The sequence below is a fragment of the Bubalus bubalis genome, chromosome 6 (assembly GCF_019923935.1).
Source record: "Bubalus bubalis isolate 160015118507 breed Murrah chromosome 6, NDDB_SH_1, whole genome shotgun sequence".
NCBI classification, from domain to species: domain Eukaryota; kingdom Metazoa; phylum Chordata; class Mammalia; order Artiodactyla; family Bovidae; genus Bubalus; species Bubalus bubalis.
The window spans coordinates 99,352,784-99,404,208 of record NC_059162.1 but is presented as its reverse complement, the minus strand read 5'-3'; the positions used below and the strand labels follow the sequence as shown (position 1 = coordinate 99,404,208).

The following is a 51,425-nucleotide window of genomic DNA, read 5'->3' as shown; positions in this document are numbered from 1 at the left end:
CCAACTGTCTTTCATTTGGCATTTCAGTTGTTGTTGTTGTTCAGTTGGTCAATTGTGTCTGACTCTGTGACCCCATGGACTGCAGCAGGTCAGACCATCCTTCACTATCTCCTGGAGTTTGCTCAAACTCATGTTCATTGAGTTGATGATGCCATCCAACCATCTCCTCTTCTGTTGCTCCCTTTTCCTGCCCTCAATCCTTATCCACGTCAGGGTCTTTTCCAGTGAGTTGGCTCTTTCCATCAGGTGGCCAAAGGACTGGAGCTTCAGCTTTAGCATCAGTCCTTTCAATGAATATTCAGGGTTGATTTCCTTTAAGATTGACTGGTTTGACCTCCTTGCTCTCCAAGGGGCCCTCAAGAGTCTTCTGCAACACCACACTTCTAAAGCATCAGTTCTTCAATGCTCAACCTTCTTTATAGTCCAACTCTCACATCCATATATGACTACAGGAAAAACCATAGCTTTGACTATATGGACCTTTGTTGGCAAAGTGATGTTTCTGCTTTTTAATATGCTGTCTAGGTTTGTCATAGCTTTTCTTTCAAGGAGCAAATGTCTTTTAATATCATGGCTGAAGTCACTGTCCAGTCATTTTGGAGCCCAAGAAAATTGTTTCCATTTTTTTCATTGTTTCCATTTTTTCCCTATCTATTTACCATGAAGTGGTGGGACCAGATGCCATGATCTTAGTTTTTTTTGAATGTTGAGTTTCAAGCCAGATTTTTCACTCTCCTCTTTCACTTTCATCAAGAGGCTCTTCAGTTCCTCTTCACTTTCTGCCATAAGGGTGGTGTTATCTGCCTATCTGAGGTTGTTGATATTTCTCTCAACAATCTTGATTCCAGCTTGGGATTCATCCAGCCCAGCATTTTGTATGATGTACTCTGCATGTAAGTTAAATAAGCAAGGTGACAATATAAAGCCTTGACATACTCCTTTCCCAATTTTGAACCAGTCCGTTGTTTCATGTCTGGTTCTAACTGTTGCTTATTGACCTGAATACAGCTTTCTCAGAATGCAGGTAAGGTGGTCTGGTATTCCCATCTCTTTCAGAATTTTCCACAGTTTGTTGTGATCTACATAGTCAAAGGCCTTAGTGTAGTCAATGAAGCAGAAGTAGATGTTTTTCTGGAATTCTCTTGCTTTTTCTACGATCCAGTAGATGTTGGCAATTTGATCTCTGGTTCCTCTGCCTTTTCTGAATTCAGCTTGTACATCTGGAAGTCCTTGGTTCACATACTGTTGAAGTCTAGCTTTAAATATTTTGAACATTACCTTGCTAGCATGTGAAATGAGTGCAATTGTGTGGTAGTTTGAACATTCTTTGGATTTGCCCTTCTTTGGGGTTGGAATGAAAACTGACCTTTTCCAGTCCTGTGGCCAGGACTCGTATGGCAGTTAAGTGACCTCTCTAAAAGTAAATCTCATCACACCTAAGGGCTTGTACTCAGTCCAGACTCCTGGCTTTGACCCACAAGGCCATGCTTCACCTGATTGTGCAACTGACCAATCTGGATTCCTCCCCTTCCTTGGAGCCTGAGGGAATTCTTGGGACACTGTATAGCTCCCATTTGCATGCCCTTTGCTCATTGTACTTGCTCTGCCTGGAATTCTTCATGTTTCTACCTAAGGAGCCCCCTGTCCCACCAATCCAAGGTAAGGGTGGCCATCCTCTTACAACAGTCAGGCTGTGTTGAAAGGGCTTCTTGGTGCTTCTGTTCATGCCTGAAAGCATGAAAGCAGGGTCTGCATCTTAATAATAGAATCCAACATCAATTAGGCTGTGGAGTTGATAATCCATTATCTCATTGGAAAAAATGGACACTATTGCTTCCATTTTGTAGATGAGAAAACTGAAGTTCAGAAAGGGTTACTAACAGGGACTTCACTGACAAGCCAATGGTTAAGACCCAGTGCTTCCAATGCAGGCTGTGTGAGTTCAATCCCCGGTCAGAGCTAAGATCCCACACAATGGGTAGATTGGCCAGTTTGCTACATATCCAACTCTGAACTTAGTGTACTTTCTTTGTTTGCACAATCAGCCCAAGAACAGGCAGTATACCCTCTCTGAGTGCCAAGTTCTGTGCTAAGGGACCACAACCCTGGAGACAGAAGCCGTGTCCAAGCACTGTGCTCCTCTGCTGGTATCTAGTTACAGAAGGTGTTTACAGAAAGGTTTCAGTATTGTACCCGCCACTTGTCCCTAAGAGGCACCATCTTGTAGGGTTATCCCAGAACCCCAGCTCGCTGAGAGCCTTTGGGATCCTGGCTCTGTTGCTCACTCTTTCTGTTCAGCCTCCCAGCTTTGTCTATCCACAAATCTGAACACTGAACCTCTCCAACCTCATTCAAGTTACCAATCAGATCAGAACCAAAGAAAGAGCCTTTATATCCTGGATAACCTAGGCATAAGAGACAGCCACATAGTCAGGTCTCATCATGTCCTGAACATCCTATCCAGCCTTGGAGGATCCTGCCAGTTTCCCCACATGTAGACTGGGAGTGGTGGTACTATCTATATGTGGCATCTGATGGCACAGGTGGCATCTGTCCCTGAGTACTGAGGCAAACGAGATGACCTGGAGTCAGGATTGTGTGGGGTTTGCCTTTGTAGGTCCAGCACCCAGCAAGGTGCCTGGTACTCAGTGGGTACCCAACAAAGGCTTGTTGAATGGAGGAGTGGTTGACTTGTTATTAGTGAACCCATCTGGCACTTCCTGTTCCTTCTCTCATCCTAAACAGAAGTGTCCTGGTCAGCCCTGGCCCTCGGCCCTTTTCGCATTTATCCTACTACAGCTGTGACCTTGACTTGTGCCCATAAAGACAAGTAGCTCCCGGTCTATATTCAACCTGTGACTTTCTCCTAGTCTGCAAGTCCTCATCCATCCACTTCCCCATCTCTAGGATATCCCCTTCATCACCATCCATCCAATAAATATATTGAACTCCTCCCCCAGGTATCACCTCTGGGTAACCAATCAGAAATTGTCCCTGCCTGAAGGAAGCTTTCCCCACTCTTCTAGCAAACAGACCCCAAATGCACAATCACATAAAGACACTTGTTAGAAGTGCCATAAAGCTGAAGCACTATTATGTTTTATGAAAGTAAACTAAATGGTACCTGGTTCATCCTGGTGTGTGTGTGTGTGTGTGTGTGTGTGTGTGTGTGAACATTTCCTGAAGGAAGTGACATTTAAGCCAAGAGCAGCACTGTCACAAAAGCCAGGAAATGAATGTATTTTAAGAAGGGTGGAGGGACTTCCCTGGAGGTCCAGTGGTTGAGACTCCACCTGCCAAGGCATGAGGGCACAGTTTCAATCCCTTGTCAAGGAACTAGCATCTCACATGCTGCATGGTGTAGCTAATAAACAAATACAATTGAAAAAAAGAAAAAAAAAGAAGGATGGAGTGATAACCCTGGTGTTCCAGTGGTTAAGAATCTGCTTGCCAATGCAGGGGACACTAGTTCGATCCTTGGTCTAGAAGGATCCCACATGCTGCAGAGCTACTAAGCCTGTGTGCCACAACTACTGAGCCCATGCTCTGCAACAAGAGAAGCCACCCAAATAAGAAGCCCCTGCATCACAAGGAAAAGTAGCCCTACTCACCACAACTAGAGAAAGCCCACATGTAGCAATGAAGACCCAGCGCAATCACAAATAAACTAATAAAGGAAGAAGGTGGAGGAAAAACTTCAAATACTGCTGAGTTAACTTTGGGAAGATTGTCGGAATAACTTGGCATAAATCAGACTGGATTGGGTGGAGGAGTGAATGAAAGATGAGCAAATAAAGGCAGCAAGTGCAGATAACTGGAGAAGCTTAACTGAAGAAGATAACTGGAGAAGATAACTGGGAGTAGAAGAAACATGTCAATGTGGTAGCTATGTAGGATGCAGATCTGAGAAGGTCTTCAAGAATTTGTTTTTATTATTATTTTTTTAAGATGGGAGAGACATAAGGTGTTAAATGCTGCTAGAAAGGAGCCATAAAGGTAATAAAGGCAGAAATAAAGGGCTCGACCCATTTGTTATTCCTCCATTTAAGAAGTATCATTGAGCAACTGCCATGTGCCAGGAACTTTGCAAAAGATTGATGAGGTACTTGCTTTTAAGAAACTTATTTTTCAGGGAGGGAGGCAAGAAATAAGTAACAATGATTTCAGTGAATGGTAAGTGTGATGCGGAGATAAAATGAGGTGATGAAATGGAGGGGTGCGTTTCTGGAAAGGGTGATGTAACAAGCCCCCAGGCAGAGCAGGGGCGTTTCTGCTAATTGATGTCTGGGGGACCTGAGCCATCAGGGTAAGTCAGGGTTCAGTGACAGTGCATGGGGGTGGGGAAAGGAACAGTGGGAGAACAGGAGGAAGTCACAGGAAGTTTGCAAATGTCAAGGAAGGCTAATTCCAGAGGCCTCTTGGAGATGGTGAAGAGTAGTAGAGGGAGATGACCTTGGGGTTACCCTTTAGGACATGATCAGTAGGTCAACTGCTGACTCCAATCCGCTCTGGGTGCTCAGACTCAACATTACGAACCACAAACTCATCTCTTTCCCGGCAAATCTGCTGCTGACTTCCCAGTATTGAGGATGGAGCCACCACTTTCCAGGTTGCCAGTGACTGGCAGCCTCAGATGTTTCCGACTGCTCCCTTCTCCCTCTCTGATACAGAGGATCAGGCCCAAACAGACAGGCGTAGAAGGACTCCCAGATCAAGTTCCTCCTGCTGCTGCACACCCTCTTGGTCTTTCCTGCAGGAAGTCATGTCCACCTCCTCACCCCACCCCATCCCAGCCCACCCTGAAGATGCCTGCTCTCCTTGGTGGTAGGGAGTCCCTAGTCCAGTGAGAAAATGGGAGATGGGTCTGGAAGGGTGAAGCAGTCGACTAGGGTGAAGCAGTCCCAGGGGCAGCAGTGGCCTTGCCTGGGGAATCAGGAACAGAAGTTCATCTGGGCTGGCAGGGGAAGGGGCGAGGACTACGCGTGCCTGCCTTGGTCCTCACTTCTGACATCATGTCTCCTGGGACGGATGCCTTCTGAACTTTGCCTGCATCCCCAGGTGTCCTTTCCTTTCTTCTCTGCCTGGGCCTCAGACACCCCCAGAGTGAGCTGCTAATTCTGGGCAGGTGGGCTGTTCAGTCCACCTCCCTGTGGCCTGAGAGTCGTGTTAAGGGGGTTGGTGATTATCCTGCAAACCACAGGAAACCATAGGAGCAACCCACTGAGAACTGGAGAGGGTCAGGTTGGGGTGCTGGTGGGGTGTCTGAGGGGAGGGTGGGGTGAGGGAGGAGAATGTGAAGAAAGTGGGATCAGAGCCTAGTCACCTGCCCACCTGGTGTCCTGGCCTCCTCTTCAGGCTAGTTTCTGCCACAGCCCATTCATCTGCCTGGCCCGAGGAACGGAGGACTTTATTTGCATAAGGATAGGTCCAGATGGCTGTAAGAGCTAGTTGGGATGAGGTTAGGTTCTGCCAACACCTGGGGCTCCTGCCCCTTTGGGAAACAGGCGTGGGAGGGTGAAGCTGATAAATAAAAAGGCAGCCTTCCTGAGGAAGCAGCTGGTGCATCTGCACGGGTCCCACAATGCCTGGGGTGATCTGGCTATCTCACTCACTGGTGGTGTTACTCCCGGTGGCCCTGCTAGGGGCTGTCTTGCTGGGGGCCACCATGCTCTTCTGGTGGCAGGCTCCAGCACGGAGCAAGATCCCCAGGGCGCAGAAGCGTAGGGAGGAGGCTCTGAGGCGGATGGCAGCCCTGGCAGAACGTCTCCGGCAGCAGGTGAGTGGACATTGACCCTCAATCCCAATAGTGGGTCCCACCTCAGGACAGAGCTCCTCCCATGACCTCATCTCCTTCAGAAGACAGGGAGCAGCAACCCCCCACCCTCCGCCAGCTCCCTAAGCTGGCTTCTTTGCCCCCATCAGTTCCTCCTTCATCTGTGTCCTTTGAGCCCCTTGAGGTCAGGGGCAGTGTGTTTTCTCTTTCTTCCAGTGCCTGTCACAGGGCTCGGCTGCATGGTGGGTATTTACCTGGGCTATTTGTTGAACTAAAACTGATGGAGGCAACTGGAGGTAGGAGGCCAGGCTTCTTTCAGCCCCTGAGCACCCTTAGACCCCATTGGGACAGGACCCTGGTCTTCAAATTCTGCCTCTCATCCCCTTTATCCCCCACATAGGGGTTCTGCAAATTTTTGCTGAGCACACGACAGACGCAAAACACTGGGGATCACTGAAGGTGGGGTCTTCACAGGAAGCTTTGTTCCTTTCCTTTAATTGTTAAGAGCACAGGCTCTGAAGTGAATCTGAGTTTACTTATTTTTTTGTCCTTTAAACTTCTGATTTTATATTGGGGTATAGCTATGGTAGTTTCAGGTGGACTTCAGAGTGACTCAGCCATGTATATGCATGTCTCCGTGTGTCCATTCTCCGCTAAACTCCCCTTCCATACAGGCCACCGTATAACATTGAGCTGAGTTTCCCGTGCTATACAGTAGATCCTAGTTGGTTATCCATTTAAAATATAGCAGTGTGTGCGTGTCGATCCCAAATTCCCTAACTATCCTTTCCCTGCATCCTTCCCCCTGGCAACCTTAAGTTTGTTTTCTAAATCTGTGAATCTGCCAGGAAGCTATGTTTCTCACCCAGGGGCTTGGACAGTTTGACTGCCAATGGTGCAAGACAATGAGGCGCTCACTGTGGCTGGCAGTTGAGATGTGGGTATGTCTGTCGAGAGCGGAGCCTGTCGAGAGCGGCAGAGATCGGGGAGGGAGAGGCATGGAGACAACTCTACACCGTGACTGTGGTTTGTTGGGTAGCCTGCACGATGTGACCATCCTTTTCCTGGGCCTTGGATTCCCCATCTGCCCAAGGAGAGGTGGGCTCGTGGTATCCTGGGTGACTGTGGTGGACTCCCTCTGGGAGTGGGGGTTGGGGTAGTGCCTGAGGTGCTATCCCCATGCTCCAGAGTTCCTGAGTGTCCTTTGCCATCTCCCCGGATGGTGATTGATGGCCCCGGTGGACAGTTCCTCTGCCCTAGCTGCTGCAGTTTCTGAGACTGTGTATTAATATTAATTGGGGCTAATTAGTTGGATAAATCAATCTGCCTCCAGAGATCAGCTGCCCCTCCCTCGTTGATTAGGAGGAAATCTGGGCTAATGGGGTTGCTGCAGCGATGCCGCGTGATGGAGAGGATTCCTGTGTGTGTGGGGAGGCCCCATCTGTGCAAAGTGGCAGGTTTAGGTTCCTTCACTGCAAACACCAGGGTCTGCTTGTGTGTCCTTCCTGTGTGCTGGCTGGGTGTGCATCTGGCTGTGAGCTGTTTGTGTTTGGTTATTTGCCTTGATGTGGGCCTGGTTGAGTGTACATGTGTTATTCATTGGGGTATATTCATCTGGATATGTGTGGCTGGTTTGGGTCTGTATGTCTGGTTGAGTATGTATCCATGTGATTGTGTCTGGTGTTTGAGGTTGTCTGGTTTTGGGTGTGTCTTGGACTTCCCTGGTGGCTCAGACAGTAAAGAGTCTGCCTACAATGCGGGAGACCCAGGTTCGATTCCTGGGTCAGGAAGATCCTCTGGAGAAGGAAATGGCAACCCACTCCAGTATTCTTGCCTGGAAAATCCCATGGATGGAGGAGCTTGGTAGGCTACAGTCCATGGAGTCGCAAAGAGTCGGACATGACTGAGTGAATTCACTGTCACTGGGCATCTGGTTGGTGTACGTGTGGATATTTGGGATAGGTAGTTATTAGGCTGGGTACCTGGAAAGGGGTGTCTGGGTGGCTGGAAGACTGTAAAGGGTTTGGAGTGAGATCACCCATGGTGCCTCCAACCAAAGTCTCTTGGCTCTCAGCACCTTATTCTCTTCCCAACAAAGTTATACAGGTCTGTCCTGGACACCTTTCCAATCAGATCACTCCTCTGCCAGGGTTACCCTCAAGGTCAGGTGACCAGCTTTCTGATCCAGGCAGATGGGAGGCTGAAACATAGGTCAAACCCTCAAGGGTTCAAACAAATCCAATTCAGTTCCATTTAGGAACATTTTACAAAGGATTCTCCTGGGTCTTTCCTCTGCTGGACCCTGAGGACAGATTCATTATTCAGATAATCTGACATTTGACATCTGACCCAAGCTTGCCTTAAAGAGGCTCCTAGTCTGGGTGGGGTGTGATGGAAGCAGGGCTGCGAGAACCATGAAGGGAGGCAGGCAGTTCAGCTGAGAGTGGCAAAGGTCACTTCATTTCACTTCAGTCGCTCAGTCGTGTCCGACTCTTTGCGACCCCATGAATCACAGCACGCTAGGCCTCCCTGTCCATCACCAACTCCTGGAGTTCACTCAGACTCACGTCCATCGAGTCAGTGATGCCATCCAGTCATCTCATCCTCTGTTGTCCCCTTCTCCTCCTACCCCCAATCCCTCCCAGCATCAGAGTCTTTTCCAATAAGTCAACTCTTCGCATGAGGTGGCCAAAGTACTGGAGTTTCAGCTTTAGCATCATTCCTTCCAAAGAACACCCAGGGCTGATCTCCTTTAGAATGGACTGGTTGGATCTCCTTGCAATCCAAGGGACTCTCAAGAGTCTTCTTGAACACCACAGTTCAAAAGCATCAATTCTTCAGCGCTCAGCCTTCTTCACAGTCCAACTCTCACATCCATACATGACCACAGGAAAAACCATAGCCTTGACTAGACGGACCTTTGTTGGCAAAGTAATTGCTTTTGAACATGCTATCTAGGTTGGTCATAACTTCCCTTCCAAGGAGTAAGCATCTTTTAATTTCATGGCTGCAGTCACCATCTGCAGTGATTTTGGAGCCCAGAAAAATAAAGTCTGATACTGTTTCCACCGTTTCCCCATCTATTTCCCATGAAGTGATGGGACCGGATGCCATGATCTTCGTTTTCTGAATGTTGAGCTTTAAGCCAACTTTTTCACTCTCCACTTTCACTTTCATCAAGAGGCTTTTTAGTTCCTCTTCACTTTCTGCCATAAGGGTGGTGTCATCTGCATATCTGAGGTTATTGATATTTCTCCCGGCAATCTTGATTCCAGCTTGTGCTTCTTCCAGTCTAGCGTTTCTCATGATGTATTCTGCATAGAAGTTAAATAAGCAGGGTGACAATATACAGCCTTGATGTACTCCTTTTCCTATTTGGAACCAGTCTGTTGTTCCATGTCCAGTTCTAACTGTTGCTTCCTGACGTGCATACTGATTTCTCAAGAGGCAGGTCAGGTGGTCTGGTATTCCCATCTCTTTCAGAATTTTCCACAGTTTATTGTGATCCACACAGTCAAAGGCTTTGGCATAGTCAACAAAGCAGAAAGAGATGTTTTTCTGGAACTCTCTTGCTTTTTCAATGATCCAGCAGATGGTGGCAAAGGTCAGATGCCCTCAAAGCTGTGGGACTCGGCAGGAGAGGTGATCTGCTACTTGGAGATGGTTGTGTGGGGAAGGTTTCACAGGGAAGTGGTTTTGGAACTAAGCCTTGAAGGATATGTAGGAGCTTTTTCAAAAGGAGGAGGGAACAAGAAAGGCAGTACCAGAGAGAGAAAAGCCTGAGGTAAGGCACTGTTTCTATCAAGTGGTGGGGAGGCGGGGAGTGTCCCCAACCCCTGGAACCTCATTGCAGGAGGTGAGTGGCAGCTGAGTGAGCGAAGCCTCATCTGTATTTACAGCTTCTGCCCATTGCTTGCAACACCCAAACCCATGGGAAAATTGTCTTCCATGAAACGAGTCCCTGGTGCCAAAAAGTCTGGGGACTGCTGCTATAGAACACTTAGAAAATAATATTTGTAGGATCTACTGATTGACGGCTGTTGGCTAGGAGGCTCTGGTCACTTCAGGTGGAAACTACCACCCTGAAGGTTGAGGGATTTTTTGATATTAAACATATGTAATGACCACTTTGGAAAGATTAATAACCAATTTACTAAAAACTTTGAAGTATATTTTCTTTGATTTTCAAACCGCACATGGGGGCAGCACTAGCGGAGTGTGCAGAAGGCCAGCTGTCCTGGGAGCTGTGGGGCTTGGCTGGAGGGGTGATTTGTTCTAAACTGTATACTAAAATGGCCTAAAACTGATATAAGTTGAAGTTCAATTCTTTCGTCAAATTATTGTAATAATTTCCAAATAATTTGTTGATCTTTTGAAAATTTGTGGGGCTTTTCTGATGTGATGATCATCTTTTGAAGATGTCCCTATCTTTCAAGCTTTATTAAAAGCTTTATTAAGCTCTCTCAATAAGCTGGGTCATTAGGTGACCTGCAGTCTCATTAAGTAGAAACTTTCAACACTAATGTATCATTTCTTAGGCTGAGTTTTGTTCAGCTTCTGCTGAACCAGTAGCAGTGACACTCAGAATTCCTGGCTCTTCTGATACCTTCTGAGATTTTATATAGTCTTCAGGGATCTCTGTTTTCAACAATAAACATTGTTATTAGAATCTCATATAAATTTCATTGACCCTAATCTTACAAGCCTTGGGAGAAGTTGTGTAACACGTGGGTTAAGAGTGTGGTAGTTAAGACAGTGCTGGACTGACTGTGTTCGAATCCTGACTCTAACACTTACATTTTAAATAATTCCTCTGTGCCTTAACCTACTCACCTCTATGATGGAATGATCATTATAATTATAGTCCACAAGTTAATAATTTTGACAGTGGTGCCTGGGTACACAGCAAGCATTTTCTAAATGATATTCTCATTTCAGCAATAATGTTGTCCTTGCTGAGTGGGTTACTAGTGAGTTTCAGTGAATTTGTTCTAGTAGATTTGTTCCATTCATCAGGGTTGGTAAAAAGCTTTCTTGGACCCTTGAAAGCCTCGCACCCCATGTCACTGGAGTGCTGGCATAGGGGCAGTCCCAGCAGAGGCCTGCAGGACCACCATTTTCACCACCCTGGCCTTCTCCCCCCACCGCTCCCCAGTTCCTGGCACGCTGTCATTTTCACCAGTGGCCACATAAGGACAACTGCCAGGGAGCAATGGCTTCAGGGGTCTATATGGATGATGGGCACTTGTTCACATGGTGCCACCAGGGGAGCCCTCAGAATAAAGTTGCAACAACATTCTCTTTCTACAAGGGTCACCATAAACATCTAATGTGTTCACATATAGATACACCAATATTCTCAGTTACCCAGTACTTACTGCACTAGGAACATGTTGTGGGTTTTATGTAAGTAGTTATGGCTCAGGCGGTAAAGAACTAGCCTGCAATGCAGGAAACACAGTTTCGATTCCTGGGTCAGGAAGATCTCCTGGACAAAGAAACGACTACCCACACAGTATTCTTGAGCTTTCCCAATAGCTCAGCAGATAAACAAACTGCCTGCCAGAGGGGGAGACGCAAGAGATTCAAGTTCCACCCCTGGGTGGGGAAAACCCCTGAAGGAGGAAATGGCAACTCACTCCAGTGTTCTTGCCTGGAAAATTCCATGAATGGAGGAGCCTGGTGGGCCGCAATCAAAGGGTCACAGAGTCAGACGTGACCGAGGACTGAGTACAGCTGCAAGTATCACCCTGGCCGTGTGAAGAGGCTGGGTTGGTAGGGAAGCCTAGAGGCAGGGAGGCCAGTGAGCAGGCTGTCAGAAGACTGAGAGAGAGAGAAGGTCCTAGGCAGGAAGGAGTCTGAGAAGTCAGAAGTGGGAGATTTGAAGGAGGCAGAGCCACCTGTCAGCACTGAGTGTGGATAAGAGAATGGGGGCTGGGACTGCACTGCCCAGTGAACCCAGATCCGTGGGTAAACAGCTCTCTGTGCCTCAGCATCTTCTTCTGCTGTAAAATGAGAAACTCACACGGCTTACCTCCTAGAGGTGTTGCAAGGAGTAATGTAAATTATTATATGTAAAATTCTTGGAAGGTGGCCCGGCATATATTTAAGTGTTGTAACACATTTTATGTGTGATTGTGTTGGTATTTATCTAGCCATGATCAGAACTTGGGTGAGGGGATCTGAGATTCACTGTGTTGATGGCACCAGTGTCATCGGTTGGGAATCTCATGAAGAGGAACAGGTTTGACAGAAAAATGATAAGTCCTGGATGTCTGTGGGTCCATGGCTGGGTAAATGGGCTTGAGGCCTGATGGGAAGTAGGTCTGGACTGGAGAAATGGGGGAGAACTGGCCATTGAGTTCACCAGAGAAGGTAGACAGGTAGGGAGAGAGGTGGCCAACATTTACTGGAGGAAGAGGGTCAGAGGAGATGGAGCAGGAGTTGCTGGAAGGGAGAGGGAAGTCAGGGGAGTAGAGGGCATGGAGCACTTCCAGAAGGAAAGTTTCTTAACAGTCAGATGCTACAGAGGAGAATAAGATGAGGACTGGAAGAATCCAAGAAGCCTTGAAGCCCCAACCTCCCAGGAAAATCCCTCTGTCTCCCTATGTCCCCTCCAGGACTGAGAAAGGCCCTCCCAGCCCACATTCCAACTTGAAGGCGTCGAGGGCTCAGCTGGGACCATGGAGGACAAAGAGAGGCAACTTCATCTTCTTGAATGCCCACTGTGTGCTGGGTCCTTGATTAGGAGGCCTCAGGGTGATTCAGGCTTCTGGGCTCAGGGCAGCTGGGGGCTTATCTATGCTCCGCTGCATGGCTGACTCATGACTATATTCTGATACTTTCCTCTCTGAGGAGACCTAGGCCACGGGAGGGGGAGGGGTTCACCTGCGTTACCCCACTGACCAGGGCTGTGGTCAAGGCTGGCTCCCAGCTCTCCTGCCACCCTGACCTTTCCGCAAAGTCAGATCAGCAGATGTGGGAGGACTGGAGAAGGAAAGGTGGGATGCTGGGGGCGGGGGGGTGACTCCTGAAGGGAAACCTCACAGAACTGAGCCTCACTTTTCATAAGCCCTGCATCCGGAAATGTGCATGTAGAGTCCCTCACACTCCACGGGGGGCCCTGTTGGATAGCTGCACGAGGAGGGGGCCAGCCTTCTCTGCGCTGGGCCCTGGGGTTGGACTCTGGGGAGGCCAACACAGAGGAGGACACTTGTGCCCCTGGAGGGCTCTTATGCCAACCTGGAGACTGATTGGGAGATGTCTTTAAAGCTAAGGATGGGCCCAGGAACATGTGATGGGTACTCTGTGCCCACTTGGGCATGATGTTGATGGTGGGGGGAACCCTGAGTGGAGCAGTGTGATATCTGCCTGCCCCCCATCTCTGCAGGAGCCAGAGCTAGACCCCAAGCCCATTCTGGAGCTGCCGCTGGAGAAGCTGGTTCAGAAGCTGCTTGCTGACGAGCTGAGTTTGGAGAGTGTCCTCTGCAGTTACCTAGAGGAGGTGCGGTCCTGGTCAAAGCCCAATCTTGGGGCTCTGGGTGGAATAGTTGGGGGACAGATGTGACCCTGTGGCACTGCAGCCAGCTTGGGAGGGAGCTTGTGCCACAGGCATCTGTCACTTCTGCTCTGAGTCAGGATGGGCAGAGGGGCTGGGGTGATTCAGTGTCCTGTGCCTGGTCACGCCCTGAGCCCCTCTCTGGGTTCCCTCAATGATGCTCAGGCAATGAAGGTACACCAGGAGGTGAATTGCCTGACGGATTTCCTAGATGAATGTGAGGAACAATTGCAGGCATTGAAGAAACTCAAGAAGAGTGAGCGAGGACTCCTCTATGGGGTCCCCATCAGCCTCAAGGACGTCTATGACTGCATGGTGAGCCCTGGGGATACACGTGCATGTGTACATGTGAGCACCTGAGTGTGTGACATTGGGCAAGTTACTTGCCCAATCTAGGCCCCATGGTTCGAAAGTGGCCAGCTGGAAACCAAACCAGCAGTCAGGCTCCCAAACTCAATCTCTTCACCATTGATCTCTCCTGTCACTCATGAATCCTAAGGGTGTAGCACCTGCAACTCAGCAGGAGAGAGAATGCTTGGGAGCGGAGTGGAGCGCCGGAGAGAATCTGTGCGATGGCTGGTTCCACTCTGACCCCCAGGGGCTGGAGCTTTTGTGTCACTTCCCTGCAGGGCCATGACTCCACGTGTGGCCTGGCCCAGTTCCTGGAGAAGCCGGCAGCCAAGGACGGAGTCATCGTGAAAGTGTTAAAGGCTCAGGGAGCTATTCCCTTTGTTAAGACCAACATCTCCCAGACGCTGCTGAGGTCTCTGCAACAGGCAGGCCAACCTGGGCTGGGGCAGGGGCCGGGGCCGGGACTGGGGCTGGGTCCAAGGCTGGGCCCAGGATGAAGCTGCCGCTGAAGGGCTGAGGGTGAGGTGGGGGCTGGTCATGTAGACCTTGGGACGGAGGCTCTTGGGCAAGTCTCTTCTGCCCTCTGAGCCTCAGTGTCCTTATCTGACAACATGTGTGTGGACTCCATGGTCTTTAAGGGCGCTCAGGCCCAGATGTACTGAAAAGTTACACCTCTGTTTCTACTCCAGCTCTTTAATTGTTCTCATTCCCTATTCTCCTCCCACCCCACTCAGTCGGTAATGTATCCATTTCTATCTGTTCTTGTAACCTGTTTCCCACTATCCAGCAGAACTGCTGGCTCCTTGATCCTCCTTTTAGGAGTCCTGGTTGGTCTCCCCTGCAGCAGCAGCCTCTCACCTCAACTGAAGGGACACTAGGAGGTTCCTGGCCTGCGGCAGGAGCTCACTGGTCCTGGGGCTGACTCCGAGGGAGGTTGGCCTCTCTATGGGCAGAGCAGTCTTCTCCAGTTATACCTTCTCCTCCCAGCCCCATTTCTTCTGCTTCCCTCAGCTTTGATTGCAGCAACCCCATCTATGGACAGACTCTGAACCCTGAGAACTTAAAGAAGACATCTGGGGGCTCCTCAGGGGGTGAAGGAGCTCTCCTGGCAAAAGGGGGTTCCATCCTGGGCATGGGTACTGACACCGGAGGCAGTATCCGTATTCCAGCCAGCTTTTGTGGTGCCTGTGGATTCCGGGTCACAGGATACCGCCTCAGGTACTTGGTGGTGGGGGGCCTGGGTAGGCTCAGCCCAGCCTGGAGAAACTAGGGGTCTTGTCCATATAATGATTCTCATTAGCTCAGTAGTAGGGGAAATGGATGAGGTAGGAGGGCTTCCAGTAACTCCTGCCTCAGCCCCGCAGCTAAACACACCGTGTTTGGTACAGGAGGGAGTGGGATAGACTGTCCACTCATTCATTATTTCACTAATTCATTCATCCATCCATCTGTTCATCTACCCCCCCTTTTCCTTCCTCATACATCAATCCATCCATTTATTCATCTATATCGATTTCTCATCCATTCATGCATCCATGCAGTTGCCATCCCAGTTTCTATCCATCAAACAATTTCACCATTCATCTGCCATTTAATTTATTTGACAAATATTTATTGAGTGTTTACTCTGTGCCAGACACTGAACTAGGTACTTGGGATGCATCAGTGAACAAAATGGACAATATCCAAGCCTTTGAAGAACTTACCTCCTGCCTTCCATTCATTTATTCGTTCAGTCAGACATTTATCTCTCCATCCACCTACTCAACTCGCTATCCACCAATCCACGTTTGCCTCCATTCATCCATCCACCCACCAATCCATCCATATTTCCATTAATTTTTCCATCTGTTTTGCACTCATTCATACATCTATCCACCCATCCACCCATATTTCAACCCCACTCTGACTACCTACACTGTGTGGCCCTATACAGGGACACAGAACACTCTCAGATCCAGCCCCAAGCCCTGTTGTACTCTTTAACATCCAACTGGCTTATACCTGGTGCAAAGAGCTGACTCATTTGAAACGACCCTGATGCTGGGCAAGATTGAAGGCAGGAAGAGAAGGGGATGACAGAGGATGAGATGGTTGGATGGCATCACCGACTCAATGGACATGAGTTTGGGTAAACTCCAGGAGTTGGTGATGGACAGGGAGGCCTGGCGTGCTGCGGTCCATGGGGTCGCAGAGTCGGACACGACTGAGCGACTGAACTGAACTGAATCCAGGCTTAAGAGAGGGTCAAAGAGAGGGATGAAGTTGAGATTTTCTCAATAGAATTTATTAAAGGCCAAGATTTTACACTTTTAGAAGCAGGTCAAGGCAGGGAAGGCTTCCTGGAGGAGGCAGCATTTGAGCTTGGTTTTGAAGGATGGACATGCAGAGTTGGAGAAGCATCTTCAGTTCAGTTCAGTTCAGTTCAGTCGCTCAGCTGTGTCCGACTCTTTGCGACCCCACGGACTGCAGCATGCCAGGCTTCCCTGTCCATCACCAACTCCTGGAGCTTGCTCAAACTCATGTCCATCAAGTAGCATCTTGAAGGCTGTAATTCTATAAGCAGCCTATTTTGCCTGGAGCAATGTGTGAGTATGTGTGGAAGGGCTAGAAAGGGAAGTTATGGAAAGAGTTGATAATTTAGAGCCTTGAAGGGCAGTAAAAGGGCTCATATTTATTCTGTAGACAGTAAAGAGCCCTGGGAGGGTTGAGGCAGCTCTTATTCTTGTGTGCTGGGCCCTGGGGGAATGCACTGGCTGGGTGTTCAAGCCTCTTTGGCACCTAAGTCCTTCCCTTCAGGTGCTGAGCTGGGCTCTGGGTGGGTGGGGTTTTGCAGCAACTCCGGAGTTGCCTCTGCTGTCAAGGGCAGGAAAGCAGGTAAGCTCTTGTCTGTGTTGGCCATATCCATTCAAAGGCAACCTGCTTGCCTTTCTCCCAAGGACATTTCACTGTATCTCAGACAGACCAGCCCCACCAGTGACCAAGGAGTATGGGGGAAGGTTCTGCTTGGCTTTCTAGTCTAGTGACTCTTGCCCCTTGGAGAGGTGCTTCCTGTTCTTTAGCTTTCACCTCACTTGCTGCTCTCCTAGTGTTCTGCCCCAGAAGAGAATCTCCCTTCAGGCTGGAAGTTTGTTTGAGCTAGTCTGCCAACTCCACTCATTCTCAACCCCTGACCCAAGACGGCCCCAGGGCCTCTTCACTTTGCCCTGATCATGGCCCTGGGTCCCACCCTCTGAGGCCAGGCAGTGTGGGTCCCCAAAGCAGAAAGGATGCAGCATGTCTGCCTCTTTTCACCCCCTCTGTACAGTGGTCACAGTGGCTGGCCCCTTGGCCTGGGACGTGGAGAGCCTGGCACTGTGCCTGCGAGCGCTGCTGAGTGAACACATGCACCGACTGGACCCCACCGTGCCCTTCCTGCCCTTCAGGGAGGAGGTGAGCTGGGTAGGGAGCAGGCCTGGAGGGCTCCCTCTCCTCTCCCTTCAGTCCTCAACAACCAGCCACTAGAACCATTCCCTGTGAAGCCCTCCTTTTCCAGCCCAAGTGCAGTGAGCGGGAGGCCCACATGCTCAGTCAGTTCATTCCCCAACCCGACCAGATGCCAGCTGCTTTGGCTTCTGTGCCACCTGGAGCCGTAGATGATATTACCCCAGAGAGGGACTCCATCATCATTTGCCCAACACACAGGGGCAGTAAACTCAGCAAGTGTGGTGTAGAGAGCCTGGTATCAAGGGAAGCTGGGCTGTTAGGCCTCTAGGTAACCCTGACCAAGTCACATCTCTTCTCTAGGCCTCAGCCTCCACATTGGTACAATGATGTTGAACCAGAATTTTGCTGCAGACCCTTCTAGCTCCGACTCTTCATTTTTGCATTAACTCACTCAGGAACATTTATTGGTACCTACTATGAGGTGGCTGTTTGTAGTTCATCCTAACACTCACTCTATAGAATGAGTGTCACTCCTCCCATGTACAAGTGAGGAAGCTGAAGGGAAATGAAATGACTTTCTGATGATCACATAGTGGCTTGGAACCCAGCCCTATCTGACTCCAGGATCTGCTGCGTAGGGAGAGTCTCTGTCTACTAATCAGCCAGTGTCTAGTCATCTGATTCCCTACACATATTGTAGTACAATCAGCCTGTGGTCACTGTCTGTTATCTATTATTCGCCTCTATTGGTCTCTTCATCCTCTTCCTCTCCTGACCCTTCTTTGGCTTTAAGATATTTGTGTCTATTCACGTACTTACTTGCCTGCCTGCCCACTCACCTCCATCCATTCATTTATCCGCCCACCCATTTATCTGTTTAACCCTTGCCCACTTACCCATTCACTATCTCATACACCCACCCATTCATTCGTGAATCTGTTTAACTATCCACTCCAGCTACCCAATCAGTCATGTCCCCATCCATTTCTTCCTCTTCTGGAGAGTTCTTCAGAGGACCTAAACCCTGGAGAGTATATAGCGAGGCTTCAAGGGGCCCTTGGAATGAGGCCACCTTGTCTTCTGGCCAATCTCCCCTAACCCAGCCCCTTTTTCCCCAAGGTGTACTCCAGTAACCGTCCCCTTCGAATTGGCTACTACGAATCAGATGGCTTCACCCAGCCATCACCTAGCATGGCCAGGGCTGTGAAGCTCACATCCAGGCTGCTGCGGGATGCAGGACACCAGGTAGGCTTACTTGGCCCTTGGGAGTGAGACCAGATCAGTGAGAATGCTGGGTTGGTCCATTCTCAGGGAGGAAGGTTGCATCTGAGTTTGTGCTAGTGAGATCACTGTGCTTCCCCTAGGCTTCCTGGAGACTGATGGAGTGGAGGTGGGGGCAGGGTGGGTCCCATCCTGTGAGGAAGGCATCCCCCTTCAGTAGCGGGAACTCTGAGACTCACTCCTATAATTCCTAGAGCTTGGGTTTCTGTTGTCTCCATCAAATGGCTGTAAGGAGCCTCTTGTCCTCAGAGTGCCCCTCTTCTTCCCCTACTTCCCATGCCCCAGTGGCTTGTCCCTGCCCCACCACCTCTTTGAGAATTGCTGAGCCAGTCTCTTCATCTCTATGAGCCTCAGGTTGCTACCGCACTGGGTGGCCGTGATGATTGAATGAGCTCCCAATAAAGCACTTGGCAAGGGGCTGGATCACAGTTAAGCAAGCAGCTCAAATTCTGCCTCATCTCTGTGTGGGGGTGAGGGAGTGGGCAGAGCACAAAGGCTTCCCAATGTGGTATTCTCTCTTTAAATCCTGAGGGATGCAGAGAGAACATGGGGCAGAGCAGGAGGAGCTCCAGGCCCTGACTCGGCCTCTCTGTCCCCAGGTCATCCCCTTCTCTGTCCCCCGAACAGAGTATGCCTTCTTTCACCTGTACCAAGGGAGTCTGTTTGCTGATGGAGGGGCCAGCATTCTGGAGAAACTGTATGTCTGCTGGGACTCAGATGTGGGGTGTGATGGAAATGGGGTTGAGGAAGGGGCTGGTGGCAGCCGAGCTGTAGGTGGGGAGCTGCAGGCCTGGGCTGCTTTGGTGCCTCTGGCTCGTTGTGTGACCGTAAGCAGCAAGTCACCCAACCAAGCCCTGCCTTCAGGACCCACATGTTCTGGGGTGGTGCTGCTGGGAACAGAGTATTTCTTTGGGTCAAACCTCTCTCTGTAGCTTATCTACAGAGGGGAAGCTGATGGCTGGGTGATGGCCAGCTGAAGGCCATAACTGACCAGCTGTGTGTCTGTGGTTCCTCAGTAAGGGGGACATTGTGGACCCCTCCATGAAGAGCATAGTCACCCCTCTCAGGTTGCCAAACTCACTCAAACGTTTCTTGGCCTGGATCTGGAAGTATTTCGTGAGTGTGGGTTCAGAGTGGGAGGGGCTGGAGGGGGGAGGGGCCCAGAGAGGACACGGGGCTCAGAAAGGGGAGGGGGCTCCCTTGGGGGTGAGGGGTGGGGTGGGGGTGGGGGTCAGGTCAGAGAGGAAGATGAGGCCCAGAGAATGTGGTGGTTCAGAGAAAGGCTCAATGGGAGAGGAACTGAAAGACGGGAGATGGGGGCCAAAAGAGCAATGCTGTCAGAGAGGGAGGGGGGCTTCAGAGAAGCTCAGAGAGATGGGGCTTCAGCGAGAGGGAAGGGAATTTAGAGAGGGGGATCAGGGTTTGGTGCTGTGGTCAGGGGCTTGGGGAGCAGGGCAGAGTTTCTCTTCCCAGACCCCTGTCCTGGGCAGGTGGCATTGCCCTATGGTTTCTGAAAGTGCCCTTCCCCTCTGTCCCCACCTCCAGGAGCCCCGGGTTAGCCAGAGTTTAGAAAGGTTGTGTGGAGTAGGGTAAGTGATCAAGCCTTCTCAGGTCCAATTCACAAGGGGTTTCCTTGGGAGCTGGGTGAGGGTCATGTGGCTGGGGGCCTTGTCCACTGTGAGCAGGGCTGTTCAAGGTTTTGGAATCTAATTAGGGCTTTAGAATCATGCCCAACATGGGGTTAAATTTAGACTTTTGGGTGGGACTGGGGTTTCATTTGGACTTGAACTCTGAGTACACACTAGAACTGAGTTAGATTGGGACAAAAGTTGGGCCTGAGTTGAAGTTAGCTTTGGGTCAGGGTTGGAGTTAAGATTGGAGTTGGCGTGGGGATATGATTGGGAGAGGAGTCTGGTTTGGGTTTGCTGTTGGACTTGGCCTGGTGGGCTTGGAATTAAGGGGCTGGTTAGAACTGGGGCTAGAGCAGCCTGAGGGTTGACTCAGGGCCTCACAGTTTAGGGGAAAGGACCTGGGGTTTCGAGGGAGCCTGTGGGTCCCTGTCACAGGTGTTGGGGCTTTGACCAGGGGATGGGTCCTCTTAGGAACATTGGACAGGTAATGGATATTGGGCAGGGGACAAGATACAGGGTGATTCCCAGTCCATCAGCTGATTTGCAGCCTGCATAGAGTCCAGAACTTGCCTCCTGGGTATCATGTCCCCGTTTGTATAAAAAGCAGTCCTCCCATGCTGACCTTTGGACTTCTCCTTCTTCCTCATTCCCCAGGACACCCAAGAAACTGTGGGAGCAGCACAAAGCAGTGGAGGTAATACATGCCTGGGGAGACCTTGAGGTACTGCCAGAACTGGGGCAGTAGTCCCCTGGGTGGCAACAGGAGTAGCCCAGTAGATGGTAGATCTCTGTCTTGGCCTTCAGGGGAGGCTCAGCTGCACCTGGGTGATGACCAGGAGGTTAATGTAGTCTGTCTCCTTGGGGGCCAGGATGATACATTGTCCCCAGATCACTGTAGCTTGCGACTGTCCTTCTCATCCCTCCTCCTTGGCCCCTGGGAAGACCCTGACTTCCCCCCGCCCCACCCCCATCTCAGTCTGCACCTCACAGCCTGGGAATTCTTCCTGGTGTTTGACCTGACTCAGCCTGGCGGCATCTGATTTTGTCCTGCAAACAGTGACCTCTGCCAGTCTCACCTTTCCCGCCTGCCACTATTCCTGCAGGAATATCAGCAAGAGTTCATAGCCAAGTGGAGGTCCCTAGACCTGGATGTGCTGCTGTCTCCGGCACTGGACCCCGCCTTCTATATTGGCTATCCTGCCAAGGCGCTAGGTGAGAGAACACCGGGTCCTTGGCAGGGAGTGGGGTGGGGGTGGGGGTGTGGTATCCAGGACTTCTGAGTCCTCCCACAGCTTCTGGCCTTTACCTTTGATGTTAGTTACTATTTAAAAATTTTTTCTTAAATGGAGATAAAATTCAGATAAAATAAATTCACCATTTAAAGCATACGACTCAGTGGTTTTTAGTATATTCAGAATGTCATGCAACCACCACCACTGTCTGGTTCCAGAACATTTTAATCATCCTGAAAAGAAACCCCGTACCTGTTACCAGTCCCTACCAATTTTCATTCCCTTTGTTTGTTTGTACGTTTGTTTTTGCTTTATTGTGAAGTTTCTGGGATCTTATCAGAGATCCCTGATCTCTGACCAGGGACCGCACCTGTGCCCCCTGCAGTGGAAGCGTGGAGTCCTAACCACTGGACCACCAGGGGATTTCCTTCATTCACTTGAAATTTTTTTTTTTTTTAATTTATTTCGCTGCACTGGATCTTAGTCGCATCATGCAGGACTTAGTTTCCTGACCGGGGATCAAACCTGGGCCTCTTGCCCTGGGAGCACAGAGTCTTAGCCACTGGATCACTAGGGAAGTCCCTCCATTCACATTGTAAATGAACTTTATTGAAGTATAATTTACATGAGATAAAATTCACCAGTTTTAAGTAACTTGGTGAATTTTAACATATGTATGTATACATGTATCAGTTCAGTCGCTCAGTCATGTCCATGGACTGCAGCACGCCAGGCTTCCCTGTCCATCAAACTCCCAGAGCTTGTTCAAATTCATGTCCATCAAGTTGGTAATGCCATCCAACAATCTCATCCTGTGTCTTCCCCCTTCTCCTCCACCACCTAATCACAATAGAGACTATTTCCATCATTAGCCAAATTTCCTCATGTTTTGTTGCGTTTCATGCCACCACTGGTCTGCTTTTCTGTCACTATAGTTTTGCCTCATCTAGGATTTCATATAAGTAAAATCAAAAGGTATGAGGCGCAGGGGTCTGACTTCTTTCTCTTAGCATATCCATTCACTCTTAACATGCTTTCTGCAGCCTCACTTCCAGAGGTGCCCTCAGCCCAGCAGCCCACCTGCAGATGCAAGCAGCCTCAACACAGGGCAGCCACCCATTGTACTGCAGGTGCAGGCCTCAGAGGCGGTGCCATGCCGAATGCAAGCCCCGTCAAGCCTGGGCTCCTCTCCTCTGGGTCCCTCTACAGCGGCTGCCCAAGGCATAACCCACACATGGCTCTGCTCTAGCGTCTTCTGTCCACCTCCCTGACACGCTGATGCTCACTCCCTGCACACAGGTGGCTGCTGGGAGGAGCTACCTTTTCAACTCAGGATTGCACTCCAGCCCTCTTGGAGCCCTGAGGACTGGAGGGCATGGCTGCATCCTCTGCCAGCCACTAGCTGTGTAGCTGTCTGCCTCCTTGGTTTCCCATTTGTACACGGGGACTAGTAATCCTCATCTCACAGAGGAGGGGAGGAGTCAAGGACTCAGCAGTGTAGAGAGGGCAGTGCAGTGTCTGGCACTGAGTAAGGCTTTGCAGTGTGGATTCTTTTTATTAAAAAAAAATTATTGGCATATAGTGATTTACAAAGTTGTCTTAGTTTCAGGTGTATAGCAAAGTTAATATATACGTATACCCTGTGAGCCACAACTGACTCAGTCAAATTTTTAAAAAATTAAAACAAAACAAAACAATGTAATGAGGCCAGGAGGGCTTCCCTGGGGGCACAGATGGTAAAGAATCTGCCTTCAATGCAAGAGACCCAGGTTTGACCCCTGGAGAAGAGTGGCAACCCACTCCAGTTCTCTTGCCTGGAGAAACCCATGGACAGAGGAGCCTAGCTGGCTACAGTCCATGGGGTCGCAAAGATACGGACACGACTGAACAACTAACACACATACATATATCCACTCTGTTTTTTTAATTTCTTTTCCCACATAGGCCATTACAGAGTACTGAGTAGAGTTCCCTGTGCTATGCAGCTGGTTCTTATTTGTTATATATTTTACATACAGTAGTGTGTATTGGTTAAGTCATGTCCGACTCTTTGCAACCCATGGACTGCAGCATGTCAGGCTTCCCTGTCCATCATCAACTCCTGGAGCTTGCTCAAACTCATGTCTATAGAGTCGGTGAAGCCATCCAACCTTCTTATCCTCTGTCATCCCCTTCTCCTCTTGCCTTCAATCTTTCCTAGCATCAGGGTCTTTTCCAGTGAGCCAGTTCTTCACATCAGGTGGCCAAATTATTGGAACTTCAGCTTCAGCATCAGTCCTTCCAATGAATATTCAGGCCTGATTTCCTTTTTATTGACTGGTTAGATCTCCAGGCAGTCCAAGGGACGCTCAAAAGTCTTTTCCAACACCACAGTTCAAAAGCACCAATTCTTTGGCACTCAGCTTTCTTCATAGTCCAATTCTCATATCCAGACATGAGTACTGGAAAAACCATAGCTTTGACTAGATGGACTCTTGTTGTCAAAGTAATGCCTCTGCTTTTTAATATGCTGTCTAAGTTTGTCATAGCTTTTCTTCTAAGGAGCAAGCGTCTTTTAATTCATGGCTGCAATCACCATCTGCAGTAATTTTGGAGCCCAAGAAAATAAAGTCTGTCACTGTTTCCATTGTTTCCCCATCTATTTCCCATGAAGTGATGGGAACAGATGCCATGATCTTAGTTTTATGAGTGTTGAGTTTTAAGGCAGCTTTTTCACTCTCCTCTTTCACATTCATCAAGAACCTTTTTAGTTCCTCTTCGCTGTCTGCCATAAAGGTGGTGTCATCTGCATATCTGGAGTTATTGATATTTCTCCCGTCAGTCTTAATTCCAGCTTGTGCTTCATCCAGCCCAGTATTTCACATGATGTACTCTGTATATAAGTTAAATAAGCAGGGTGACAATATACAGCCCTTTCCTAATTTGGGACAATATCTTTGTTCCATGACTGGTTCTAACTATTGCTTTTTGACCTGCATAGATTTCTCAGGAGGCAGGTAAGGTGGTCTGATATTCCTGTCTCTTTAAGAATTTTCCAGTTTGTTGTGATCCACACAGTCAAAGGCTTTGGTGTAGTCAATGAAGCAGAAGTAGAAGGTTTTTTGGAATTCTCTTGCTTTTTCTGTGATCCAACAGATAGTCGCAATTTAATCTCTGGCTTTTCTGCCTTTTCTAAATCCAGCATGAACATCTGGAGGTTCTCAGTTCACATATTGCTGAAGCCTGGCTTGGAGAATTTTGAGCATTACTTTGCTAGCATGTGAGATGAGTGTAATTGTGTGGTAGTTTGAGCATTCTTTGGCATTGCCTTTCTTTGGGATTGGGATAAAAACTGACCTTTTCCAGTCCTTGGCCACTGCTGAGTTTTCCAAATTTGCTGGCATATTGAGTGCAGCACTTTCACAGCATCATCTTTCAGGATTTGAAATAGCTCAGCTGGAATTCCATCACCTCCACTAGCTTTGTTCATAGTGATGCTTTCTAAGGCCTGCTTGACTTCACACTCCAAGGTGTCTGGCTCTAGGTGAGTGATCACACCATTGTGGTTATCTGGATCATTAAGATCTTTTTTGTACAGTTCTTCTGTGTATTCTTGCCACCTCTTCTTAATATCTTCTGCTTCTCTTAGGTCCATATCGCTTCTTTCCTTTATTGTGCCCATCTTTGCATGAAATGTTCCCTTGGTATCTCTAATTTTCTTGAAGAAATCTCTAGTCGTTCCCATTCTATTGTTTTCCTCTATTTCTTTGCATTGATCTCTGAGGAAGGCTTTCTTATCTCTCTTTGCTATTCTTTGGAACTCTGCATTCACATGGACATATCCTTTTCGCCTTTGCCTTTTGCTTTTCCTCTTTTCTCAGCTATTTGTAAGGCCTCCTCTGACAACCATTTTGCCTTTTTGCATTTCTTTTTCTTGGGGCTGGTTTGCTCACTGCCTCCTATACAATGTTACAAACCTCCATCCATAGTTCTTCAGGCACTTCTCAGATCTAATCCCGTGAATCTATTTGTCACTTCCACTGTATAAGTCAATCCAAATCTCCCAATTTATCCCTTCCCCACCCTTTTGATGACCATAAGTTTGTTTTCTATATTCATGACTCCATTTCTGTTTCACAAATAAGTTCTTTTGTATTATTTGTTTTAGAATCCACATATAAGCAATATCATATGGTATTTGTCCTTCTGTGTCTGACTTACTTCACTCAGTATGACAATCTCTAGGTCCATCCATGTAGCAAATGACATAATTTTGTTCTTTTTATGGCTGAGTAATATTCCATTGTATGTACGTATCACATCTTCCTTATCCATTCCTCCGTCAATAGACATTTAGACTTGTCCATATCTTGGCTACTCTAAATAGTGCTGCGATGAACACTGAGGTGCATACATCTTTTTGAATTATGGATTTCTCTGCATATGTGCCCAGGAGTGGGATTGCTGGATCATAGAATAGCTCTATTTTAACTTTTTAAGGAACCTCCATACTGTTCTCCATTGTGGTCACACCGATTTACATTCATACCAACAGTGTAGATAGGAGGATCCCCTTTTCTCCGTATCCTCTCCAGCATTTATTTTTTTGTAGAGTTTTTGATGATGGCCATTCTGACCTGTGTGTGGTGATACCTCATTGTAGTTTTGATTTGCCTTTCCCTAGTAATTAGTGATGTTGAGTATCTTTTCATGTGCTTTTTGGCCATCTGCACAGAGCAGATTCTGACTCTCTCCTTCCCTCCACTGTGGGGAGCAGTAGGCAGCTGTTAGACCGACTCCCTGCACTGAAACAGCTATTGCAAGCAGAAGGCTGCAGTTCCAAGAAAGATCCCAAGGGGGGACCCACCCACATTCTGTCCCTCATGTCTTAATTATTTGTTTGGCTGCCTCTGGTCTTGGTTGCAGCACTCGGAGCTCTCATGTGTCATGCGGGATCTTTCATCGCAGCACACAGACCCTCTGGTTGTGGTGCTTGGGCTCAGTTGCTCCGAGGGATGGGGGCTATTAGTTCTCTGACCAGGGATCGAACCCACATCCCCTGCCTTGCAAGGAGGATTCTTAACTACTGGGCCATTAGGGAAGTCCCCTGAGTCTTTTCTGAGCTGATCATTTTCCTGAGCTTACCTGGATCTTCCTATAGCAAGCAGTTTCTACTTGGGCCTTTACAACCTCCTGAACTTCCCTGCTGGCGTGGTGCCCGTCACCACCGTGACGCCACAGGACGAGAAGGAACTGGCCTTCTACAGAGGCTACTACAGAGATCGCTTCGACAAAAGTTTCCAGGAGGTCAGTTTCCCTCTCTGCCTCTCCTGCTGTTGGGGTGGGGTGGGGCTGGTCCCTCTTAGTGTTACTCTTTACCACCTCAGCTACAGTTTCACCCCATCACTGAAGACACACTATTTTGACCTCCAAGTCAGCCTCTGTCCTTGTGAGGGGAGAACCACTGTGCAAAAGCAGTGGTTTCCTTGACACTTCTGTAGGGAAGGTCGATCCCAGAGACAGGTGCGGTGAAGAAAGGTGAAGGCTAGGAGGTTATTGTGAAGATTACAAGGTGAAGGTACTGGTTAGCAGTACCTGGACACAGTTTTTTTCTCTAGGAAGACAGGATTTGGGCTTCCCTTGTGGCTCAGTTGGTAAAGAATCCGCCTGCAATGTGGGAGACCTGGGTTCAATCCCTGGATTGGGAAGATCCCCTGGAGAAGGGAAAGGCTACCCACTCCAGTATTCTGGCCTGGAGACTTCCATGGACTCTATATACAGTCCATGGGGTGGCAAAGAGTCTGACATGACTGAGCGACTTTCACTTTCACTTTTCATTCTACTTTCACTTTGTGGGGTTGTGTTAAAGGTTAAATCGAAAAAAGTGAAGCAATTAGCATAATGCCCTGTATGTAGGAACTGTTGAATAAATGCTAGTACTGATTCAAAGAGGACTTCACAAAAGAAATATTTCTATGGACCTATTGAATTCATGGTCTAAAATAACAGCCCTGACTTGGGGGAGAGAGGGGAAGAAAGAGAGGGAAAGAGAGAAACTGGCTCTGAAAAGTATGCATGTGTCTGAGTCAGACATTAAGTAACTTATTTTTCCTGGAAATTGATTTCAGTGCTAGAGTTACCCAGTGGAACTGCTGACCTGAATTCTGTGAAAATAACAATAACGATACTATCGAATGTGTCTTGAGCTCTTACTCTGTTCCAAGAGCTGTTTAAAAGTGCTGTATATATACTAAATCATTAAATCCCATAACTGTCCCATGAGGTTTTCCAAATGAGGAAATGAAAGAACAGATAGGTTAAGGGACTTGATCAAAGCCATATAGCCAGCTGAAGTGAAGGAGCCAGGACTCGAAGCCATGGGACCTGGCTCCAGAGACAAAGGCAAGTAAAGGCTTATATAGTATCATCTTGAAGCAATGAAAACATGTTTGAATACCTACAAGTATGTTTGATTTTCATGGCAGGGACTCAGGCTCAACTCCCATGTTCCTGGAGCTGTGTTTGGGGGTCAAGGCACCCCTTTCCTTGCAGAAGTACAATCAGGCCCCGGGTCAGGGATTTGGACATTCTCTTTTCCTTTGCTGAGAACACGGGGTGGATACTCAGTTTTATATTTCATCCTTAGAGTCAGCTGTCTACACAGGGAGCAAGTTTTCCATCCTAACCCTGGAGAATTGTAGCCAAAGCAGAACAGTTTTTCCAGGTTTTGCTGAGAGCTGAGGAAGCCTGGAACTCTGAGATCCAGGACATGTCTACTTTAATATAGACTGGGAGTGAGATATTTGGATTAATACACACCTCTGCGTGGTGAGGATGGCTGGGCAAGGGGCCTGGGAGCAGGAAGCAGGCTCTGAGTCCATAGGCCCTCTCTCCCTGCAGGCGGTGAGAGGATCTGTGGGGCTTTCAGTGGCTGTGCAGTGCATCGCTTTGCCATGGGAAGAGGAACTGTGTCTCCGGTTCATGAAGGAGGTGGAGACCTTGGTCAAGAACAAGATGGAACCCAAGTGACAAGACACTCCTTCTCCTGGAGGTCTTTCTACATCCTCATCCAAGTCTGCTCTCAATGTTCCTCCCTTCTCATGAATACCAGATCCGCCTTATTTCTCCTCCTCCTGGAAGCCCACCACAAGTTTTCTTTGTTGTCCCTCTGTGTGGCTGCTCAGTACACAGACTTCCCAGATTATCCCAGCATGGGGAGCAGGGTGACGTGTTCAATAAACATTTTGACTGGCTGGCTTAGGGATCTCTGGTCTAGATGGGGAGGTAGGGCTGTAGACTTCCCGTGGCCTTCAACTTCCAGCTGCTCTCCTCCAGTTCAGTGTCTGAGATGCTATCCCAGACTGCAGCAGAGGGGAGACGGCCCCAAACTGAGAGCTTGGAGAGCTGGTCCAAATCCTGGCTCTGCCACTGGTTTGGTGTATGATGCTAGGCAAGTTATTTCCCCTCTCTGGACCTCAGTCTTATCATCTACACATTGAGGGGGTTAGATTTGATGTAGTCTGTCCTACCTGCCAGTACTCGACTATTATGGGAGAAGCGATTCCTAGGCACTTTTCTGATCAAGAACTTGCCATGGCTCCCACTTTCTAGAGAAAGTTCCATAGAGCAAGGCCATGGGAGTGAAACCAAGTCAGAACAGAGCCTGTGTTGGGAGTTAATCCCCCACTCACCGTCCAGTGCTTTGCCCACGAGCTGCTAAATTTTTTGACTGGACACCCAGCACCTCCTGAGGACCTGTACAGCCTCTTCTGGTGTGGCTCCACCACAGCGTAACCTGCCTCCATTCTCTCAAACTGGAGCCTTCTTGCCAGCACAAGGTGTGCCTGTGCCTCTGTTCATACTGTTCTCTTCAACTAAACGCCATCACTGTCTTCGCTGCCCTTCAAGTCCTATGTCAAATGTTACTTCCTCCAGGAAGCCTTCTTTGAGCCCTCAATCTCCTCCATGATTTTCCGTCCACCTGAACTCTCTTGAGGTTCTCCCCCAACAAAACTTCCCTTTCCTGTATCCCATTCCTCTTTGTAGCCCTACTTCCAATCAACTAGGCAAACTTATGAACTCATTCCTCCTGTGTGCTTGATAGCCCAGACCTCCTGGAGATAATATCCCAGTGCAAATAAATGGAATTCATCCATCCATCCATTCATTCTACACTTGTTGAGTACCTCCTCAGGAACAAAAATGATGGAATTTTAGGCAGAAAAAGGCCCGAGTTGAACTAAGATGGAGACCCCAGGAATCATACCAAAAAGGCTGCCCTGATTCCACTTACAATAGAAACAACCATCTTGGGTGTCCAGGTGCAGACTGGACAGGGCTACTGCTGACCTCACCTTGGCCTCCACCTCTCTTCAGGCTCTAGCACAGAGTCTGAGTTCTCTGGAGGAGAAGGATCCTCATGGTACCTTCTCAGTCAGGGTTAGTATGGCTCCTTCTCTGTCCTTCCTCTCCCATAAGAGGGAGGTCTAAGAGGCTCAGGCCTTCCCAGATGGCTCAGCAGGTAAGGAACCTGCCTGCAAAGCAGGAGACTCGGTTTGATGCTTGGGTCAGGAAAATCCCCTGGAGAAGGAAATGGCAACCCACTCCAGTATTCTTGCCTGAAAGAAACCCATGGACAAAGGAGCCTGGTGGGCTGCAGCCCAAAGGGTCGCAAAGAGTTGGACACGACTGAGCAGCTGAGGATGCACGCATAGCAAGCACTCAAGTCTTTGGCTTCCCTGGTGGCTCAGCTGGTAAAGAACCCATCTGCCAATACTGGAGACGCAGGAGACACAGGTTCAATCCCTGGGTTGGCAAGATCCTTTGGAGAAGGAGATGGCAACCCACTCCAGTATTCTTGCCTGGGAAATCCCATGGACAGAGAAGCCTGGCTGGCTACAGTCCATGGGGTCATAAAAGAGTACCACACGATTGACCACCAACACACACACCTTGTCAAGAGGCTCAGAGAAGTGGAGGAGCAGAGAGGTTTTCTATCTCAAATACTTCCTGCTTCCCTTTCCCTACACCCCGCTGGCCGCACAAGTCTGGGCACCAGGGGGCAGCATTGAGCTTCACATAGTCCAGACATTACGTGGCCTTCTCCCTTGTCATCAGGTCTTTTCCAGTCTTAGCTCCATTGCCAAGAAAACTAGTGGGTGGAGATGTAGTGAGATAGGAGGACCAGGAATAAACCAGGTGCATTTGCAGATTTTAGGAGATGGGGGAAGAATCCTATTTTTGGCTAAAATTAGCTTGGGGAAAGGGAGTCGCAGATACCAGCTCAAGGATCATAGTTAAATGGGAACCCTCGCCCTGAGCCAGACTTCCCTACAGGCTGGACTGCTCTCCTTTCTCCTGAGCTGAAGTTTGGGGTCAACAACTGCCTTCCTCCCCAGCCCCAGCTCCAGCTCCAGCGCTGACTTCAACCTCTCACTTCTTGCCGGCACAGTCTTCAGCTGAAGCCACTCCCCCCGCCCCCACCCCCGGTCTGCCTGACCTTACTTAGCGCGTCACTGGCTTTCTCAGAGCCTTTCTTCCTAGGGGCTTCTTCGAGGTGCCAGAGACACCTCTGGCATCGCCTCCCCCTCCTCTTCCCACTCCTATTACTTCCCGTCGTGGGGAGCTTCATCTGGGTGCCCACAGGTCCAGGTTTTGGCTCTGCTTCCTCCAAGGCCTTGGGCAAGTCTCCCAGCTTCTTAAAGCCTCAGTTTCTTCTGTAAGATGGAAATAATAATCGCATCTGAAGCCCAGTCACGACCTCAGGATAAGACCTCCACAGAAGGTGAAGGCCAGGTGGCAGAGGACGAGGGCTGCCCCTCCTCATCCTGGGGGTCACTATGGGACGAGAAGTCGGTTCAGGTCTCCGACTCTGTGTCCAGAATCCCCAGCTCCTCCTGGGGAGGCCACTCGGAGAGCTTTAGCGTGGTTCGCTCATGGAGAAGGGTTGAGCTCAGAGACAGGAAATCTCCCCAGGGGCGTGGTTGGTTCTACGGAGGTTGGGACTGAGGCCCTAGACTAGGACCTAAAGGGTCTGGGGTTCCGGTCCTGTTTCTGCGCTGTGGGAGGCAGATAAGACCTAAATACTTTCTGGGCCTCAGTCTCCCCTTCGGCTACAAGGGGAAGGGGTGTCCTTCTCCTCCCCATCCATCTCGAAGGCTCTGACGGTCCGCCTCGCTTCGCTGCCCAGGGCGCTGTCCGGGCCTCTGCGCCCCACTCCCCGCACTCAGATTTCATCCCCCCGCGCTGGGTCTCGCGTGGGTCAGACAGACGGACCCGGCGGAGGCGGCCTTCCCCGCCCTCGCACGGCGGGACAGACGGCCGGACGCCACGCGCCTGAGTCCGGCCGGCTTCCCAGCCGCTCCGCCGCTTGCAGCTCCGCGCACGGGCCCTCCCGCCCGCCGCCCTCCCCGGGCGCCCGCATTAAAGCGCATATGCAAGCCATGAATTATCAACTGAAAGGAGTCAATTACCGGCTCTAAAAACGAGTGTCTGCGCCCGGAGCGCCCGGGGCCATCCGCCTATTTACGGAGCGATTCCCCCCGCCCGGCCTCGGGAGGCAGAAGCGGGAGAGACGCAGCCGGAGACCGGGAGGGAGAGAGCGACGACGGGGAAGAGAGGCTGGAAGGAAGAGAGCCAGAGACCTGCAGAGACAGGGGGGCGAGACCGAGAGACAGAGATCTGGAGAAAGGCGCCGAGAAGCGGACAGGCAGAGCTGGCTTGATTCCTTCTCCGCAGAGTGGGGGCAGTAGAGGTGGAGCAGCTCCTCCTCCCTACGTCCAGGTGGAGACCCGGTCCTCCTGGGCTAAGGGAGGCTGGACTGCTGGCTAGGGCCCTGGGGGTAGATGTGGGGCTCCGATAGGGTGGGGAGCATAGTTCGCAGAGGAGCCTGTCCTGGCAGGAAACTGGGGAGCAGGTTGCCGTGCATTCAGATGACCGGGAGCACCAGGTGAAGATCAGGGACGAAGTGAGGACAGAGCCTGATGCGGAGGTCTCTGTGCAGCCTCTCAGCACGGAAAGAGGAGAGGTGAAACCAGCCAGCCCCAGGGGCTCAGGAAGTCTTGTCTGCCTCCCAGGCTCCTTTCTCGGGAAACGTTTTTTCCTACGGGGCTCCTGTTCATTCTTTGACTCTGGGCCTCCCCAGCTGCTCTGCCTGCCTTAGCCTAAGCACAGACTCCATTCTGTTCTATGATCCAGTGTGACTTTTCCATGAGGTTTCAGTCAAGTACCATAAGGGCAGGGCCTTGGTGAGTATTATGCCCTGTGGAGGGAGCAACATACATCTGAATGGATGAAGGAGTGAGCTGGGCTAGAGGGGCCCTTGGCCGGGTGTGAGGCTGTGACCAAGACCAAGAGTTTGGATGGGAAAAGCCAAGTACAAACCACTCTGTGCAGATCACTTGAAACGCTTCCAGCAACCCTGGTGCTGGGCTGAGTTCACAGTTACTGAGTCTAGCACTTGCTCTGCAAAGGGTGAGGGCAGGAGCAGTGCACGGAGGGGAGGGGTTGGAGGCCAAGGAGCTTAGGCCTGGATCACCAGCACCAGCAAGTTGCTGCCCTGGCTCCCAGGGCTTTGCCTTTAGGGTTTCAGGGCCCCTTCTTCTGCAGTGGGTAGGGACAGGCGACCCCCAGGAAGGAGGAAGGAGTAGAGCTTAAAGGGCAGAGGTAAAGTCTAGGCTTGGGAATCAAGCAGAGCCCCTTCTTTTCTAGCTGTGTGGCTTCTGATAGCCTCTTAACTTCTGAGCCTCAGGTTCCTTCCTGATAAAATGGGGACAGTGCAATCCACTTTTACACGGGTGTTCTCATGTGTGCATAGCACTTTGCCAGAGGGGAAGACCCTGCCTAAAGTAAGACTAAGAATAGCTGCCACCTATTGAGGCTTGCGGGTGTCAAGCACTGTGACGAGTGAGTTATCTTTCTCTTCTTCCCAACAGCTTTCTGAGGTTGTGAAGTCACTTTACAGACAAGAAAATTCAAAGAAGGGCAGGGATTGGGAACTGGCAGCGTCAAGGTTTGAAGTCAGGTCTGACTCCAGATCCTCCTTCATCCCCATGCCCCAGGGCCTCCCAGACTTGGAATGTCCCTTCCACCCCCATCCTGTCCCTTCAGCCCTTCCAGTCTGACTGAGCCCAGGTCTATTGAGGGGGCCATGGAAAGGTGAACAGGTCAGCTCAGGTCTGGCAGAGGTGGCCCCTGGGGTCTTGTTCCCTCCACGGTAGTGGGGTGGGGGCCGGCTTCTGGCCTGATGAGTCTGCAGCCTCGCCACCCCATTAGCGGACAGCCAGAGGGGGTGTCTGCAAGCGCCAACACAGGGGTTCTTGCAGCCACTCGCCTATTAATGGCTGGTGGCTTTACAGTGATTTATTAGGGCTTCCTCATTTCCCCTTGGTCTGCTATAAACATATTTATACCACCAGAGTGACCGATAAATTTCCCTTATGAATCCTGTTATCTCCCCCATTAACCATCCGTCACCTTTTATGCGGCCACAATGGGCTGGGCCAGGGCACGGGGGGCTGGGTGGGAGGCCCTCGGCCTGCAGCCTGTGGGCCTAGTGAACTCTTCACCTCCCCCACTGCTCCCCAGACAGAGCAACCACTGCTGCCTTGGAACTGCCTCCAGAATGAGGGCAAGGGCCTCAGAACACCCTGGACAAGGCAGCTTCTTCCTGGGTCTCAAAATGGGGAGGTCCCTCTTGGGGCTACCCTGAGTCTCCCCCTGTAGCCTGGCTCCATCTCTTCCAAGTGAGCAAGAGTCCTCTGGAGCTGCTACCACTGCTCTTCCTTCTCTCCCCACCCTCAGCTCTCACCCTCATCCCTCTAAATGCCCCAGAAAGCTAAGACACAGTTGTGGTGGTACCTGGGGCCAGATGCCAACTGGCATTTACCAAGCACCTCCTCTGTGCTAGTCACTTTACATCCATGATTTCCTGTGATCATGTCCTGGGGCCAGACATTTGTAGCTTTGTTTGCCAGATAAGGAAATGAGGACTTCCCTTGTGCCTCAGACAGTAAAGCATCTGCCTGCAATGCGGGAGACCCGGGTTCGATCCCTGGGTCGGGAACGTCCTCTGGAGAAGGAAATGGCAATCCACTCCAGTACTCTTGCCTGGAAAATCCCATGGATGGAGGAGCGTGGTAGGCTACAGTCCATGGGGTCGCAAAGAGTCGGGCATGACTGAGCGACTTCACTTGGTCTTGCCAGATAAGGAAATGAGGCTCAGAGACATTAAATAAAGAGCCCAAGGTCATCCAACCCAAGGGCAGAACTGTAATGTGGGGCCTTTCTGGCCCTAAAGCTTATGCTTTCAATTACCGCATTTCAGATGCCCTGGTCCAGGAGGGGTTAACCCAAGGAAGTTTTCCAGCAGAGAGGGCTACAGAGCAGGGAAGGAAGAAGAGAGGAGAGAGGAAGGGGCCTCAGTGTAAGGCTGGCAGGGAGTTGGGGGCAGGGCTGTGAAATGGGAAATGATCTTCACTTTGGGGAAATCTGGACACCTGTTCAGAGTTGGGCTCCAAGCTGCTGGAGATGGTGGGCAAGGTCTCTCAGAGCCCTAATGCACCTGTCTTGCCCACATTTGGCAGGACAAGGGGCCAGGTGCATGGCCTGGGCAGGTAGACCAGGGCTTGGCTTAGACTTTCTCAGCTGTGTGATCTCAGCCTTCTGTCGATACCAAGGCATGGAAGATTCTGCCCTTGGAGTACCTGATACATTGGCTTCTTTGGAAGACAGCTGTGTGTTGGGTGAGGGGGGTGCAGGGGGAATGCCTAGGAGTTCTGTCTCCTCCACCTTCACCCACAAAGTCAGCCAGAACTGCTGAGAGCACCTTTAGAGCTAGGATGACCTACACTTTCCAAGGGAGAAGAGTCTCTAGACTTAGGTAGACTATAGTCTACCCTGAGCCTTGGCACTGCTTCTCTGGCCCAAGGGGGATGGGTATAGGCATTTTACAGATGAGGGATCTTCAGCCCAGAGAAGAAAGGAATCTGAGCAAAGAGCTGCACCCAGGGTTAAGGTCTCCTGCTGGGAAGAGACTCAGCAGCATTAGAACCAGGAGTAGCAGAAGCCAAGGATGGGAATGGAGTGTAGCCTGCTGGGTCTGGGTGGCTGTTGGGTGGGGGCTTAGTTTTCTGAAGGCTGTCTAATTACTCCTGTCTCCAGCAGTGCCATTTAGGGGGTAGGAGTGGTCTAGGAGTGGCTAGGGCAGAAGGGATTAGGGGCTTAACACCCCCAAAGAAACAGATTCTCCTGTCATTCTGGCCTGCCTCCCATGGTCAGAGGGAGGAGCTGAGTGGTCTCCAGGGCTAGTCCATCCATTTCTTTCCCCCCTCACCCAGCTGGGGAGTTGGGGAGACAGCCATGCTAAGAGGACAGAGGCCTTCTGTGCAGCCTGCAGCAGATTCTGGCCTTTTCTGAGACTCAGCCCTAAATAATCTCCAGCTCTAGCTCAGGCCCCAGACTCCTTGCTGCCATATGCCATGGGGACACCCCTGCCCTCAGATAAGAGCTCCTAAAGTGGGGACCACAACAGGGACAAGCGACACCACGGGCAAACACTGCTTGTCTCTGCCCCAGAAGTCCCCATCTCGCTGTCTCCTGGTCTCCCTGCTGTTCTTCCCCCTCCTTCCCTTTGCCCAATCTGTCCTACCCCTACCCACTGTCTGCCTGCCTGCCTCTGTCTGCACTGGCAGCCCTCTCCCCATGTCCTCTCCTCTCTGCAAGGTTGGAGGGGAGGGGAGGGGAGGGGAGGGCAGGAGTGTGAGCCTGTGAGTGTGTGTGTTTGAGAGAGTGCGAGCACTCCCTTTCTGTCCCTTCGTGCCCACCCCATGCTCTCCTCCCACTCTCACACACACACTCTCTCTCTCTCAGTCATTTTCAATGTCATAAATTTCCACGTCTCTCTCCTCCACTCGGCTATTACCTGTGCCTCCGTCAGCAGCCGAGCTCTCGCTCCCAGATGGACTAGGCCATCTCCGCTCTGCAAATGACTCAGGGAGAGAGAGGCAGGGAAGGAGGGAGAGAAAGCAGCAGAGAGACACCGGGAGAGATTGAGAGCTTGAGAGAGAAAGAGAGCGAGCAGAAGACGGAGGCTGGAGCAGAGCAGGGGGAGAGACGCAGCCCAGAGACCTCAGCCCTCTGTTACCGCCTCCTCCAAAAAAAGTCCTGGCCTGCAGGGAGCCTTTGGGGGGGCCGGTGTGGGTGGAGGGGGTTGTCTCCTCCCCGGGCAGGGGGGTGGTGCTGGCTCTGGGGTGGGGTCAGGTCACCTAGCTCTGCTCCCTGTCCCAACCCTGGGACTTGATGCCAGTCCTTCCCTTCTACTCACATTCCTGTGGGCCTCTACATGCCAGTGGTGGGCTTGAGGGGAACCAGACACCTGGTATTCCTCCCTCCAGCAGCTCACACACTCGGAGGCAGACAGACTGGGATGTTCCCTGCGTAGTACCACTCTGCTAGGACCCCGTGAGGACATGTGTGGATGGCAGTTTCAGAGTTCCCACAGTTGAGAGGGGGCTGCCAAGGAGCTGCGCCTCACCCTTCAGAATTGGAGGCTTCTGTAGATCTGGGCTTCTCACGGCTAGTGGGAGGCCCCCTCCTCCCCTCCTGCTGTCTTCACAATAGCTTTTGGATTTCCCAGGACTGGTCTTTGGAAGAGAGCAGAGCCAGGAAGACTCAGGTGGTTTTGGGGAGACAGCATTTCCAGGAGATCCTATAGGATGAAAAGTGAGGCAGAGGGGGTCCAGGTAGGGGTGTCCTGGCAGGACTGGGGAGACTGTGGGGACCCAAGGCCCCAGGATGCTGCTGGGAGGGCCTCAGTGAAGCGCCAGCTGGTAGTATTTAGTATTAATGATGGTGCATGTGGGAGCTTCTGGCAGGACTGGGAGGATATAGGTCTTGGGCCTGGTGCTGAGACCAGAACCTCCTGGAAGGTTTCCTGCTTGTCCTCTCAACACCTCCAATTTCTTTTAAAATGCAAATACGATCTTACTGCTTTCTTGGTTCACCCCTCCAATGGCTCCACATCCCACTGAAAACAAAACCTAAACTCCTCACCCTGGTTTACTAGGCCCAATCTGTCCTGGCCTCACTCTCCCCTCCTGCGTCTCCCCTGACTTCTCTCTCCTTACAGGGAGAGAAATTGGAGGTGCCCAGGGCCTTTGCACTCACTGTTCTCTTTGCCCAGGGCTGGCTTCTCGTCCCTCAGCTCAAGTGTCACCTGCGTGGAGGAGCCCGTCCTGACCACTTCCTCTACTGGGGTCGGTCACTCCATTAACTCTATCGTGGCTTTCTGAATATTTATTTTGTGAAACTTTTTACACTGTCATTATTTGTTTGCTTGTTTAGTGTCTTCCAATGGATTGTACCTTCCATGAAGTCAGAAACAGGTTTGTCCTGTTCATCAAAGACAGTAACTGCCACATTACAAACCCTCAGGAAGTACTGAGTTGGCCAAAAATTTCATTAGGGTTTTTCCATAACACTCTACAGAAACCCCGAATGAAATTTTTGGCCAACCCAGTACTTACTTACTGAATGGATGATGTTGACATAGGTGAATCCTCCTCACCTTGGTGTGCGGGGACTGATGTTGAGATGGACATTGAGGTGGGCTGATGATCTCAGGTTGCTGTCCGTCTGGCAGATTTAGAATCCCGGTGGAAGAGCTGCCGTTCCAATAGAGAAAGGCATTTCACCCTAATGATGGGAATTTAACCTGTGATTAGGATCAGGCCTCATACAAGAATTTTCCTTGACTGAAGCCCACATACCAGAGTCCCTCCATCTGTGGGTAAGCATATACACACAGGCACACGTAGACACATACACACTTACACAGACATACTCAGACCCTTGCACAGAGTGGCCTAAGATAAGGCACAAGCATGCACAGAATGCCTGTGCACACCAAGGCACATAAAAGGATATGCCCAGCACCTACATTCCTACACATGCCAGACACAACCCTACAGGTATATTTGTGAACACATAAACAGGTTTCCCAGGTGGCTCGGTGGTGAAGAGCAGGTGCATCATCTGCTAATGCAGGAGATGCAAGAGACATGGGTTCGATCCCTGGGTTGGGAAGATCCTCTGGAGGAGGAAATGGCAACCCACTCCAGTATTCTTGTCTGGAAAATCCCATGGACTGAGGAGCCTGGTGGGCTACAGTCCATGGGGTCACAAAGAGCTGGACACAGCTGAGTGAGCACACACAAACACAAACACACACTTACCTATGTGTGCAGACACAGTCATAAAAGCAACATAGTTAAACATTAAAAATAGCATAAACAGACAAGACATCTGTTCCCTGGCTTACTGACTCAGGAGTCCTCACCATGAAGGGCCTGACTGGGCCCTGACTGCCCTCCAGCAGGGGATATACACTACACCGAGGGGTCCACGCTCTCCAGCCTCATCGCTGCACCGCCCCCTCTCACTTGCTCAGTCCCTGTGGTCTGGTAGGAGGCTCAGGCTCCTGCAGACTCAGCCAGGGGCCAGAGGCAGGGCTCAGCTGGAGCCAGGGTCGGGGCTTCTTCAATGTCCAAGGTCAAGATTCACTGGGTGACTGGGGTCTGCTGGGACCAAGATCAAAGGTCAGTCAGGGGCGGAGTTTTCCCTGATGCCCCCTCTCTGCTCATAGGTATACCCCCATAAGTGCCAGCCCAAGGAGCTGCTGGTGGGAAAGAGATGCAGGGTCCTCATGGTGCATGGGCCTCTGCAGCTGGTGGAGGGTGGGGGGCAGGTGGGGGCCAGGCCGGGCAGATAGCTGTGAGGTACGTTTCCATCTCCGCGGGTCGGGCGGGCGAAGCCATTTCCAATCTGCTCTCTATCATTTTCAATATCATTAATCCCAGACACTCTATTTTCCATGCCTGCGCAGCCAGGCCCCCGAGTGTGCGCCGTGTAAAGTGACACATATTCATCACCGGCTCGTGGTGCCGGCGCCGACGCTGATACAATATTAGTGTTGCCCCCCCGCTCGGGGCCCGCTCCGCCTGGCTCCCCGATGGCACGAATCCATCACCTGGAGCCCGTGTCACTTTCCCCAGCAGCCACATTTGTTTGGGCACTTAGGAGGTAATTGTGGCACATTAGCCAGGGCGGGGAAGGGCGCTGGGCCCCGGGGAGGAGGGGTGGCTGAAGCATCTTCTTCTACAGTCTGAGCCCACCCTGGTCTGGTGCCTCTCCTGGGCTCCTGCGGGGGTCCCAGAAACCTGGGTTCTTGTTCAGCCTTGGAGGGGGTGGCTCAAGGAAGTCAGGCACCATCAGGAAGTCTCAGAAGGGTTCCCCAGCCCCCCCCGTTAGCCCCAATATTGAGGCTTGGTCTAGATGGGGCCCCAAGATTAGAAACCATTCCAGCCACATTCCAGTGCTAAAATTTGAGATGTGGCAATGCCAGCTCCTCCCACCCTCACCGCCCTGGCTCCATTTCAAGTCCCATGTGGGAGAGGGAGGTGGAAGGGACATTGCCCAGACCTTGGAAGCCCAATACAGGGATAAGATGGCCCTGCCCTGGAAACCTGAGTCTGAGAGGGGAGGCCCATGGTCTGAGAGGCATCATATGGCCCAGCCCTCAGGAGCACTGAGTCCAGGTGGAGGGGATGTCAACCCACCTGAGCAGTAGCAGGGTGTCTTTAGGAAGACTGCTTGGAGGTGGTGAGCCAGACACAGGGACAGCCTCTGGCCACTGGGAGGCCCAGGGTGGCTGCAGTGGAGGGAGGAGCAGCAGTCAGGGTCATTGATCTGGGCAGAGGCCAGGCTGGGCTGGGGCAGGGGTTCTCCCGCCTCAGTCCGCAGGGCTAACACCCATTAACCTCGTCAGCAGACAAATTGCCCGTCTTGTCAAATTCCCATTTAAAATGCAAACTCGATTTGACAGAGTAAACCGAGCGGAGGTGGGAGCGGATAATCCAGTGCAAGCTCATTAGCGGGGCCCAATGAGAGGGGCCTGCTGGGGTGGCCTAATGAACCCGCCGTGATGAACCTCCCACCTTGTAACATCCCACCACCTGCTCGATACTCCGTGGCCCTACTGCCCGCCCACCCTCAAGGAGCCTGGGGACCCCAACTGTCTGCCAACCCCTTCGGACGGGTACATCTGAGAGCTCTGGAAGCAGACAGAGCAGGGGACCAGCCTCTGCCTCTGCCTGTTCGCTCAGGGTCCTGCGGTAGCGAGAACAGCAATTGTGTGTCTCTCTGCCCCCCGCTGGGGTTCCCACTGCGACCCTGTGTGTCTGTTCACAGAATGGGGCCTGTGAATCAGTGTTATCAACTCATTTATAAATGAGAAACTTGGAACCCAGCTAGAAATTGGCAGACAGACCTTGGATTTGGACCCCAACCCATCAGACTGTAACAGTCACACTTGTAACCACTGCACTGCTCTGTCTTCCCGCATTGTGGGTGGCTGTCCCCTCTGCTTCCCTGGTTTCTATGCTGCCATTAGCTGTGTGGGTCTAGGAAAAGTGACTGCCTTTTGAGCCTCACTTTTCCCATCTGTAAAAAGTGGGCAAACAGCCATCTCCTGGCCCAAGGGATATGGTAAGGAAAATTTCAGTAAGTACTTTGTTAAGTATTAGTATTCACTAATAACAAGAAGCATCTACAGACGAGTTAACCCAGGATGGGGGCTGGGAGGTGGAGAGGGAGAAGCTGGGTTTTGCCAGGAAGCAGCTCCTGAGCAGACGTGGGTCCTCCCGGCTTCCAGGACCCGGGCACTCCCAGCCTCACACCCTCTCCTGCCTTCTCAGCTCCCTACCTGGGGCCCCACTCAGAGGAAAGTAGCCTGTGTGTGGTCATTCTGACGAATCTAGGAGTGGGGTTGATGGAGGGAGATGTCATGGGGCAGGTGAAGGTCACTTCTTCTGTCCCTGGACTGCGGCCTGGTTGCTGCACTCTGTTTTGAATAATTGGAATAATGAACAACGAAGAGGCCTGGTAGGACAGCTGCCAACAGTTAATGGGCTGTTTCTCCATCTCTCCTCTCCAGGGCACCCCAGGGTGTTCCTTCACAGTTCCACAGGGAGCCCCTGAGCAGGCTGGGGCTGCAACCGCCCCTGCCACCACTGGGGGCGCTGTGCTGTCCCACCGCACTGGGAGATGGTGCTGGGTGACCTTGGGCGAGTGTCCTCTAGGGTCTCATTGCCTGCCTCGGGTGAGAAGAACCTGCTCACCCCCAGTCTCTGCCCCTCTCCCTGAGTGCTTCACAGGCACCAAAGCCGCTGCTCTAAATACTACCGCTTTCCCACCAAGGAGCCTTTCTATTCCCAAAGGGAAGTCCAAATTCCTCAGCAGGGGGATCTCAAGATCCTACACAACCTGGCCTAAGTTTGGCCTTCTGGGCTCTCACATGGCACAGCGTGTCCTGAACTCTCCTGTCTCTCTGCCTTTGCCAGGCTATGGTTACCCTCATCTCCACGTCTGCACCACCCCTAGACTTCACACACAGCTGAGGGGATCCCTTTCTTCAGCCCCTCTCTGCACCCCCTCCCTGCACCCCCTCCTTGCCTGGCTTTAGCTGGAAGAGACCCCATGAGACCCAGGACCCTGTCTGGGGTGGGGTGGCCTGCAGAGGAGGAGAGGCGGGGTGGGTGGGGGTGCTTCTCAGCCTCCCTCCAGTTGTCTGCAGAGCTGTCCTCTGAGGCTGGCCTAATTCCCTTCAGAGCCTGGCTCCCATCTTCAGGGTGGTGCTTAGGGAGCTGAGAGCCCAACGTTAATGCCTAAGAAAGTCGTGGGTGGATTAGAAAGCGAGGGGGATTAGGGCCAGAGCTGGTGGCTGATGCAGGAGCCGAGCCCCTCCTCCTGAGGAAGAGGAGGCTAATCCTGCTTATCGACTGAGGAGCTGGCAGTGCTGAGGGGGGCCTTCCTCCCAACCACTCGGGCTGCTCAGACCTGCTGGGCCCACCAGGCCCTGGCCTGGACCCAGGCTGGAGCAGAAGGCAGAAGACTGCCCCTTGCCCCCACCCTCTCCTCCTAACTTTTGGTCCACTGGTGTCCCCTAACTCTCTCTGCCTTGTCCCCAGCATTGTGCCTGCCCTTCATGTGGCCCCCAAACTTACTCTGCTGTGCTCACTGGAACTGTCTGGCTGGCCATGCTCATCAACTTTCATAGCTACCTGCATGTCCATGAACTGAGCCACCCCACGGAGACTCCTGGTGCCCCATCCATCTGTGCTACCCAGAGCCCACAGTGGATGCTTCAGTGCCGCCTGGACCCTCCTTGAGGGCCGAGGCACTTGTTCCTGCAGCTGCCAGAGTGTTGTCTTCTGAGGGCTCATGGTCAAGTTCCTCCCTGGAGTATTGCCCTTGGCTGCCTCCCCCAGGGTTATGCCCTCTCCCTGGAGGCAGTCCACAGGGTGACTGGTCGACGCAGGAGTACAAAGCTCTGGCCTCTTCCCCTCCGTCTGGGGTGACTCTGAAAGAACATTCCAGTGCCAGAGCTTCCTGTGGGATTGGCTGAGGCTGCTCTGGCAACTTCCCCACAGTGCGACCCCTCCCTCTGCCCAGCCCTGTCCCCCACGTTTTCATGGGTATTGTTCCCCAGAGCACTCCCCATAAGCCCCCCGCACAATCCCTCCCACATCTCTCTGAGAAGTCTCACCCTTCCCTTTCCTTTTTAAGTCTCAAGTTCAGGGAGAGAAGATTAGGTTGATCAGTGACGGGTCTGGATACAGGAGCTCCTGACCTAGATGCCTGCAGCCCAGAAGCGCAGCTGTCCTTCCCCTGGGATTAATCCTTGGCCCTTTTGGTTTCAGTGGTATAGGCTGAACAGCAGACTGAGCGTGAAGAGAGACCCCGTCTGGAGATCCTGGCCTGAAAGAGGAGGCAGATTCTGTCTAGACGGGGCTGATGGAGGAGAGAGAAAGCACCTGGTCTGAGAGCTTCATCTGAGCAGGTAGCAGGTCGTTTCCTGTGAGAAGAAGAGCAGAATTCTGCTTTGAGAGCCTAGTCTGTGGGGAAGCTGAGTCTGAGGAAGCAGGCCAGGCTCTGAAACAAGAGAAGAGGCACCCCTAGTTCAGACTGTCTGCGCCCGGGCCCTCCACCCCACCGCCCACTCAGGTCCTCGACCACCAGCTTCGCTCGCTCTCCAAGGGATCAGCCTGGGACTGTGATGCCTGAATGTGGGAGGGCCAGCTTTCTAAGTTAATGATGGGGTGTGTGGGGGAAGAAAAGGAGGGATGCCCACTCTCTGGGTCCTTCTCACATTAGGCTAGAAGCTGTGGCTCGCGAGGACAGAGAATGGCCTGGATACCAGCAAGGTCTCAGAAATCCTGGGCAACTTGAGAACAGGGCTAGGGGACTGGATTGATTGACCTTTGAGGGTCAGTTTGGGATATGGGGGTGTGTTGAGGGGGACCATTCCCCTCTATTCCCTACCTTTGATGGACAAATGCTAATGACATTACCAGCGATTGACCAGAAACGAATAAATAATTCAGTCTGGCTTGAAAACAGGAGAAAAGTACTTAAATGCTATTGACAAGCCAGTCCCTGGCCTCATTACCCATGCAGACGCAGGCCTCCACATCGACCATGCCCCCCGATTCCTTCAAACCCCACTGTGGGCAGCCTCTGGCCTCCCTCCCATCAGGCTGGCCTGGGCTGAGTGTGGAGGGTGACCTGAGGAGACCAGGCAAAGGGTTGGGCCGTGTGGCTAGAGGTACCCCACAAAGGGACAGCAGTCCCCGTGTCCTTCCCCTTTTCTCAGACACTCATGGTGGCCTCTGTTCATGAGAAGGGTGTCCCGGGCCAGCCCCTCTTGGGCCCAGCCCCAGGTGTGCATGCACACGCACACACAGAGCCCAGCAGCTGCTGCATCGTCTTCTAGGACAAGAAGAGTGGTGACCCCTGGGGCGGCTGTCAGTCACCATGCTCTTGGGGAATACAAACTCATTAAACGTTTCCCTGCCTTGTTACAGGGACCCGAGTCCCCGAGTCAGGCCTGAGGAGGAGGAGGAGGAGGAGGGAACAAATGTGCAGCTGATCCTTTAAAAGCACATCCTGTATCCCTGACCCCTGGAGAAGAGAGGGGATTATCGAGAGTGGGGATTACCCGCAGAAGGGCCTCCTCATGGGTTCCTGAGAGTCAGGAGTCAGGATTTCCATCTCCTGGAGCACACGAGCTCCCCTGGGCAGCTACTCTGCAAGACAAAACCTTTCCATGCTAAGAGTCTCCCTCTCTCTTCTTTAGCTGCCTGGGTCTGACTCCCCTTCACGGTGTCTCCTGCATCAGCCAGTTTCTTCAGGGAGAACTAGAGATGCGGTGCTTCCTCCAGCACCTTCCCCACTTCCAACGCCTTTACATCAGAGTCACGGTGCCTCCCTAAGCTTCCACAGTCATAAGCCAACAATGCCCACTGGTTAGAGAAGGGCAAGCTTCTGAGATCCTCCAGCCCAGTGGGCAAGCTGCCTCTTGGCTGGACGGCTCCTGGGCTGGACTCAGTGGTGGGGAATTTGGGAGGGAGGGCTGTGGTGTGGGCCTGGAGGTACAGGATACTCTGGTGGGTGTGAAGGGTCCACTGCAGCTCAGCCCAGGGAATAGTTCTAAAAAGGGGCCCATCCCTTTGTGAGCCAAACAACCCACTCCTGAGTGTGGGCAGAGGCCCCGGTGGCACCTCCAATGGCCAGCCTTCTCACTTCACTGCGTTTGGAGAGCAGACCTGCAGTCTGTGGGCTTTGGGCTGGGCTCATCAGCCCTGCTCTCGCTCCCAGTGTCCTCTCTGCCGCCTGCCTGAACACTGACCCACTATTGCTGGGCCCCAGAACCGGCCTTTCCCTTCCACTTTCCCTCCCCCGCAAAAGTCCGAGGGCTCATCTGCTTTCCCTTGCACACCCCTTTCCCCTCAGGGTGGGCTAAAAAATCCTGCGCCCCTGCTCATCATCCATAAGGCCCTTCCTCCTCTGTGTCTCTTCCCACCCTGGAGTCCCACGGGGAGTCATTTATCCGGATCGACTGGCTCTCCTCACTGCAAACATTCACAGGAGCATTAACAAGCCTAAAACCCAATTAGCCTTCAATTACTCAGGCCTCAGCCAGATTTTCTGTGATGGGGACTGGGGTGAGGAATGTGTTTGGGCACTCTGGGGCACTGCCTGGTGGTAGCCCCCCTCCCTTCCCACCCCACAAGCCCTGCTCCTCCTGCCCTCTTGTCTGCTCTCTGCCTCCAGCTCTCTCCTGCTCTTGCCTCCATCCTTCCCAGTCTTTACTCCCACCCTCCCCTCCCTCCACATCCCTCTTTAAAAATGTAGTATTCTTAAGTATTACTGCTGCTGCTGCTAAGTCACTTCAGTCGTGTCCAACTCTGTGCGACCCCATAGACAGCAGCCCACCAGGCTCCCCCGTCCCTGGGATTCTCCAGGCAAGAACACTGGAGTGGGTTGCCATTTCCTTCTCCAGTGCATGAAAGTGAAAAGTGAAAGTGGAGTCGCTCAGTCGTGTCCGACTCTTAGCGACCCCATGGACCGTAGCCTACCAGGCTCCTCTGTTCTAGTACATAACTAATACATGGTTTGGAAAAAAAAAAACAAAAACACAAAACCCTCATTGTAAAAACATAATGCAAAAGAATACAAGGTGAAAAGCTAAGTCCCCACCCTGCCTCCTGCCCCATAAATCCCACAGTCAGTAAGCAGTTCTCTTTCCTTTCAGATATTTGATTCTGTACATGTACATATATACACCACATGTAGTTTTAAGTGTTTCTTTTTAACATTTAAGATTGGAACCCTACTATGCATATTGTTTAATGACCTACTGTATTCACTGAACAATTCATCAGCTACATCTCTCCACATCGGCAAACAGAGTTCTTCCTTCTTCCTGGCTGCATAGGAAGCCACAGTGTGGCTGCTCCATAATGTACTTGGTCAGTCCTTTCTCGATGGACGTTGAGTTATTTCTGAGGTCTGCGATGACGACCATTGCATCAGCCCCTCTGTCCCTCCAGGGCTGTGCGCAGAGCACTGCTGTGGGGTAGACACCCACAGATGGAACTGTTTGGCCCCAGGCGATGCATATTTAAAACTCTGATAATTACTGCCAAAATGCTCTCCACCTCCAGAACCTCCAAGATTGTGCCAATTTGTACTCAATTCTCCACTTCCTCTGCTCTCATCAACACTGGGTATTATCTTTAAAAAATTATCTTTCAACCAAATATGCAAAATGACATCTTGTGATTTAATTTGTACTTCTCTTCCCATCTACTATTTCCCTCGCCTCTCCTTTACTTTCACGTTTCACTCTTTCCTCTTCCTCAGTCCCATCCCTCCTGCCTTTCCTCTCCTTCTCTCTCTGTCCCCCACTCCCATCAGGTCCTCTTTTTCCTTCACCTCCTACTTCCCTTCCCCTCCTTTCCTCTCTCTTCCCCATGATCTTCTCATCCCTTCGCCTTCTCCCTCTCCTTCTCCCTCCTCCCCTGGGTACCACAGTCCTTGGTGGGAGGAGTATCCAGAGAAGCTATTAACTCTGCCCCCCTAATACTCTGAGTCCCACTCGCCTCTTAACACCTCCCTGAGCCTGGGCCTCTAAGCCCCATCTCACTCGCGTCTCCCTCTAATCACTAAGGCTTATTTCTGATTTTCTGAAGTGACAAGGAGCTGGGTTTGGGGGAGGGAGGGCTGTCAGCCAGTATCCTCCAGGATTGAGGGAGGGAAGATGCAGGGAGGGAAGCCTGGCTCATGGGATGTCGCTGTGGAGACTCCAGCTAGGCCCTCCTCTCTCTAGGGGCCCAGATTCTCCAGCCCCTTCTGCCTTGGCTTACACGGTGCATATACTTCCACCCTCAGGGTGTTCTTGTAGGCTATTTTCTCTAGTTTCTCTTGTGAAAAGGAAAGTGACTCCCCCTTTGCTCCAAGTGAGCTCTGTGGACAGTCTCAGTCCTCCGTGGTGCTCCCCTTCCCCCTACCATGCTGCCATCCTGCTGCAACCATCTCCCTCTGCCCCGCCCCCTGATCCTGAAGGTGGAAATGCCTCCATAGAGAACACCTCTCATCTCCATCTCCTGCTTCCTTGGAAATCCAGGTCTCCCCTCTCCTGCCCCAAATCCACCCTTCCAAGAGCTCAGTGAATTGGCATAAATTTAATTAAGGACAGCAAGCAAATCTCTTGTCATTATAAAGACATTTAAGGTTTAAAACATGTGCTGAGAGTAGAGGTCTCAAGAGAGGTGGGACGAGGGAGCCAGAACTGATTTGGGGGAGTTACACTTGCGTCCTCATTCTAGCCCCACTGTGTGACCCTGATATCTGTGAGCCTTTCCTTATCAATCTCCTAGAATATCTAAGAGGCCCAGCAGGAGTACTTTGCTCCTGCCTGGGAGTGTTCTCCCTGCACTAATTTAATTACATGGCCTAACTGGGCCCAGGCTGGGGAGGTGGTTAATGGCAGCTGCAGAGACAGTGGGTAATCAAGAATTAATTAAGCGTTTCTGGGGATTCCCATGTCTGGGCCAGGGATTCCTGGGAGCTTGGCTAAGGCTGGGCAGGGTGCAGGGAAACCCCTCCAGCTTCCCTCATGCCTTTGCCCCTGCCTCCTCAGGAGTGGGGGAAGCAGCAGACCCCAGCTCCAAAAAGTCTCTGGGTGCAGGACTGCCCACCTACGCAGTCTCTGATTAGTGAGATAGAGAAGCACTCAGGGGTCAGCTCAAATCAGCAAGTCCAGGAGCCAGCAGCAGGGTGGGCTGGGTGGAACTGGACAGCTGCCTGAGCAAGAGAGTCTAGACATTCCTGTTAAGGGCTCAGCCTGTGTAGAGGTTGGGGCTTAGTCTAGGCTGGGCAGGAGACTTCAGTCTCTGGGCGCTGGAGTCAGGTAGCCTGAGTTGCAGGCATAGCTTTACTACTTGGTAAGGGCTGGTGCTCTGCCCCATGGCCTGTCTCCCAGCTCTTCACAGAGCAGCTTCCTCCCTAGCATTCAGGTTCCAGAGCACACATCAACAGCTCAAGAAGCCTTCCTTGATTGCTCAGGCTAATTTGCCTGTCCAGGCCCCAGTTACTATCACACCACTTTGCCTTATTTTCTGTGCATGTTATTTCCTGACTTATTTCTTATGTGCCCACCTGCCTTCTTCACTGGAATAGGGCGCATGTGCCTGAGAGCCGGGGCGGTGAGGCTCACAGCTGGGTCCCAGCACCTAGCACAGCACGGCCCCTAGAAGGTGTTCCCAGACGGAAGCGATCTCTCTGAACCTGTGTCCTCACCTGTCATTTGGGGGAGGCGGATGGCTGTTCACACTCTGCAGGCTTTCAGGTCATGAGCGGGGGTTTAAAGCCCGGACTAGGGGAGCGCTGAGCACCGAGCCGGCCCAGACCTCACCGCCGGCCGCCGAGGGCAGTCACGACGTGATCAACCTCGTCGGCGTCGCCGCCGCCACCCTCGTCCTCAAGGGCGGATTTCCTGCCCCGCCTCCCGGCTCCCGGCCCGGCCGGCCGCGGGGAGGACGGCGCCCGCCGGGGCAGGGGCCTCGCCGGGCCAGGCCGGCCGACCCGCCGCGGGCCCCGCTCCTTCCCAGGCGCCCCCGCGCCGCCGGCGCTTTGAAGTCCTCAATCCGGCAAATAGAGTCAATCAATTATGAAGGGAACAATCTGGCGGCCCCTCGGGGAGCGGCGGCCGAGCGATCCCGGGGGATTAGGCTGCAAATCGCGCTGAGCCTCCCTAAGTGACAGCGAGAGAATCGCGCGCGGCGGCGGCGGCGGCGGGAGCGGGAGGGAGCGCGGCCGCTAACCCGATTATGCAGATCCGCGGGGGGCGCGGATTAGGCCGCGGGGGCGGCTTCGCCCTAAGCGGCTCGGGGATTTGGGAAAAGTTTACTCGGGAGGAGGGGGAGGGGGCGGGGCCTCCCCGGGGCGGGCGGGCTGCCCACAGCTCCCAGCTGGGTGACGGAGGCCGCCGACCGCAGAGGAGCCCGAGGTGGGGCCGCGCCCGAGACGCGGCACCTTTCCAGGCACACGCTCACACACAATCACACACTTACAATCACACACACACAAAGAGTTACACACGATAACCCTACATACACAAGCCCACAAACACACACGCACACACTGTGTGTGTTTCCCAAGCTGCAAAACACGTGAGAACACATAAAGGCCTGTATACAGGGCACATCCAGGCTCGGCATCACGTGTAAGCCAAGCCTACGATAGTTCACACACTGATGCAACACTGGCTCAGTCACACGAGCGTTCACATGCACACTTGTAGACACAGGCAGCCCCTTTACCGTTTACAGACACACCATCCTGCATTCAGAGTTGGTGCCTCGCAGCCGCTCCAGCAGAAACCCCCCTGGCACAGGTGGAGATGCGGCTGCACACTGGGCTCTGCAGATGTGTGGTCTGGCTGCACAGCTTCTGCCTGCACGCTCACAGACCTCCCTGCCTTCCTCCCTGGAAGGACACCAGGGACAAGTGTGTGCCAGCGTCTGTGAGCGTGTGTGTGTTGTTGAGTATGAACCTGCCAGCGTGGTCCATATCTCTAATCATCTCTCCTCTTGGGCTTCTGTGATAGGGTGGAAGGGACTGAGGCATGAAGCTGGGCTGAGAAATAAGCTGAGACCTCTTGGTGACTGGCTGGGGGTCCTCTCTGCGGGGCTGGGAGTCACTTTCCTCACCAGGTCTCTGGGCCTGCTACTTCCCTTAGGTGTGGTCAGGGAGGAGGCTGAGGAAAGAGGGCTAGGGTTCCTGCTAACCCTCTGGGAAAAGGGCACAGAGTCTAGCTCCAAGACAAGCAAGCTGTCAGGAATGCCTTGGCCACTTTTCATCTGTAAAATGTTCTGTGTATGACTGGCGTGTGTCCAGGGAGTGCACATGCTTTCATACCCAGTGTATGCCCGTGGTAACACGTATGCTTTTGTGGTTGCTGATATGTGTATCCCTAGCCTCACACCCCTCACACGAACGTCACAGCCATACACAACTGAGGGCCCACAGTGACACAAACAGGCACTCATCCTGGACACACAAAACGACCACGGACATCACACACATGCACACCACGCCTCTGAGAGAGGCCAGTCCCGTGCATCGGCAGACAGTGAATACTGCCAAGGTGGCAGAGGGCAATTGCTGTGGCACGGAGGATATCTTACTCTGTGCCCTAGGCAGTGATAGAGTGAGCCTGTGGCTGACTCGATCGATGGGGAAGTGGGGTCAGGGTTAATGAGTCTTTAGCAAACATTTAGCTGTTGCCTCCAGCCCCTGTGCTGTGTGCATATGCGTGCCTGTGTCCATCACACACACCATTGTTGTCACTGACAAGAGGATATGTGTGAGTGTGTGTGTGAGTGTGTGTGTGTGTGTGTGTGTGAGAGAGAGAGAGGGAATTACTTTCAAAATCTGGGATCCACCTTAGGTGGTCTGGGCTGACCCCTGGATCCTTGGCAATGGAGGAAGGGGGGTTCTATGGTGGGGTGAAGATATGCTCTGGTATCTCAGGCTGCTGCGCACGGTAGAGGAGAGTCCCCTCCTTGTACAACCATAGCCACATGCTGATGTTGTCTAGGCTTGGCTCTCTCGTTGACCTTCCCAGCTCTAGCCCCTCTGGTCCGGAACCCCTGGAGGTAAAGCTGGAGGAATCAGACCATCGAGAAGAAATTCTCTTGGGTATTCCCAACCTACCAGATAGGACCCTCCAGTTGGCTGGGCCCCTCACACCTATAGAGGTGTGAGGGTCTTGAGTTCATGCTCAGGGAAGATTCCTCTGGCTGCCAATGGAGCAGATCTGATTAGCTGGCTACAGGGAGGGCTGAGTCACAGTTAATCAGCAGCCAGGCTATAGGGAAGGAAATGGCAACCCACTCCAGTATACTTGCCTGGAGAATCCCATGGCCAGAGGAGCCTGGTGGGCTACATTTCATGGGGTCGCAAAGAGTCGGACACGACTGAGCACACAGCACAGGCTACGGGGAGAGGCCACCTCAGGGGTACACCCTGGGGAGGGGAGGAGGCCTGCAGGATTAAAGGGAATGAAGATGGGAAAAGCACCCACCTTGACACATCCAGGGGTCCTCCAGATTTGGGCTCAGTGGCATCTCAGTGGTCCTTGGCTGGGTCAGGCCCTCCATCTCCCCAGCCTGCCCTGATCCAAATCCTGTTGCACCACTCAACAGATACATATCCTTGGGAGAGGCACTTCACCTCTGTATGCCTCAGGCCCCATCTTTAAAATGGGGATAGAATGACCCTTTCTCCTAGGA

General features: G+C 51.7%; 1 protein-coding gene and 1 long non-coding RNA gene across 6 annotated transcripts; one reads left to right on the top strand and one right to left on the bottom strand.

The window, feature by feature from the left end:
* Positions 1-5,460: 5,460 nt before the first annotated feature.
* LOC102415329 (vitamin D3 hydroxylase-associated protein) lies at positions 5,461-29,623 on the top strand. 5 transcript variants are annotated; one of them, XM_044945056.1, is made up of 15 exons: positions 5,482-5,776; positions 13,164-13,277; positions 13,497-13,646; positions 13,961-14,094; positions 14,694-14,900; positions 16,519-16,559; positions 16,990-17,114; positions 18,228-18,353; positions 18,989-19,086; positions 19,406-19,505; positions 19,935-19,978; positions 20,675-20,714; positions 21,124-21,232; positions 26,393-26,538; positions 28,132-28,484. In XM_044945056.1, the coding sequence occupies exons 1-15, from the start codon at positions 5,582-5,584 to the stop codon at positions 28,258-28,260; spliced, it is 1,758 nt and encodes a 585-aa protein (XP_044800991.1). In that variant the 5' UTR covers positions 5,482-5,581; the 3' UTR covers positions 28,261-28,484. The 5 variants fall into 5 exon arrangements, with proteins under 5 accessions (XP_044800992.1, XP_044800990.1, XP_044800989.1 ...); XM_044945054.1 differs by lacking the exon at positions 26,393-26,538 and having other exon boundaries at positions 5,466-5,776; positions 28,132-29,623; XM_044945053.1 differs by lacking the exon at positions 19,935-19,978 and having other exon boundaries at positions 5,467-5,776; positions 28,132-29,623.
* Positions 29,624-34,378: 4,755 nt separating this feature from the next.
* Positions 34,379-48,979, bottom strand: LOC112585687. Its single transcript, XR_006551928.1, has 6 exons — positions 48,430-48,979; positions 40,991-43,141; positions 39,846-39,937; positions 38,567-38,804; positions 37,796-37,923; positions 34,379-36,937 (listed from the first exon to the last, which is right to left on the bottom strand). It is a non-coding gene; the product is annotated as an uncharacterized LOC112585687 (long non-coding RNA).
* Between the last annotated feature and the right edge of the window lie 2,446 nt (positions 48,980-51,425).

What these genes read in the sequence shown, in the direction of transcription:
- LOC102415329 (XM_044945053.1), top strand. Translation starts at nt 5,582, where the DNA reads ATGCCTGGGGTGATCTGGCTATCTCACTCACTGGTGGTGTTACTCCCG. An exon ending in TCCTGCCCTTCAGGGAGGAG is followed by an intron (nt 17,115 to 18,227) that starts GTGAGCTGGGTA and finishes TTTTTCCCCAAG; the next exon opens with GTGTACTCCAGTAACCGTCC. An exon ending in GCCAGCATTCTGGAGAAACT is followed by an intron (nt 19,087 to 19,405) that starts GTATGTCTGCTG and finishes GTGGTTCCTCAG; the next exon opens with TAAGGGGGACATTGTGGACC.